This window comes from Marmota marmota, unplaced genomic scaffold (genome assembly GCF_001458135.2).
Source record: "Marmota marmota marmota unplaced genomic scaffold, marMar, whole genome shotgun sequence".
Taxonomy (NCBI): Eukaryota; Metazoa; Chordata; class Mammalia; order Rodentia; family Sciuridae; genus Marmota; species Marmota marmota.
The window spans coordinates 514,055-586,143 of record NW_026000005.1 but is presented as its reverse complement, the minus strand read 5'-3'; the positions used below and the strand labels follow the sequence as shown (position 1 = coordinate 586,143).

Genomic DNA, 72,089 nt, shown 5'->3' with positions numbered 1-72,089 from the left:
TTATATTTGTTGACTGCTTGTATTTATTCTTTTGAGAAGTGTCTATTTAGTACCTTTGCTCATTTATTTATTGGGTTGTTTTGTGTGTGTGTGTGTGTTAAGTTTTTTGAGTTCTTTGTATATCCTGGAGATTAACACCTTATCTGAGGTGGCAAAGATTTTCTTCCATTCTATAGGTTCTCTCTTCAAGCTCTTGATTGTTTCTTTTGCTGTGAAGAAGCCTTTTGGTTTGAAAAACATCCCATTTGTTGATTCTTGATTTTACTCCTTGTGCTTTAGGAGTCTTGTTGAAGAAGTTGGTTCCTAAGCCAATATGTTGGAGCGTTGAGCCTACATTTTCTTCTAATAGGTGCCGGGTTTCTGGTCTAATACATAGGTCTTTGATCCACTTTGAGTTGAGTTTCATGCGGGGTGAGAGATAGGGGTTAAATTTCATTCTACTACATATGGATTTCCAGTTTTCCCAGCACCATTTGTTGAAGAGGCTCTTTTCTCCAGTGTATTTTTGGTGCCCTTGTCTTATAGGACATAACTATGTGGATTTTTCTCTGTGTCTTCTGTTCTACTCCACTGGTCTTCATGTCTGCTTTGGTGTCAATAATATGCTTTTTGTTTCTATAGTTCAGTGGTATAATTTAAGGTCTGGTATTTTGATGCCTCCTGCTTCACATTTCTCACTAAGGATTGCTTTGGCTATTTTGGGCCTATTTTTCCAAATGAATTTCATGATTGCTTTTTTGTTTCTATTTCTATGAAGAATGCCCTTGGAATTTTAATAGGAATTTAATTAAATCTGTATAGCACTTTTGGTAGTAGGGCCATTTTAACAATGTTAATTCTGCCTATCCAAGAACATGGGAAGTTTTTATATTTTTTAAAGTATTCTTCAATTTCTTTAGTGTTTTATAGTTTTCATTGTAGAGGTCTTTCACCTCTTTTGTTATATTGATTCCTAAGTTTTGTTTGTTTGTTTGTTTTTGAGGCTCTTGTGAATGGGATAGTTTGCCTACTTTCTCTTACAGCTAATGTTGGTGTATAGAAAAGCAATTAATTTATGGGTGTTAATTTTATATCCTGCTACTTTGCTGAGTTCATTTATGAGTTCTAAAAGTTTTCTGGTAGAGTTTTTTGGGTCTTCTAAATATAAGATCATAATTGTCAGTCAATAGAGATAGTTTGAATTCTTCTTTTCCCCATTTGTATCCGTTTTGTTTCAGGTTTATCTTGTACTTACTCTGCCCTAATCCAGAAACAGTAATTCCTCTGAGCTCTATTTCTCTACCAGTACACTTGACCCATCATAGGATCTAAAGGAAATGCTAAAGAGGAGTTTGTGAAAGCTATACAATGGATTTTTCTTGCTCTTTGATTTTGAAAGATATGATGTTCTGTGCTTGAAATCCTAAACTCCAACATTATAGACTAAGAATTTCTTCCAATATCTTCACTCCATAGATATGTACCATAACTAGGAAATAATGTAGCATAGTAATGTTGCACACCACAATTCATTTATATAATCAAGGCCTGCAAAAGGTAAAACAACCAGTTTTCAACTGGTCTAGGATTTGTGATTGCCAGTTCATCAGCATAGGCTGGTGGACTTCGAGCAGGTGACCTGGGTTTGTGTCTTCTTAGAACCATTTAATAAGAAAATTATCCCTACCTCCCGAGGTTGTTGTATATATTAATTGAGATAACTCCTGTAAAATTGTCATGTAAATGGTAAAGAGTCATTTTAAAATAAAATATTATTGAAGGGTCCAGGATATAGATCAGTACTAGAGTGCAGACCTAGCATGCATGAGTCCCTGAGTTCAGTCCCCAGCACTAAAAAAAGTGCTATTTAAAAAGGCTAAAAATTACACAACTATTAAGACCCACCAAAAATGAATGTCTTGATTTTCTAAAGAAAAGAAAAACCAATGTGCCTCAAACTAATACTATTAGCCTTTTTAAAAATGTGAGATTTTGCTGGGTGTGGTAGCACACACCTATAATCCCAGTTACTCGGGAGGCTGAGTTAAGGAGATTGTAAATTTGAGGACTGAGTTAAGGAGATTGTAAATTTGAGGCCAACCTGGGCAATTTAGTGAAACCCTGTTTTAAAATAAAATAAAATGGTGCCAGGTGCTGTGGCACATGCCTGTAATCTCTGTGATTTAGGAGGCTGAGGCAGGAGGATCATTCAAAGCCAACCTCAGTAAAGGTGAGGTGCTAAGCAACTCAGCGAGGCCCTGTCTCTAAATAAAGTACAAAATATGGCTGGGAATGTAATTCAGTGGTTGAGTGCCCCTGAGTTCAATCCCCAGTAATGCACCCCCCCCTGCGCAAAATAATAAAATGGTTTTGGGATGCAGATCAGTGATAGAATGCTTGCCTAGCATGTATAGGCAATGGGCTCATCCCCGATACCAAAATAACAACAGCAGCAACAAAAAATTGAGACTGCCTTTGTATGCTGTATTTTTTCATAGGATGCAATAAATCTCAAATTTTTATCGTGCTGAAATCCAATGATTGTGCTAGTACTGCTCACTAACTTTCTTACATACTTTATTAAATTCTTAATATTTTATTTCAGGAGGTTATCTACAGATAATGTAGCTATTAAGTTAAACTTACAGAAAATGCAGACTAATGTAGACCTAAATAATGAGTTAGAAAAAGAAATATTAAATAATTTCCACTACTTCTTATGCAGTTAAAATTTTGTAGAAATTAAGTCAATGAATTGCTGTTATTTTTTTAAAGACAAGGGTGACATGCTTTATTTTTAAGGGTTATTATATTTTAAAACATACTGAGAACAATTTTAATGCAATGTGGGAGATTTTTCCTGAGATGAATAGGTGAGATTTTAGTCTGGAAGTCAGCAAGATTTTCATATAAAGGGTTTGATAAATATTTTAGGTTTTGCAGGTCATATAACAGCTGTTGCAACTAGTCAACACTACTATTATAGTAGGAAGGCAGGCATACAAACAAAAGAGGTTGGTTGTGTTGCAATAAAGCTTTATTTGGAAAAATAGTCAACAGGCTGGATTTGATCTAGGGGTAATATTTTCCCAATTCTTGGCATAAATGAAACAAGATTCACCATAATTAATAATTAAGAAAGCTCAGCAACAGGTATCTACAAGGCATTACATGATTATGTGTACTTTTTACATATTTGAAATTTTCCATGATAAAAAGTTGAATGAAAAAGAAAATATAAAATTTGGATAAGGCATAAAGAAAAGAATGGGATAAGTAGGTTGTGATAAAATCACTAATATTTAATATACACATTTTAGTAGTTTAATTTTCCAATTTTCCTGCTGTTTTCCTTTTATATTATCTACCTGATTATTTTTTAAAATGCATTGAAGAATTTGTATTTATCCATCAAGAAACTTTTTTTAATGTACTAAATTTGGGTATATTTAAGTGCCAAGAGATTATAAAACATTTTATTTTAAAAAACCATCACAGGACATAAAAGATACCTTTCATGTAAGATTCTAGGAGCTTCAGTTGCAATGCTGTTGAAAATTGTGGTTCAAAGTAGTCTCTGCTCCAATCCAATGATCATGATACATAATGTATTTAAAAATATCATGCAACTTCAAAAAAGGACACAGGTGTGTTAAACAAGATAAACTTCTCTGTGAGCCAGCAAAAGAAAAGACAGTGAAGCAAATGAACCTGCTAGACTCTGGGTAGAACAGCAGACAGAGGCAATTTGTCTCAGATGAGCTGGAGAGTTGAGATAGGTTCATTACCTAAAATAAGAGCTGGGCTGGGGACCCTTGCTTCCCCCGACCCCATCACAAGGAAGCTTCTCATAGCTGCTGATGACTCTTGCTTGGCACTCTGCCTTTATGTGAAGCCTCAAGCTTTAGGAGGCAAAAGGACAGAATTATCTGGCAGTAAATATCCCACACGTTACCTGAGAGGATGTGATAAGTCAGTGGCTCACGTTCTTCTTCCTTCCTTGTACTCATATTCTTTACCACTGGAACTTTTGACATTTTTCCCTCAAAAGGTGGTATACTTTTTTTACCCTTTAATTTTGGCTCTAGCTATTGGACATGCTTTGGTCAATGGAATGTTCAAAGATATGATGAAAACAGGGTCTTCACATATTCTTATCTAATGGGTTTTGCCACTTCGTATTCTTTCACCACAGTGAGTTTTCTCCATCGCAGCTGCAGCCCTGGGGCGCAGGATGAATTTGTAGAGAACTACCCTCCCTGATTGTAGACCTAGCAACCAGATCCACCCTACACTCTCTCTGTGGCCACTGGAGCCCTAGGTGATTTAACCCAGCAGCCTACAGGTCTTGCTTCCTCCATGCTCTTCCTCTATGTTCCTCCAGGAACATAGCTTCCTCCTGCTCCCTGGAACTCTCATCTCAAGGTCTTTCCACGGGCACACTCCCCTCCAGGTTTCTGCCCAGCTGGGTCCTTCTTATCATTCATAAGTTAACACAATTATCCCCTTCTCAGAGAGACCCAGTCTGCCCTGTGCCACAGATGGAACATGTGGAGCTGAACTGCTATATCTGACTATAAGCCTGTGATCAGCAAAGCTGCTTCAGCAACTGCAACTGCAGTTGCCCTAGCTGACCTGCAGACCCAGGAGAGAATTAAAAGCTTATTAGCAAAATGAAAAGCTTACAGGCCACTGAGATTTTGTGACTGTTTGTTATGCATCAACAGCAAATTGATCAACAGCAAATTGATATAGAAATTTGCACCTAATACTGGAACACTGCTGTAACTAGAACCTAAATTATATGGTATTAGCTCAGGCGGTAGGTGAGGGATGGTAAAAAAAAAAAAAAAAAACTATTATAGAAACTGAAAAAATAGCAACCTGTATTTGTAAAACCACTGCCTGTGGTAACATGGAAGATAGTAGGATAGTTTTTAAGTACATATTGAAGGTATGAGCTAGTTAATTTTACTTCTACTTGATAAGATACTATAAGAGAGAAATTCAGAAAAAAAATTCCACCAAAAATGCAAGCAGAATTTAGAGGTATTTAGGGAGAAGAACTTATTTAGTTGGAAAACAAACCTCTTCATCATCTCCAGCCATAAAACTGTCTCAAATTCATCCTGAGAGTAAAACAAAAAAACAAAAAACAAAAACAAATTAAGGGCATGGCTATAATATCCTCTATTAAGACATCTGAAAGAATTAAGGTGGTACTTGGAAGATCATTTCAGCAAGACAAAGGTATATCCCAAAGGATTAAGGGTAGGGTTTCTTAGAAGCCTGAGGGGTAGTTCCTAATAAGTATATATAGAGGTGTATCTCAAAAAAGAATTGTGGATGTAGTTTTGTCAAATAGAGGTTACTAAAAATTAATTAATAGAAAAGCTGTTTTTGAGAGATGTGGTAAACACACCACCAGCTGGGACTAAATGGGATGGAGATGGTTTAAGATACACTAAGACCTCTAGATCAACTTTTATACTCAGGAAGTAGCTGAGAAAGCTTCTTAGCACCCACAAGAGCATATTCTGTGATGCCCTCTTCAGAAGTAACCAAGAAGGATATCAGAAATGTTAGGAACTTCTGGAAGGTGAAACTAAGAGCAGTGAAGAACAATGGACTGTAACCTCTTTTGGGGAATGAAACCAAGGTTTAATCTAGGGAGATTTCTTGCTCCAGAATAGGAGGAGCTGGGAATATTTCCACCATGGTATTTCAGAACAAGTGAATCTACTGTCATCTGATGTCCCCCCCCCCCAATTTTTTTTGACTAGGAGTATTAACTGAAGTTATACTATCCTTGCTCCATGATTTGAGGAATACACACACACACACACACACACACACACACTGTTCATAGGTTTCCAGATGGACAGATAACCACTAAATATGCTGTATACTATACGACCCTGGATTTTGATCCTGGTGCCATGACTGGATGAGGCTTTTGGGATCTTGGGATTAGTGTGGATTTGTTTTGCTATGGACAAATGTAAATAATTATAGCAGAGAGGGTAGATGCATGGTTGCTTTGATTCTTGGCCTCAGTCCTTCACATTTACTTGTATATACCACTTTGCCTTGTAAATTTGAAGTTCCTCCAACAAAAGGTAAAATATACTTACATGCTTTTTGGTTAAAAAAAAAAAGAGTTAAAAAGTTAGAACATGTCAAGTGAAATCAGAAACTCAATGGTCATTCTAGACTGCACACAGTTTTACTTACTACATTATAAAACATTACTGAGGAAGTAATCTAGAATGCAACAGAGATTTTTAGAATAAGAAAGGAAAAATAAATGACACAGAACACACATCAAGAGGCTCCAATGTCTAATAGAACTTCTAAAAAAAAAAAACAGCAATATTTGAAGATTTAGGGGACAGAGAACTTTCCAAAATTGAAGGATAAATAACCCCTTTGAGTAAAAGTACAATCTGTACTCAATAGGATAAAATATAAATTTATATCTAGACATATGGAATAAAACTTCAGGATTTTTATTAAAAAATATAAATGTTAAAGTTACCAAAGAGAGAAAAAATATAAAGAAATAAAAATTAGGCTAATATCAGATTTCCAATGGGAAAAAAATGACAGGACACAATGGACTAACAGCTTCAAGTTGCTGAGGAAAAATAACTCTGAATGTAGAATTCCTAAAGCTATCATTAAGGAGTGAAAATAAAGTAAAGGCACTTACAAAAAGAAAACATGACGAAACAAAACCAAAACCTCAAATACATACCACTGAAATGACCACTAAAGGCTGCAAGTAGAAAAGTCAATCCAAGAGAAAGAAGTTAGGTGCAAAAAATAATGAAAATTTTATAGTATGTGAATTATATCTCAATATGGTTATTTTTAAAAAAGAAATGATGGTGAGCATAAAATATGCTGGCATAATTGAATATTGATTTTGAAAATATTTTTATAATAAAAGTAGATACTAAATTTGTAGACAACAGTTGGGCATAGTGGTATACTTCTGTAATTCCAGTAACTTGGAAGGCTGAAGCAAGAAGATCACAAATTTGAAGCCAGCCTCGGCAACATAGTGAAGCTGCAACTTCGTGAGACATGCGTCAAAATTAAAAACGAAAAGATCTGGGGATGTAGCTCAGTGGTAAAGCACCCCTGGATTCAACCCCCAGTACCAAAATAAATGAATAATTATTTAATTAATTAAATTTGTAGACAATAATAAAAGGGAAAACAAGGATTTATTAATGGGTAAATAAAATGAAGTGATATCCTTTTTCTGTTTGGAATGAAGGTAAAAATACTGAACAGCTTTAGACTTATAAAATTTTACAGACATACAATTAGAAATCTAAGGGTATCTACTAAGGAAGAGAAATATAATTTATAACTTCCAAATAAGGAGAATGTAAGGGGTGTGAGGGTTATAGAAAATCTTAACAACCTGCAGAAGACCAGAACTAAAGGTGCAAATGTAATTAAGAGTAATCACAACACATAAAATGATAAAAAATAATTATAAATGATATTATTCACAATAAATGTAAATAGACTAAACTGACCTACTGAATGTGAGACAGTATCAAATCTCACACACACACACGTGCGCACACACACACAAACACAAATTCAGCTTCATTTTACTTATATGTAAGAGATAAATCCATGTAAAATGTCACAGAAAATAAAGACACTGTACAAAGTTCTGCTTCTGGAAATGGTAGAGAAACTTTTATCAGACTAAGTCTCCTTCAACAATTATAAACTTGGGGAAACTCATGAAAAAAATTTATCTAAAGGTATATGAGAACTGACAAAAAGCAGAAACTGAGGTGGGTAAGCATTGAATGACAGTGGATGATATTTGCATTTATAAAACTTCTGCCTGAGTACATGGATGCTAGAACTCAAGCAGACAGGAGCAGTCTTAATGGATTGAGTGTCAATGGATAGAGTTTAGGGTACCCAAGCAACTTGAAAGCAAGGAAGGATCCTCAGAAAGGGCAGAGTCACAAAACGGGGAGTTCCCAAATCTCACAGATCTCCAAGTTTTGGCTGATTCTGACTGCATGTGCAGGGGCGTCTACAACAGCTGGATGGCTGAAAATTCAGAAATTTTAATTGCTTCCTATTGCAAAAGAGAGTCAGAAGTATGGTTCCAGACAAGCTAAGGGTCTGCTAGAACAAAAATTAAACTCTTTGGAAGGTAATAGAATCCAGAGTCTCTACAACAATTTAGTTCCAATATCCTGTAAATGATAAAACAGTACTAACCATGCGAATGTTTACAGCAGTTTTATTCTCAAACTGGAAACCCAAACATCCATCAGCAGAGGAATGGAAACAAATTGAGGGTCATTTTGATATTGGAACACTCACTCAGCCATGAAAAGGAATGAACCACTGATATAATGGCAATCATAATTCTCATAAATCTTAAGCTGAGTGAAAATAGATAAACACAAAAGAGTATATAATGTGTGGTTCCATTTATGCAATGTTCTAGAAAACGCAAGAGGACGTGTGGGAACTTGTTGCTTCCTGGAAAGGATCTATATCTTCAAGAGGTGTGGTTATCAAAAACTGTGAAGGGTCTAAGATTTTATCTTGCTTACAAGATAACAAAATTAGTCTACTAATGCCTCATGGATGTTGGTAGAACACACAGAATTCTTGCATCAAAGATAAAGGACTTTATTATTCACAATACAGTAAGAAGTATGAGTTTTATGTTTGCACAGGTTCCTCAGTTTTACAGGTGTGAAGAGGAGTTCAGATGGATGCTGTGCACATAGCAAGTTTGTGTCTTAGCAGAATGCCAAACTTGGGAAACCTGAATCATTTATAAAGGGCGGTAATTCTGCTAATCCTTTGTCCTGGAGGGACAAATTATCTTTACAATTCTGGACAGTAAACAAATCTGCCTTTTGCTCCTGCATTTCAGGACTGCTCATAACATAAACATCCTTAAAAAGTGAGCCAGTGCCTCTGCTTGGAAGACAAGCAGAAACACTGAGACCCATGAAATAATGGGTTACATGAGTGTGTGGTATGGTGTACTATACCACAGTTCTATGTACAAAATTTCTACAAATATACAAAAAATTAGTTGTGGAGAGATTAAGGATGATAGTAGAAGAATTATTTTGTTTTGATGAATCATTTAAAATTGACAGGTTTGGGAGAAGCCAGCTTGCCTTATTCAAAGTAGCGGCTGATCCCCCACCACACATTATTTCTTCTAGGTATAATTAGACTAAACGACATAAAATAAGGACACTAACGTTTCTTCTTCCTCTTTTCTCTATTGTGTCCTCAACACCCTGTAGTGAGGTGCTCAATATATGATGTTGAATAAATCTTCACCACCAAAAAGGAACCAACCAACACTTTGACTCAAAGTCACTGAGTCATCTCCTTGCAGCCTGTAATCCTTTTCTCCTCCTGTCAATTATACTTTGCTCACCTTTTCCTTCCATCTTACTGTCTCGAGAGGTCATACAGTGGAATGAATGATTTTTTTCATTACATGCTCTCCTTTTAGGATACAGATTATAGTACTTTCTTCTTAACAACAAAAAGAGAACAGTGGTTGAATTAAACAGTGTGTAAATTTAATGGAGACCATCAGCCATATTCTCTGAGTGCAAATCCCAGGTCTGTTACTTACTTGCTTTGTGTCCTGGTGAAGTAATTTCTCTGTGCTTCATGGTATAATTTCATAGAATTATTTACATGATTAAATGTAAAATATTTTACAATTCTCAGAATAAAGTAAGAATAATAAATGTTATTTAAAATCAAGATTTGTATGTGGACTGTGAATCTGGCACTCATAAAATTGCACAAAACAACAAAAACAAAATTGAAATAAAAGTTGAATTTTTAAAAATGAGCCTATAAGATCTCAGTTTGAAAAGATGGCATCTAAACAAATATTAGTACATCTATAGAGAATATAGACTTCTTTTCAGAATCTCTACAGTAGAAGAAACATAGAAATCTTTTATTTTATAGTACAAATGGATAATTTTTCATTTTGTGACTTTAATGTAAGGGGCATAGCTGGGTTTGAGCTTATAGAAATAAAAACACAGTCTTTGCTGACAAAAATCTTATAATCTAGTAGGAAAATAGTGTACTTTTAAAAGATTAAACAAAACTATACATGTTTACCAAGAGAAAATATATAATAGTGAAAAACAAATATCCATATGGCTTACTTTCAAATTCATTATTACTTAAAAATATTATAAGTTTTTTCCCTGCTTTCTTTCACTAAATAACAATAAGCATTCTTCCCAGGCTATCCCATAGTTATGGAAAGATTTGTTATTACATAATATTCAGTGTGTGTGCATGTGACCTTTATTATACCCTTTGATGTTCAGTGTAGAGACTGAGTATGAACTTTAAGATAACCTGTATCTGAAGCCCAGCTTCACCATTTGCTAGCTGTGTGACCTTGGAAAAAAAGTTACTTCATCTCTACCTCAGCTTCTTGCTTGAAAAATAGTACTTACAGACTAGGCCTGTTATTTAGTATTACAGCACTTACCTAACACATTCAAGGCCCTGGGTTTGACCCCTAGCACCACAAAGCTAAAAACATAAATAAGTGAAATTAAATAAAATGCTACTTACCTCATAGGGTTTTAAGATGTATGTAAAGCAATGATCAATGCCTGACAAAAAAAAAGTAAGCGCTCAAGACATGTATCGATCTACGAAGCAACATCCCTTTCTGGCCCTTCCCATTTTATTGCAGCCATGTAATTGGGGGTGAAGGTTGGATACTAACTAATTTCAACAACCAGGTTAACCCTATTCTTCCAGCTAGTGACATTCAAGTAAACTATGCATAATCTAAATAATCCCTGGACAATCACAAGAATGAACAAGTGATCAATTTAGGCAAATAGAACTTACTGAAGTTTTATCATATGTATTTTATTAATGTTTTTTTCGTTAATGAGAACTGCTTTTTCATCAAAGGGTAAAAATTACTTGCCAATGGTGAATTATTCTTTGAACATATTTGTACTTTGTAATAGTTTGTTTACATTTGTTTGCATCCATATTCATAGGTGAAAAAAGAATCTATATTTTTTGATTTTAATTGCTTTTTAAAGTTTTAGTGTCAGGGTAACAATTACACAAAGTAAAATGTATATACTCACCTTTCTGATATTGGAAAAACATATATATTCTTATATTAATATAATAATATGCATCTTGAAACTTTGAAAGAAGGATGAAGTAATATGGATTCATCTGAAGAAACACAATTCATCAATTACTACCTGAGTTTTTTCTTTGATCATTGACCTGTTTGGATTTTCTAATTTTCAAGAAATTTGAACATAACATTTATATTTAATAATCTCTATATTTTTCATTACCTTTAATATTTAATTCTGATTTTAAAAAATATGGTTGCCAAGAGATGCCTATTTATTGCTTTCAAATTGATTTATTAGTCTCACTTTTGTCATGTTACTTTTGTTTCTTGTATTGTATGTTTTAATTGATTTATTTTTTCCTTCCAAATAAAGCTACCAATGTGGCTTTCAGACATTTTAAATTATTTTGCTACTTTATTCTAACACTTTTATTGAAATTTTTTTCCTTAACAAAAAGCTGTTTAGAAGAGGGTTTTAAAATTGTTTTCCTGGTGATTGTGATTGTTTTTTGAATTTTATTACCTTGGGAGTCAAAGAGCAAGTCTTGTACAATTTCTGTCCTTTAAAAGGCAATACAGGGCAATTATCAAGCTCCAAGCTTTGCTTTTTTAGCTCTTTAAAGTCTGTTCAGAGGCTGAAATAATGTCTGGCAGTTGGGCACCAAATGTTAGACCCATTTCATTTCTCTAGGCAATCCAAGAAGGTTAATAAGCCTTAGGCTGAGGAGAGGGTAAGAGATATCCTTGAAAGACCAGGGTACTTAACAAAGAGGCTGGAAAAAACATACTTAAGGTGGGTTTTTGTCATTTTGTTTTTTATCCTGCTATAAATACTCTAAATCAGCTGACATGCAGAAGCTAAGACATATTTCTGAATACCCCGCTGCCATTATCATTCAACATTCCTGTTTAATTTGTGAGAAAAGGTTTTTATCTTCTTTTTCTACACATGTCAAAATTTTGCTTTTTTATCACTATATTTTTTTTTTCATTTTTGAGGTTAATTTCTCTCTCCTAGTTCATTTCTGTTAATGACAGTTCAGAGAACATGCGAAGCCCTCCATTATAATTCCTAAACTATTTTAAAGGCTTCTGTACTTCTGTTTTAATCCTATATTATTCGGCATATAAATGTTAGGGGTCTGTTGTCTTCACTACTGATTATAATCCTATCAGTGAATATAATTCCTCTTCTTTCTCCCTTAAATTGTACTCAGAGATACTTTTTGTTGGGTGTGTATGATAAACCTTGATTTACAGATGCTCTTGGAAGAAGCAAATCATTCCATTTTGTTTTTAGTATTTAAACAATTTACAGTTTTGATGTTGCATTTTGTTTTTCCCTTCTGACTTTTGTCAAGTATACAATATTATTTTTGTATTTTTGAAGGATTTGAAAAGGAGACATTGTTGTTAATTTTATCATTAAACACCTTGGATTTCAAAGGATTCTTAATCTTAAATTTAAATTATCAAAATAAAAACCAGAACGTTTTCTCTTTATAGAAAATAAGTATTTTACCCCTTAACTCAACCCCTGACCCCAAAAGAAACTAACATTTCTTCTCAGCCTTCATTAATTTATTCTGAGGCTCTACACCCCATTTTAGAAATTTTAGAATAGACAAATAATAATAGTTTCATGGTTTCAATACTCACCAGTTTGTCTTTACCTCTTAATTCTTCTATTCTTAATTTGGACTTACTTTGGTAGTGTGGTGATAATATTCAAGTAAGTTTTTTTTTTTGTTTGTTTTTTTCCAGGAAGGACAAATAAGTAGTACACTGTATATCGCAGGATGCCATTCTGTTACCTTCAGTTTGGATAAGTAGAGAAATGCTGAACTACAAAAACTCTTGTAGACACTGTTCCATTCCAAATGGCATTTAAAATGTGTAGCAGAGGTTCTTTGGACGGGTTCTTAACTGAATATTGTTTGTTTAGTTGTCTTCATTGGGGATACCTATTATTCAAAGGATAAACCTCTAATCAGTCTTTTTTTTTTTTATCCATACCTTTTCTCTTACTGTAATCATCTGAGGATGCTTTTCAAGTTTATCTTTCATTTTGGTGAATTTGGTTTACTGTAACTTATTCAAGTTGCAGAAATCCTTCAAGGAAAGCTTTTTTAAAAAATATATATATATTGGTTGTAGATAGACACAATACCTTTATTTTATTTTTATATGGTGCTGAGAATGAAACCCAGTGCCTCATGCGTGCTAGGCAAGTGTTCTACCACTAAGCCACAACCCAGGCCCAAGGAAAGCTTTTTAAAAAGCAAAGTATGTAACATCAACGAAGGCAGTTTTAATCTCATTGATGAATATGTGTACCCCCTCTAGGATGAGATGTGTGGGCTCATGAGAACCCACAGGATTCTGAAAAGCAGTTTGGTTTCACCTTTCTTCATGGATTAAATTTTCGTTAAGAGTTATGATTGTTTACTATTTCTGACACAAATTTAAATTTAGTGTCTCACTTTCTTACTCTTCTCCTGCTCTCTTATCATAATGCTCTGTTGCATCATAGTGGGATCCAAAGCAGATATTTTCTAATATTCTTGGCTCTAATGCACTGAAAGAATAAAGAAAGCCCTCTCTTCTAAGAGCTTTGGCAAACTGCTCTTTTCTCATATTGCAGAATTATTTGTTCAACAAGCATCATGCTGATTTAGCTTTACTCATTAAAAAACAAAAACTATATATAAATATATATGAAATATAAGAAATACATAAAGCATAAAGAGTATAGCTTAAAAAATTACCAAGCCATCACTATCCTAGACTAGACAAGACTACAAGCACATTAAAGCATTACCCTTTGTAACCTTTCCCCATTTCATTCTGCCCAATGGTAGTGTTTTGCTTGTTTCTGAACACCATAGTAGGAATCATACACACATATTCTTTTGTTGGCTAGTTTCTTTTGCTCATTATTTGTGAGATTCATTCATACTGTTACATGTAGCAAAAATTAGCTCATTTCCTTGCTATAGGGCATCCTCTTTATTGCATGTATTGTTGATGGACACAAGTTGTTTCCAATTTGAGGCCACTGTGAAAAATGCTAAAAATATTTTTATGTTTGTTGATAAATATATATGTATACATATACATCTCTGATGAATTCAAGCTTATAAGTGGAATTGCTGAGGATATATGTATATTCAACTTTAAAATATACTGTCATTTTTCAAAAGGTTAAGCCAATTATACTTTCATCAGCAATTCCTATAGCTCCACATCCTCACAAATACTTAGTACTGTCAGTATTTTTTTTTATTTTTTATTGTTGGTTGTTCAAAACATTACAAATTTCTTAATATATCATATTTCACACTTTGATTCAAGTGGGTTATGAACTCCCATTTTTACCCCATATACAGATTGCAGAATTACATCAGTTACACATCCATTGATTTACATATTGCCATACTAGTGTCTGTTGTGTTCTGCTGCCTTTCCTATCCTCTACTATCCCCCCTCCCCTCCCCTCCCCTCCCCTCTTCTCTTTTTTTTTAAAAAAAAGTTTTAAAAAAACTTTTTTAGTTGTCAATGGGCCTTTATTTTATTTATTTATTTATTATTTATATGTGGTGCTGAGGATCAAACCCAGGGCCTTAAGCATGCCAGGCAAGTACTCTACCATAACCCCAGGCCCAATACTGTCAATATTTTAATTTTTTGCTGTACATACCACTATAAAAATATCTTATTGTATTTTTAATGTGCCTTTCTTTGATGACAAAATGGATGAACATTTAATAGTTTTAAAATTTTAAATTAATATTATCAAAGTAAAATATTTTAATGCTTTTTGCCAAAAAACAAAACAAACACAAAACACTTGAAAAAAAGGAACAAATTAACTTCTAGGACTTAGGTGAAGTGCTGGTCCAAACATTTTGCCTATGTACTTATTCACTTCTTTAATGAGTCTAAATTAATCTAAAGTTCAGGGGAATGTCAAGGCGGATGATTGTTTTCAGCTCTTTTTCTGTCCACTCAGGTACTGGTATAAAATTCAGAAGGTGGTCAGAAATGTTAGATCCATTTTATTCATTCCCCAGGGAACTGTAGGAGGTCCATTAGATCTAGGATAGAAGAGGGTAAAGGGCTTCCTTGCAATAAGATCACAGTTCTTGGGACAAAGAAGATGGGAAGAACACTTTTCTCCATTGCTATATTCTAATGGACAGGAGCTGAGAAGTCTGTGTCACTTATGCTGCCCTTTTCAGAGGCGGGATCACTTATGACCTCCTTGGCTGGCTGAATGTCAGCTGTTTCTCTTGGTTAAGGAAAAAATCTCTAAGACACTGTAGCTTCAGGGTGACTTAGTTAAGAAATATAGAATGAATTATTCTGATGGAACTCTAAATACATGTCTCAAATTATTAGTACAATCCGTTCATACAAAATAATACAATATAAAGCTAAGATGTAATATATATATAGATGTCATTTTGCTTTTCAAAACAAATTGTTTAAAATCCCATTCCTTACTATTTTTTTAAATTTATTTTAATTGGTCACACCATCTTTATTTATTTATTTTTATGTGGTGCTGAGGATTGAACCCAGGGCCTCACACTTGCTAGGTGAGCGCTCTGCCGCTAAGCCACAACCCCGACCCTATTCCTTACTATTTTACTTAATAGAAATTCCTTCTAGTTTTCACGACTCTTACCTAAATTTCTTTGATTGATATGAATTGTTTTCCTATTTGATGTTTTCATTGGTAATTTTGTGGATCACTGGGCAAGGAGGGTTATAGGTGTTTGTATTTATACTGCTACTCACAGTTAATCTTATTTAGATAGGAATACAGATCCAAAAAAAATTGATGTGGATACCATATATGAAATTTGCTCATAGGAAACAGAAAGTTAATAATATTAATAAAATCTAGAAGACATGATTTCTATGTTATAAATAACTGAAAGCTATTAAGTAGAAGCTCACTATTCCAGGCACATTGCTAATTTTTCAGGATAATGTAAAGTAGATCTACTTATACTTATTCTTTTTTTTTTTTTAATGTGTGAAATAGTTCCTTTGAGTTATCATAGTAAAATAATACCAGGTTGGGTAAAAGGAAACATTTCCATAGCAAATATAGAATCCTTACTGCCTATGATTCCTAGATTTATGGTAAAAGTAGCAGGAGATGAGCACTGTTAATAATTTCTAGTGAACAAATTAAGTCATGATAGTACCTAAACCCCACTAGGAGTTTGTGACTATAAAACAAAGGTAGCTACTCTCTCTCCTAGTATTTTTTTTTCCTTTTTACATTATTGGTTCATCTTCTTATTGCCAAAGCAGGTCACCTTGCCCAGTGCTCTCAGAATCTACTACAGATTATTCCTAAAGTCAGTTTTATAAGCAACAAATTGTGATTTTCTCTACTTCCCCCAAATGCTATACTGGTACTTACTACTTAAATTACTAATGTACTAATGTGGAAGAGGAAGTAACTCCCTTGCGCCAATGAATTAATAACATAAGAATGCAAAACTGTCTCCTAGGGCCCAAAAACAACACAATAGGCATGTTTTGCTGAGAAAAAGAGGAAAATAAATTATGTATTTTTATGTATTACATCTTCCAGTGTATTAGTCATGGACTGTGAGGTGGATACCTAAAGGTGTATTAAGAATTATAATGCAAAAAAAAAAAAAAGAGAGAGAGAGAGCTCATATATAATGGTATAATTTGGCATGAACGTACTTTATATACAGTTACGAAAAAATTGTGCTGTGAATAGATGATTATGAATGAAATGCACTCCACTATTGTCATGCATGTAAGAAATAATAATAAAAAAAGAAAAAAATAACAGAGCAAGCAGCCCTTAAAACTCTGTGCTAATGAATGCTATGACCTATGTAGTATTAAAGCTGGAAAATGATATTAATGTATTACTGAGAAAATAATTTGGTTACAACAAAATTTACCCATAAATGGAAGAATGTAGATTCAAAAGAGTATCTGTGAGTAAGCACTTTTAGGTATTCTACTGTGCTCAATATTATTTTCCTATTTCTGTGGTACTTGCTTTATCAGATAGTTTCTGAGTTATGTATCTCAAATATAAATAATTTGGGCTGGGGATGTGGCTCAGTGATAGAGTGCTTGCCTAGCAATGCATGAGACACCAAGCACCACCCAAAAAAAAAAAAAAAATCAAATACAAATAATTTTCCTAAAATAGTCTTCTGATACCTTCTTTTTACCACTTCTGCATTAGTATGGCCAGATAGGATAGTTCTATGTTTGCAGGTTAGCTAGCTCACATAAACACTGACATCTACATACTGCTTTAAATTCATATATGACAATCATAGAACTCATTTTTTTCTATGATAACCACTCAAATGGATTCTCATGGCCTAGTAGATTTCTCAAAGCATAGTGGAGCTACATTTTCTGAGGACAAATACATGCAGCTCCACATATTTGCTCAATTTGAAGGCTGATCATTGTAATGAATGAACTGCAACTTCATATTTTAACTAAGTATTTCTATCTCATCACCTGGCAATACCATACCTTCAGTTCCCAAGATCCATGTGCTCTTGAGTTACTGTTTCTAGAAAAGGAAATAATGCAATCCATTTATTAGAATTCAGATAGCAAAACAGAACTCCTTATCTAAAAAGAATGACATTTATGTTTTCCCTCTTTACTAAAATCGTAAGTAAAAACAACTAATAGAAATAGTGCCTGTGTGTACCTATACCTCTTGGTAAAAAGGCTGCTTAAGCAGAATAATTAGTAGAATAGAGAGAAGGGAAACAAGGGGTTGGAGGAACAGAGGGGAAGGAGAGGTTCTAGGGACTGAATTAGAAGAAATTATATTTCATGCTTTTATAAGTATGTCAAAATGAATTATATTGCCATATATGACTAAAAAGAATAAAATATTTAAAAAATAAAATGGAGAATAATAAAGGAAGGGGATTGAGGAGGAGGTAGGAGGTAAGAGAATATAGAAGTAATGGGGAAGGATGACTACCAAATTCTCCTATGTCCATATACATTATTATACCAAAATGATTTCTGCTTTTATATATAATAGAATTTCAAAAGCTATTTAAGTATTTCATTTATTCTTGCCCTGATTTATCAGAGTAGACTTACTGAAAGTTAAAATGCACCTATATACTAATAGAATTTTTGTGTACACCAAAAAGCATTCATTTTGCAAGAGGGTTCACTTTAAGACTATAATAGTCACTTACATATAGATGCATTTCTGTACCCTCTTAATTATTCTATTTTTCAAATTTTTTTACACTGATGATAATTACACTTTATGCTCACTTAAAAAGAACATGTATTTGCTTTCACAATCTTTGGTGATAACTTATTTACATAATTCAGTTAAAAATAAATGTAAATAAAAACTTAAATTACATAAAGCAAATAATTATCATTCTTTACAAACACCAAAAAATATTTACTAACATGAAGAAACCTGCTTGTTATATTTTGTTATTTGTAAGACTATTTGGGTTTTTCAACTTCTTAATACAATTCATATTTCCTGATAATAAATTGAGGAAAATGCTTTTACTTAATCCTAAAAGATGTCTTAGGTAGAAAGACTTAGAAACAAATTTTCAGTATCTTTTTTAATAGTCCAACCACATGTAATCTCTTTAGGCCAATATAATGCAAAGTGAATGCCAATGACTACCCTATCAGGATCACTTAGGGGGCTTATTGAAAAACTGCCAAATCAGTATACCTATATTTTAAACAATCACTCAAGGAGATTCTTAGGGACACCAAATATTTTAAGAACCACTGCTTACAAATCCCATCATTTCACACCCAGTGCCTTAAATTTTAATGTTGGAATGCTGTACTTCATTGTTTTTGAATGACTATGTTTAACACCACCTAGTGGTAAAAATTCCTTATTTCTATTTTTTTAGGGGTTCATTAATACAGAGTAGGATCCCGATTAAAATACTATAGAACAAAATTCAGAGAAAGTTAAAATTTTAGAGAAATAACTTCCTTGGTATTACAATAAACTTTTTATCTACAATATGAAAACCTGTGGAATTTATAACACCAAATATTATATGTATATATATATATGTATATATATATATATACACACACACACATTATATATAATATTTGGTTATATAAATATTATATATATGTTTACATATTAACATTTTATATATATACATTATATATAATATTTGGTGTTATAAATTCCACAGGTTTTCATATTATAGATAAAAATTTATTATAATACCAAGGATGTTATATATAATATATATAATACACACACACACACATATATAACCATAAAAATGTCTTTTTGGTATTTTTAAAGGAACATATGGGACATCATACTCTAGAAGCTGAGAGTCTGACAGCTACATTTGGCACCTATAATCTACCATAAAAGACCTGACTGAACTCATGTATTTACAAGCTCTGATCAGGATTTATTTTAAATATCATTTATTATTTTAATGACATACTCATAAGAGGTTTATACCTATATTGTTATAATTTTAAAAACTTTTCAAAGAAATATGTAATAAAACTTCACTATGTGGCAGTTTTAATAACTGAGCAACTAAATATTCACATTGTTTTTATATCCAAAGTGGATCTGAGAAGTAAACATTTAGGTAAAGACATAAACACTAGATTACAAACTGCTATTAGGTTCTAGAATTTGCTTATTTTAAGAAAAACATAACATTCTGGCTTTTGAAATTGTAGGGATCGACCATAGACATACGAAAGTAGGACTAAGGCTAAATGATAGGATTAAGGTGAGTGCACACTGAGGCTATAGTAACCACTGTTCATTGGGATATGCTACCAAGAAAGAAACTAAATTGAAGGTTGAATTGAAAAAGCAAAAAAGGATTTCATAGGCAGAGGAGAATAATAAGTCTCTTTAGAATTTATATGAACAACTTAAGGAAATAAACCTCGATGAGGGACTCTACTGACATAACCATTTTTTGGGATTGTCTGCTTGACTTTAAATGCAAATAAACGAGAAACTAGATCCAAACAAAACTTGGGGAGCATAGAGGTATACAATAGCTACCATGTGAAAGACTCACCTTCTGTGTGGCCCAGTGAGAACCATAAAGACTAATCAGTGAAAATTGCAGAGAATGAGATTTATCCCAAATATAAGGATTAACCAAAGATGCAATAGACTCAGGGAAGAGGTAGGGAGCTCCCTCTCTATAATTATGTTATTTTTACAGTTTACATTAACCATCTGGACAGGAATATTTTTGAGGGAATTCATGCACTGAGTGGTGGAGCCAGATAACCTGTAAGGCAAATTTAATCCCAATCTGTGAAAACTGAACTATGTGTACAGTAAACGCGCTTGGGAAGAATAAATCTATCTGTTGGTAATGAATTCTCAACTTTCCTCACTTATGTTTTTCATTTCTAAAGAGAGCCTTGCTTTCATTTTAAAATATGCCCTCTGGCTCACAGAAAGACTCTTGGTTAAATTCTTTTTCAATTAAGTCTTGCCTGGCAAGGTAAGATAGGAAATTTTCTTATCTAAATTTACTAAAATTACTGATTCAAAAAAAGGGATTCTAATTTTTCACTGGAGAAATGTCCAAGCATAAAATACTCTTTTATGCTCACTGAATTTAATCTTTCATTATTTTTAGTTTAACTCAGAATTTAAGAGTCATAATGACGAGGCAATCAAGTAATAATTTAGCAAATGCATATCATTTTTTTAAAGGTGCTAAGTTATTGATTGAGATATATCTTTTTGATATATTATCATTTACTTCAAAGACTGATAAAACTTTGTCTTGGATTTTTAAAATATAAGCACAGTAACTTTCTAATTTTTAATCTTTAATTTCAAAATAATTATACTTTCTATCATAGGCTGTTTTGAAAACTGCTTACATGTTATATTTTTGAAGTGGTGATTATATTTCTCTATTTATAAAGGGAACAATGTCCACCCCCACCTCCTGCAGCCATGACATTAATTTAAAATATCAACAATAACTTCTAATTTTTATAGCTGTTGCTTTATAATCTTAAAAGGTTTTTATAAAAATTTCAAGTTTTAATATAATTGCAAATGTACAGTATAAAAATATTTCTAATGCTGCCTTTTTGCTCGTCCTTATAGTAAAAGTAACCAATTAATCTGCATGTGTACACTGAGGAGCAACTACATATTTTATTGACTCTAAGGTGCACCTAACTGAAAAAAGCACCTTTATTTTATGTTTCATTTATGAAAGAAAAATAAGTTAGTATTAACTGTATGCCAATTACACTATGGCACACATTTGATATCAAGATGTTTCCATCTTCAGTGTGTAAAAAAAAAATCAATGAAATAGGTTATTTCGTCAACTTCTAAACACTGTCCATTAAATTTTTTCATCCCTGTCTTTAACATAAATAAGTCATAATATAGTTAAGCAAAGAAAACTTTATTTCTGCTACACATAACAACATATTGCTCTAAGAGAACTTTATTTCTGCTACACATAACAACATATTGCTCTAAGAAACAACTACCATATTAGTTTTAGCATTAGGTATGGATTCAAAAATACATGTCAGCAATTCCTGCTTCCCAGACAAAATAATGTTGTGCAGACTATCAGGTATATGAAAAAAAAAAGCTGTCAACTGTCCACAGGGAGTGCGTCCAGTCACATTTTCAGTCAGTCAGCTGAGGATTATGTCATTATTTAGTCTTTGTTCTGTAGAAAGAACACAACACAAGTATGAAAATCATCACCTGAAAGAAAATAGCTGTTGCATATAGTATTCCTAAAATGTTAGGAACTGTTCTTTTATTTCAATATAACCAATGTTATCTGTTTGATCATAGATGCCCCCCAATAAACAAAACCAAACTTACTCAGAAGGATGATGCAAGCAGGTATTGAATTTCTAGGGGGAAAATGCTGTGAATTAATATAAAATCAGATGCTCTGAAATACTAAAATTTATGTTTCCTCAAGTAGAAGAAATATATTAAGCACATCAGACACATAAAACTCAGCTATTTTCAGTATTATATTTTTAGATGACTTTCTTCTATTTCCTAGGTGTGGTTCAATTAATTCCAGGCTTATTCCTCAAAGGAACTAACCTTCATGAACTATGTGTCTGTCCTCTTGAAATTAAAGAAATACAATATACCACCCCTTCCCCCCAGACTTCAATAGTTAAAACCTCAAAATTTGGGAAAGTCTACCATACTTATTGAGCCTTAAGATAAGATTATTCATTTTATTTAGTATTTATTTTTTATGTTGCCGGGCTGGTCTAAACTCTTTTGCTCAAGTGATCCTCCTGCTTCAGCTTCCCAGGTAGTTGAAATACAGTTGCGTCACCATGCCTAGCCAATATATTTATTTAACGCACCAAAAAAGAGGAGAATCTCATTACAGAGTCCTTCGTAAATAGAAGATAAAGAGCAAAAATGAATAAAAAGCCATGCTGCAATTGGAATACATTTAAATTATAGCTAATTTTATTCTACCAAAAAAAAAAAAAAAAAAACATTTCCAACTAATCTGACCCTACTTTATCTTTGCCTTAAAAATATATTACAGTTTAGTAAAGGAAAAAAAAACATTTATATTTTTATGACTAGCTAGGCTAAAGAATGTGCAAGTCTTTCAATGAAGAAAACTGGATGAATGTACATTGCTTTTAATGGGAAAGACATATTAGAGTTCTTAGTTTTCACAGTAGCAGACATGAGATAGACTGATACCATTAAACTTTTAGTTTTTGATCATTTAGATGCCATTATTTTGCATGAGATCATCTATCTCAAAGGTTTCTCTGAAGCCATATGTGGAAGAATTCTTTCTGTGTGTGTGTGCTGGGGACTGAATCCAGTGCATAATGCATCTGAGGCAAACACTTTACCACTGAGCTACTTCCCCAATCCTTAATTTTTTTAAACAAGGAACTTTACTCTCTCATTGTCTTTCAACAACTCTAATAACTCTTTCTAATAACTGCATCTCGGAAAGGTAAAAAGAGCTGCCTAATCATGAGAAGTATCAGAGCTGAAATTCCAACCCAGATATTCTGATTTTAATTTTAAGTCCAGTATTCTCTTTAAAATGTAAATAATCATTAGGAAAGGCTCAATCATAAGAGTAATTTCTATATTTTTCCTTGGTGGAAATTAGTGTTATAGTCCTTTTTAAGGACAAGGATTTGTTGAACAAAAGCAAGAATTGTTAATTATATTGAAATATTCACAGACAGGAATAAACACAACTTTTGCAATCTATTTTAGAGGACAGCCTGTCTGAAACAGAATTCAGTTTTTAACATTTTACTTATAAAACAGGAAAAATAGCTAATTTGTTTTCACTGGCAATTTAATATTCCTAGGGTTAAAATGCTACACTTTATGGTGTGATGAGAGTTAGTTTTGCCATCAAATATTTTAAAACATGTAAAAAGTAGAATTATTAACAATGGGCCCAGTGGGCACTTTCTATTGCCCAATGGCTTCTGTGAAGGAAGAACAAATAATCACTGGACTTGCTCTATGAGAAGAAGGTCATCAGCAATAAGCCCTGTGATGATTGTTTTGATACTTGTTAGCTCACATAATTGGTTGGAAAGAAAACCTGTAACTACAAAACAGACTCATTAGACCTGTAGTAGATTTGGGAGGCTGATGAATGTGGGAGTGAGGAAACCCAGCATCCTTTGAAACCCAGAATTCATTTACAGAATTAAAAAGCCTAACTAACATTAAAGAATGTCTCCCCAAAGCATGGAGATATAAACCGTCACAAAAGAGGAAATTGAAGTCTGATTTTTAAAACTAATAAGTAGGAAAAGCAACGCACATGGCTATGTCAGTATTTATAACAAAGAAGAATTTTTGGCAAATGGTCAGGGTTTTAAAAAAAAATACATATAAGCACACGAGAATATTTTCCAAATATGTACTTTTAATGCACAAACTCATAAATATAAATCCAGAAAACACCAATATTTAGGTTTCAAATGATACCCAAAAGGTATATTATTTGATATTGTTTTTTAGGCATTTCATTAGTAACAAATCAAAACATACTTTATAAAGACTGTTAAAAATTACCTCAATTCATAATTCAGGACACCAATTTTTCAAGTTAAAAATCTCTAGAAATATTTCAATTTTAAGCTGTATTTAAGAATACATTTTTAAAAATCCAAGTCTTGGGATATAGATATTCACAAATAAAAAAATAAATGTTTAATTTTCTCAATTCAAATCTGATTTTATTATATAGGAGAGCAAACCCATTTTTCCAGTAAACATCAAAAGTATTTTTTTATAGTTTAAATATTTTAAGTTTAAAAATGTGTTGTTAAAAAAAAAACTTGGCTTTACAAAGAGAGCTTAAGTCAGGGCTTTTAAATTATCTTCTAAATCTCTAAAAAGAAAAATCCGTAATTCAAGTACTTTTTTTTTTTTTTTTTTTTTTTTTTTAAAGAGTGAGAATTTTTTAATATTTATTTTTTAGTTTTTGGCGGACACAACATCTTTGTTTGTATGTGGTGCTGAGGATCGAACCCGGGCCGCACGCATGCCAGGCGAGCGCGCTACCGCTTGAGCCACATCCCCAGCCCAATTCAAGTACTTATATAGATTCTTCTTAATTTTAATTTTAAAATTCAGATTAGAAGTGCTTACCTCAAGAATCAGTAAGTTCTTTGCCTTTTGTTAGATTCTTCTCTTGGGGAATCCGCGAGCATAACTTTAAGTCTGACCCCATTTAGAATCTTTCCATGTAAAGTAGCAATGGCATCATTAGCGCTTATTCTATCTGCATACTTGACATAACCCACATTTTTTCCTGACACAAGGTAAACTTCAATCAGGTTACCAAAACGACTGAAACAAAGTAAAAAAACAAAAAAACAACAACTGAAACAGAAAAAGACTGCTACTCAGTTCTAAAACCTTTTTTTTTTTGCTACCAGGGATTAAACCCAGGGGCTCTTAACTACCAAGCCACATCCCCAGCTCTTTTTAAAAATTTTATTAGAGGGTCTTATTGAGTTGCTTAAGGCCTCACTAAATTGCTGAGGCTGGGTTTGAACTCACAATCCTCCTACCTCAACCTCCCCAGTCGCTGGGTTTACAGGCATGCACCATGCCTGGATGGACTCCATTCTTGACTCATTTATCACCCTTACTCTTATGTTCAACATCGAATGCATGCCAATTTCAATACTTAAATATCTCTTTACTCAGTTAATGTCTCTTCTTTTTACTTGGGTCTCTTTCCTTATTCAAATTATCCTCATCTTTTCCTTATATTACTCTAATGTCTTCTTCCTTGTTCTGTGACCTGTCCTTCTTCATTCTTCACCCTCTTTTCTGTTTCTTTCTAAAATAAAATATGATCATTTACTCCCTAAAAATCTCCTTAGTAGCTCACTCCCCACTGCTTCCAAGGTGATGACAAACTCCTTAAATAGCTTTCAACATGGTCCTTGGCCTCCTTAGCTTCATGTTCCCTTATAATCTCTTTAAGTCTGTATACTAATCACCTCCTTTCACACTCTCTTTGGCAGGAAAACTCACCCACACCCCCAGTTTCCTCCCATGGCAAATTATTTTTAACTTTCACTCCTCAGAGTTTCTAAGGTAGGTTCCCCTCCCATGGATTTCACATATTCCTTACCACAGCATCATCTCACTCACTAGATTGTAATTCCCTACTTGTCTGTTTCCTACATGACATTAGTTCTAAGGGGACAAGGACTATAATCTCTTGTCAACATAATATAGTAATATAATGTTTTCTTTACATAACTGTCTTTAGCATTTAACACAGTGACTGCCTGACACTGAGGAGTGATTCATGAAAAAACAACAAAACAAAACTAAACTAAATGAATCAATTAAACTCAGTTAAACAAAGGTCAAAATACTTGAACCACATGCCTGTTATCTTATGCAGAACTTTAACAAGCTTCCTAATGAGCCTGCCCAATTCACTAACATTCCTGTAAGGCAAACAAGAAAGTGACCCTAAAGGAAAAGCTCAAGTAGGGGATTATATTAAAAACACAAAAATAAATAAAAACCTTCCACCCTTAACACTTATTATACTTATTATTCTTTTTTTAAATTTTTTTTAGTTGTAGATGGACACAATACCTTTATTTTGTTTATTTAGTTTGTTTATGTGGAGCTGGGGATTGAACCCAGTGCCTCACACATGCTAGGCAAACACTCTACCACTGAACCACAACACAGCCCAACACTTAATATTCTTTCCTATAAGTAACTGTTTACTCAATGTGGTTATATAATTTTTAGGATCCAACTGAGCACTGACAAAACAGAAGATGCTTAGTAAACACAGTTCAGCTGAATTATAACTATGAAGGAAAATCTAGGTAAAAAGAATTTTAATGGACAAATCTACACAGATGTATCTTCTATCAGGAGACAAAAGGTTTGTCCATTCTATGCAAGCAGATTTTCAAAACAATACTACATGCTTTAAACAAAATAACAAGAAGTTCTGTGTAGAAACTTAAGATGTGTGAGTGGCATAGAAGAGAAGGAAATGGGGGATTATAAATTGAAAAACATGACTCAAATAAGAAGTTTTTAAACCCACAGAAAAAATCATCTCTTCCTAAGTAGATATTGGATAAATGAAGTTTCAAGATTGTGAGAATGCTTAAATTACTAGTTCAAATCTTACCAGAATATATCTTCTAACACGTCTAAAGGTAAAGGATGAGGATTAAACACAATAAAAAGTCTTTCTTTCACAGGAGTTTCAGGAGGAGCTTTCTTTTTGCATGATGGAAGTATAACATCTGTCTGGATTTGAGGCAACTGGGATCCAGAACTTCCTCCAAATTGCTGTTGAAGAATTAGGAACGAAACAAGAAAAAGAAAAACTGCATTTCAGGTATTTTTAGTCAAAAGATAAAAACGTGCAAATCATGGCTCTTACATGGTTTCCTACTATAGTAATGAAAAATTTCTTACATGGGTAATAAACAAAGGTAATATTTATTTAATACCCTGTAGACTGTGTTATACTCTGCTGATTATATTATAAAGGTTAAAATTCTTACCTACTTACCAGAAATTGCTGTTGACTTGGGTTATTCCACACCATTGATGCAAGCTGTGCAGCTACCATCTGTGTTGCCATTTTTCTAAGGAGACTGGAGACAATAACTGGTAATTTACAGAAAACTGGAAATATTCAGTCTCTTAACAGTAACTTGTTTTGTGTGACTTCCTCACTTGAGAGGTCAACTGCTTCCTATTTTATTCTTCAATTCATAATCATGTACACCCAGGGCTTGGCTCCAGACACTCCTGAAATGGTACTTACTCTGTTGCATTACTCCCATCGTCAATGAAGGAAACACCTATCCGGTTTCCAGGAGGGTACTGAAATCCATGTAACTTGTATTTTGCATAAATAGCTGATGCTACATTAAAATACTGAACCACTCCATGGCCTAAAGTAGAGAATATACAGAAATGGAAAAGAAAGCACATTAAGTCACTGAGGCCCATGTTACAATGTATATTGAAGGTCAAACAATATAAAACCCTGATTATCACCCAACAGAGTCAAATATATCAAAAAACAAAGTTCTGTTACATATGTGTACAACAGCCATATATTCCTATAAATTGAAGCATACATCAAATTTTGGCAAAAGTAAGAACATTATATTTTAAGAAAATGGAACATTATTAGCTTTATATTCTGTCTAATAAATTTAATTTGGGGATAATGGTTTTGCTTACAGGATATCAATGTAGCTAAAACCTTAAATTTTTATTATTTGAAATTTAAGAAAGTTCCCTGTCATACTGGATAGGAAATGCAAAGACAAGGAGTATATAAAAAGAATATATACTTGAAAGAATTTATACTTAATTTAGCTGTAGTGGCAGAGAGGAAAAAGTGGCAATGTATGAAAAACAAAAAGTAGGTACCAAAAGGGTCTCAGATCCAAAGTCATCAATTTCACATTTCTTTGAAAGATTTCAGCTAATCAAATTAAAAGGGTAATGCTGAGCAGAGGGACAATTTTATACTGGGGTCCTTAAATGGAAAGCCTAGCTGTGACATAATCAAAAGGTTTCATGATGTATTTACAATATAACCTGCTTTGGAGAAAAATAGTCATTGTTTTATGTTTCTCTTTAAAGCTAAGCATCAAATATTTGAATGAAATTAAAACACAGAAATCAAATGACCACATAAAAGTCTAACTACATGATGACATCTTTATTAATGAAAAGGTGCTTCAGTGACATGCATTTTTCAGACACAACTAACCAGAAAAATAATATAGAAGGTACAGAAGAAAATTCATTTCAACATAACAGATAAATGGTAGTGGATGTGTGGAACACACAAACATACACACACACACATACACAAGCAGAATAACATAAATATAACAATAAATGTGCCAGAAAACATGATATGTGTGCCTAGAGATCTTGGAACAAAAAATGAAAGCATATGTTTGGCTTAAGGTTGGAAATGGCCTGAAGTAGCTTCCGATGGACAGCTGTGCAAAAAGACCAGCACTGGGTAAGGCAATAGTATGTGGGGGTGTCTGTGGAAGGGTGGGAGCACTTCAGGCCCATCAGCCCATAAGCCCACACTGATTCCTCTGCTTCCCTTCAACACTCATGTAACTCTAAAAGGACTAAATCAGATAACCTATGGAACTGGAAGAGATGCCAAATATGATTTATTTATACCACTCCTTGTTTCTAATTCTTTGAAAATTAAACAAATCTTAAATTTACTGAGTGCTCATTATGTGTCAGGACTTACATTAGGTATTTTACATATTTCATTACTAATTCTGACCCAACCCTAGCATAGAAGATATTAATAATCCTATTTCATAGATGAGAAAAGGAGAGGCTCCAAAGAGGATAAACAATTCACCAAAGTCTTAAAGCTAGTGCCACTGCTGGGATTTACAGCTGGGCTTTATGGATTGCTAGACTTTTTCCATTATCCATCACAACTCCTCCCTTAACAGAAAACCTTAATAAAAATCAAAAGCTTAACAGAAAGATGGGTTGAGCTAACACTAGATAACTAATTAATTGATTAGATGCATTAACAGGTTTAAATAGTTGATATTAGAGTCTTGCTTTGTTCTGTTGAGAATTGGAAAAACTAGTGAAAGGACATGTAAGAAGCTTCAATTTGGAAAAGTTTCATTTAGGTGCATAAAGCTTAAGAAAAAGAGACTTAGGGATGAAAGAGGAGGAAACTTAGAGAGTTTTTAACTTTGCCTAGCATTAATCAAAACAGTACAAATAGGTGTCTTTGTTGTGCTATTAGAAATAGAGAATGCTGTATTTTGTGGGAATTAAAGTATTTTTTTTAACTGAATGACATTATATAAAACAGATTCCTACTAGTTTGTTTATTAAGGTATCACTGGATTTTATAGTCCAAAGTAGAGAAAAAGGAAACACAAAACTCCTGTCACACAAATAGTATCTGACATAAAAAGTGTGTTTGGGGAAATGCTATTTAAAAAAAAAAAAAGTGTATATAAGAACACAGACATTATTTTACCATAATTTGAATAAGGATCTCGTTGGACTTCACAATACTCCAATCCTGGTACTATATCAAAAATGCTGAAAAGCTGCTCTTCAGTGAAAGGAACCCTTGAAACAATTGATAGGCGTTTGGAGATAGCTTCCTGGCCTCTGTTGTCATTCTTGTCAAAACTTGAAAATTCAGGTTGTTGTTCTCCAACATTTTAAAAAGAAAAATAAATCCTTAAACTTCTATACACGTAAAATTCATGTAACATTTTTTTGTACTAGAAAATAAAAAGTCCATTGCTAAGGCAATGTGTTTTGTATTATGTTTCTGGTCACCAGCACTATCAGAAAGAACTAATGACAAGAAAACAGACAACTCTCCCCATTCCCCAATCTTCTATGCAGAAATACAATCAGAAATGTATGATCTAATTTCACAGGTATACATTTGGTATGTAAAAATTGAAAAATATGGCAAATATTTTATCTGAAGTTTTGTGGCAAATAACAACCTCAGACCTTACTTTGATCACTCATTTCCCCCTTTTATTAGTTTCTACTTTTGTCACTTTTCTCCTTTCTGTAACCCTAATTTTAAAGCAGCAGTAGTATTTAAAACAAAGTTTTAGGGCTCATTGTAAGGGGATATTGTACATATATGCTTTATACTTTTTGATCAGTTGTATAAAGGCAGGAGTTCACCTATAAAAGTGATACTGATATAGTTTAATATGCAGATAATGCATAAATAATCAGGTAAAACTATATAATTGGAAATCAATTAAGCAAAATAAGTTATTAAGGACACTGAAAGTCATGCCCAAGATTTTAGGAAAAAAACACATTTAAGATTTTTATTCTCTAGATGAGACTAGACTGCCTATAAAACCATAGTTTTTAAAAACTCAAATTACATTATATATACAACATATGCTATTGAAGTAAAGGTAGTCCACTTACCAAATGGAAACATATTTACTCTAGGTTCATGTCCCAAAGCCTCTTGCCTCATATTATTATAATAATCTTGTTCTGAGGATTCAGATGCTTTATTTTTAGGTTCAGCCAAGATTGCCCTAAAACCTGAAAAAGAGAACCATTAATTTCAAATTGAAGAACAAATTTAACATATGGCAAATATACTTGGTTGATAGTGCCTGATAGCTTTATAAAAATAATCGTACAAAGCAAAATGGTCCATCAGACCCATTTCTTTGTTTTCTAGAATATGGCAAACAATAAAGAGGATCAGCAAGAACCCCAAATTATGGATCAATGTAGACATAAAAGTTCAGCAATTCTACTGGACTGTACCTCTGTGGCAGAGCACTTGCCTAGCATGTGTGAAGTATTAGGTTAGATCCCTAACACCACATAAAAATAAACAAATAAAATAAAGGAAGGCTGTCTATCTACAATTGCCAAAAAAAAAAAAAAGATGAGCAATTCTAGGCTGTTCCTTCCAATCGTCCCTACTACAGATGACTTCATTGTTTATTTGCCCAGTATTTTCCATATCAAAATTCTATTGATTTCAAACAGAATAAAACCAACCAGTTTGAAATCTTTTTCTGAAAATCTATCCTTAATACTGTGGTTAGGTTAATTGTTCTAAAGGATTTATTATTTTTGAACAATTTACAAGAGCATCCTTACATAGACTAAGCTTGATGTCTTCAAAACCTCCATATATGGTTCCAATGTATTTAGTTAAATTTGCTGCCTACTTTCTCAGCAGGAATATTGTACTTTATAGACAGCTGCCTTCAAAACATGAAGCACAAGACGTATTTATTCGTGGCTCTATGCCTTTGCTAAAACTTTCACGTTCTCTCCTGCTTGCTCTATACCAGATGCAAATCTGTCTCCTCTGGATGTGTTCCCAGGCTCATTCAGTGCACCTGTTGTTCACTACTGACAGAACTATGCCACACAGTTGTGAACATTTTTTTTTTTTCAATTGGCAAATTCTTACTGAGTCTACTATAAATGGCAGTTACTTTTGTAGAAATCTCAGTAAGTCTTTAAGAGCCTATTACTACACTAGTTATTAGATGATGGAAAGACATACTGCTTGCTCTCAAAGAGCCTTTTAAAAATTCTTCTATTATTTTTTGTTTTTTGCCTAGGTCTTATTTTTAGGTCTTTGCAACCCACTATAGATATAAAATCCTGAATGCTGGAAGTTCCAAACATTTCATTTATATTCCTCTACTTAGCATACTGGTAAGTATACCATAGGTACTCAATTAAGGCTGACTGAATGAGAAATTCAGAAGGATCTAAGGAGAAAATTTGGCTGTGAACCTTAGGATTATCTAAGAATTCTACTGATTAACAATAATTCTTTCCCACATGTATACATTTTCATAATAGCATAAAACCCAGTAATTTATTCTTCTTTAGAAAAGTAAATATGATTAACAGTATGATGACACAAGATATACTTCTTGGTTCCTTTAAGGTTCTTATTCTTTATTATGTATACTAGTAATAGGATAAGATCCAATCACTGCTTAAATTTATCTCATCTATGGTTAATTACTTATGTTAGTAAACCTTATGAATCCTATCCTTAACTTACAAGTTTATTAGTATATTTAATTCTATTTAGGGTTTAGGTCAAATATGAACAAGCATAAAGAATAAGTATTTAAAAAAAACTGAAAGGGCAAATCAATTTCTTAATACTTCAAATTCTAAAATACTTTTAAAAAGTCAAAAACAGTTGCACTTGCTATCTTAGTAATGTAGTCGCTCTTATTTCTCTTCAGACAGTGCTTCAATGAATATTGCCTAATCACAGTCCTAAAACATCCACTGCTAAGATTAAATTGGCAGGTATTCACAAAACCAGCATTAGATTCAGTTGTTTAGAATAACAGAGTTTTCAAAAAAGTCTTTAACAATGTTTAAAAACTGCATTCTTACTTCGATCACAGTTTTCTATTGCTTGGGCAGCTTGTGATGGTTTTAAATATCGTACGTAGCCCAAACCTTTACTTTCTCCAGTGACTTTATTCTTAATAATGCTGCAATACTCAATATCTCCATATACCTGTAAAAGTTAAAAGAAATGATCTTAGGGGACTCAAAATTAATAACTGAACAGAGCTTTTCAGAATTAACTTAAATTTAAATTTACTTGTGCTATTTCAAGATATATAGATATTTTAAACTGCTTATTTCATAGACAAGCAAGCAGAATCCAATAATTTGCCTAGGCTACACAGGAAACAAACAACAGAAAGAAAGAATTTATACATGGTCCAGATGGCTCCAAAGTTTTGCTCAGTAGTGGTTAAGGGCAGGGGTTCTGGAACTGGGCTTTCTAGAGTCAAATTCTGATTCAGCCACTTATTAATTAGGCAATTATGTATCTTCTCTGTGCCTGTCTATCTGTTAAATGGAACTAAAAGCAGTACCTGTCTCACTTGGTTGTTTTAAAGGTTAAATGAACTAATCTATGTTAAGTGCTTATGTAAAACCTGGGACATACTCAACACTCAATAAACATTAACTATAATATACTGTCTTCTAAGAGAAGCATAAGTAATAGTGTATTCTTTTGGAGAACAGCTCAAAATATATCTCTAAAACACATTAGTTCACTCAGAATATTAACATCCTATGTGAGAAATATGCAGCATTATTTATTTTTAATGTTGGAAGAAACCCAGGGTATAAATTCTTGGTCTTTAGTATTTATGTTACAAAATTCTATGTAAACAATTAGCAAGCAACTTAATTACTATATATTTAGGTTAAAATATCTTATTTGTTCACTAAGAAAAGAAGTTATAAATTTATAAAATAAAAAACTTCCTTACTACTGAAGGAAATATGGAATATATTCTTTTGGTATTTGTTGTTTCTGAAGTATTTTATTCAACTCTTAATTGGGGTAGGACAGACTACTAGTTTGAAAATTACCTTTTAGTGCTTGTTTCTTTTCTTTTGCTATTGCCCACCCTATTCACAGTATTGGGAGGATAAGTAGAAAAGTAAAAAATTACAACTCAAAACAACTTAAACACCATTTTTTAAAAACTTTCTGTGAAAGTTTACCACTGCATATAAAAGTCAATGGCTAAAAAGACTTAAAATTATCTTCAAATTCCATTTATTATGACCTATAGTTCAGAGCTGTAGTTTTTCCTTAAATATAACTCCTTTGTAGGCCCAATTTTACAATTAAAGCTCTTCAAAGTATAAGCTTTTCTGTGAATGAGTAAAATGTCAATATGCCTTAGGTCCATAAAAAATATTAGATAATGCTGTTCACACACTTAGGGCTGCCTGACTCACCTCTTCATAAGACGCAATAGAAGTAGTGATAAGAGAATGTTTTGAAATTTTAAAGGCCAAGAACAGGCTCTGGATACAGAGTAGGTTTAAATCTTGGCTTTGGTACCTACTACTTGTGTTACCATACTTAAAACTCTCTGAGCTTTATCCTTCATTTTTCTGAGTCTGTATTTTCATGATAAATGTCTGGGGAGGACAGAACCCCCACTACTATTATCTTCTTTTTAGCAACTGTACAACCATTAAGGATTAATATTTTAGTTGTTACATATATTTTGTTTTCTTTTTAGTATTAATATTTTAGTTGTTACATATACTAGCTGATTAGAAAAAACAAGTACCTTAAATTTGTCCCGTAGATCTTCTTCTGTATAGGACTTTGGTATCATAACAAAGATTCTTGTAAGTTCTTCATCTTCGACATCTCGGTGACTTCCAGATGATCTGGACTGAGCAATGAAAACCTAAGAAACATAACAAAACCCCAAAAATAAAGTCAAAACTTTTTTCTGTTCCTTAAATAGATTTACTTTATGATTAATTGCCCATTAGGTTAAAAAGCAATTTGATGGAGTCTTTTTTCTAAGATCTTTATTGCAATGACTTTTTGTATAATATCAATCTCTGCAATGTTTTTTCAAATGCATTTTTCATTTTGTATTTTTGATTAGCAAGTCACTGTACTTAAAAAGAATGTATACTTGGCAGTTGTTTGACAGTGTTCCATAAATGTCCATTATATACTTAAGATATTATATACTTTGTCTACTTGTTCAATTAGATAATAAGAATATAAATATCTGATTATGAATTATCCATTAATTCTGTCAATACTTCATGTATTTTTAAGATTATTGGCTGAATAAACAAATGGGTTTTCTATATATTTTTTGACTGATACTTTCATTCTTATGAAATTATGCGATGTCTGTTAATATGATATGAACTGAAGTCTGTTTTGTCTGATACTACACCAGCTTTCCCCCAACCCCTCAGCATGACTCTGATAAACAGCACTTAGTTGGTTTTTCTTAAATCTTATAATCTCTTCCCTTTAATTGGAGTATTTAGTCATTTACATTTAATGTAACTACTGATACAGTTGGGTTTGAGTCTAGATTGTCATATTTTGTTTTCTTTCTTAGTATTAATATTTTAGAAAAAGTAGCATAACCGTGTTCTGAGTCATCTCAGTGATTATTCAAATGATCTCCTGTGTGAGTAGGGAAATGCACAGGAGGCTCAATACTGGCAATTCTGTTTATTGAAATATTTTTTTATGACATAAGAGTACTCTGAATTTGCTTTGTAGTATTGATTTCTAAATCTATTTTGTTTTTATACTAATCTAAAGCAATGCTAAAAATCTGTGACTAAGAGTTGGGGTTATAGCTCAGTGGTAGAGTGCTTGTCTGGCACATGTGAGGTACTGGGTTCAATCTTCAGCACATAAAAATAAATAAAGGTACTGTGTCCATCTACAACTAAAAATATTTTAAAAAATCTGTGACTAAGATCATGGATATGTTTATATAATTATAAACATAATAAGTTTAATGGCTAGTTTTTAAAATAACTTGAAGAAATGTAATGTAATTAATTAAATCACTACACATACAAGAACCCTTGAGGTTTTGTTTGTGTTTCCTTTAAAGTGTCAGTATATCATTCAAGTATGAGAAAACCAGGACTATGAAATTCCAGAGTAGGAGAAAGGAACCCAAAGGACACTCAATTTAAAAAGCCATGGGATTTTATAAATGTTGAAAAAAAAGTGACATCAGAGCCATGGGGAAAGCAGGCCATTATTTTTGCTCAAAAGACAGCCTGACATAGAGGTGTGGGATTCTGCTTATGAGACAGGGCTGGAGACAACTCTAAATGAAGTACACGTCCTGTTATTTCTTCAGTAATTTACACTACATGGCTCCGTGTGGTAGAACATGCCTATAATCTCAGCAACTCAAGAGGCAGCAGTTGGAAGATCCCAACTTTGAGGCTAGCCTCAGCAACTTCAGAAGCCCTCAGCAGCTTAGGGAGATCCAATCTGAAAATTAAAAAAATAAAAGGACTGGGGATGTAGCTCAGTAGTAAAGTACCCCTGGGTTCAAATCCCAGTACTCTCCCCCAAATCTACACAATATGTGAAGCACTGTTTGAGGCATTAGTAATAAGAGTAATGAGTAACACAGAAATGGTTAACTAGAAACCTAGCTTAGTGGATGCCCCAGTAATAAATGATCAGTAGGAAAATACAAAAAGGGAAGTTCTAAGAATATGCAAAGACACTAGAGGAAATAAAGGGGACTCAGGTAAAATGAGATTAGATATTCTATCAGATGCACACTTCTAAACTTTTGAGGATTGAAGTATTTGAAATTGCCAATAAAGGATGTAGAGCACTTGAACACTAATGGAAGATTTCTCCATACATATTTTTATTTTCATACACTATGAAGACATAGATTCTAGATGGGGTATTCTTGCAAAGCTAGAACCAAGATTCTTCTATTTTCTAGGTTTACTTTTTTCCTCCAGGTAATCCATCCCATAGCTGGTCACAGACTACTTTTTACTTGGACAATCTTTTGACTGGAGGCCTGGTGCTATAATATTTTTGTCTTGGAGATCCTTTGGAATTTTGCAAAAACAAAGTACATGTGAAAAAACAGAAGCTAAATTAATTTAACTGGAAATACTGAAAAAAAGAAAGAAAAAAAGAAAACCAGATGTGCTCCAGTGGCAGACAACCTGAGCTGTAGCTGCTGAAGAATGAGCCTTAATTGTCTGGCTAGGTACAACAGTGATACAATCTTCTGGCTGAAACTGAGTGGACAAAAATGTGAAAAACAGAATTGTAAACTTTAATTCTCTTTGGGAACAAGCACTTTAACTTCTCTATGGCTGAGGGAGGCTGTGTTTCTGTGTCGAGACTTAAATTTCCTGTGTAGGAATTTATTGAAGGAAGGCAGTTTCAAACTTGGGTCTCTTTTTGAGTTGCCTGCATGGGCTGAGATCATGTTATATTCCAAATTATAAAACCCATTACATTAAGGTCATAAATACAAAGAGATGAAAATTATCAATCTATTTCAGGTATCAGTAAATTGTAGCTCCTTGTTTTTGGTATAATTCATGATATAAGAATTTTCTTGTTTTTAAAGGGCTATTGAAAAAAAGAAAGATGTGACAGAGACTGTATGTGGCCTAAAAAGTGGGAATTATTTACTATGTGGCCCTTTACAGAGGTTTGCCAACTCCTGAACTAGTGTATGCTATCGGTCTACAATTAATTTCAGGAGGTGATTATGATTTATCTTTTTCCTTTTAGTTCTGTCAATAATGCTTCATGTATTTTGAAGCTCTATACTGACATGAACACACTAGATTGTCATGTATTTTTGTTAGTGTCTACTGTGTTACTGGTATATTCCCAGGCTCTTTCTCTTTTGTGTATGGAGGAGGTACAGGCAGGACCTCCAGAGACTATAATATCTGAGTTATTAATTTAGAATTCCATATTAATATTCTTCTCAATTTTCTGTAAATTAAAAAAAAAACAGAAAATAAAGAAAGAGGAAAAAAAAGAAAATTGAGAGGAAAGAAAAAAACTTGTGGAAAATTCCAATAGAATTGCATATACAGCAACTACCTCTAGAAGACAAGTGAAGAGTACAATTTAAACGTCTGTTAGATTCTCAGGACTGAGTCCTGATTTGAAGTCACAGTAAGTAAGGAGTGACATCTTGGCTACTATTGATCAATAAACATATATGGAGGGTTTCCCTTCTGCCAGGAATTGTGCTAAAAGGATAAATTAAGTCAAATAACCCTGAAAATGACCCTTTCTTCTATGGGCCCTTAATTTTACAGATGACTAAGTATAGAAATAGAATATAAATACTTCAAGAATGAACTGAGTATACAAAGAATGAACTAAGAACATACAAATAAACATGTTAAAATAATACAAAAGCCACACTACCATCACAATGATTTGGCTCCTCTTAAGGGAGTTTACTTTGTTCTCTCTCTTTTTAAAAAATATTTTGTTTTAGTTGTAGTTGGACATAATGCCTTTATTTTATTTTTATGTGATGCTCAGGATCGAACCCAGGACCCGGCATGTGCTAGGCTGCTAGGTGAAAGCTCTAGCGCTGAGTCACAACCCCAGCCCCTACTTTTCAAAGAAAACTGCCATTTAATAGGATCAACAGTCAAATGTTCGGCATTAATATCTTCACAAATAGGGCTTATCTAAAATAATTTCAAAACTCACAGAAGCGTAAAGAATATGTAATAGGGGTCATTTAATCACCTGCACTTAGTATTACATACACGAATACTTTTGTTTGGTATTGGGGAAAAGATCCAAACCCAGAGGGCCACAATTTCACCTATGTACTTGGCGCAAGTTTCCTATTTACCTGAGGAAAAGCAGAGCTACACATAGTAAACCGAAATGTTTGAGAGAGGAGGGTCAGAAAACACCAAAAGGTAAGCCAGGGGTGGGTGGGGATGATAATAGAGGGGCAGTGGCCACCTGGGAGAGGTGGAAACACAGCTCCTGCCCCTCTAGTGCCCAAGGCTGTCCCGCCCACTCGCAAGGGAGAAAGAAGTTCTCTCCGCAAGCGCCCCTCTGCGCTCCTGGGCGCACCCTCAGGGGCGGGGACCCTCTCAAAGCCACTCCCAACCACCCCCGCGCATGCCAGGTGCTGCCTGGTCAGCTCCGGGGAGTGGATGTCCACCCTTCCCCCGTCCTGGCACAACACCAAGGCCCGTCCTAGCCCCACGTCCTAGCCCCGACCCCGCGGGCACCCGGACCCGGGCACCCGCACCTTGATGGGCTTGATGTCGTTGGGGCCAAGGCACTGTCCGTGCATCTCTTCCATAGCCCTGCAGGCCTGCGAGCTGCGGGCGAACTTGACGAAGGCAATGCCCTTGGACTCCTTAGTGTGCTTGTCCCTCACCACCCAGATGTCCTGGATCTCGCCGAAAGGCGAGAAGCGCTCCCTCAGCACAGACTCGGGCGTGTACTTGCTGATCACCAGAAAGATGCGGCTATTGGGCGGTTCGTCCAGGCTGTCCACTCCCGGGCGGAAGCCTCCGCCGCTCGCAGAGCTGCCAGCTTCGTCCATGATGCCCCACCTCCGCGCGGGAGCCAGGCCCGCGTCCCTGTCAGTCCTATCTTTTTCTGCCGCGTCCGACATGGCCGCTGTAGCGCACCCAGTTCTAGCGGGTCCGCCGCTGGGCTTCCGGAAGACGGAGGACTCTAGCGTCAGGAGCTGTCCCGCCGCAGAGGGTGCTGGCTTCCGGGGACAGCTTGCAGCGCCCCCTGGCGCCGCGGGGGTCCCTCACCAAGTCCAGTCCTCCAATCCCGCTAAACCCAGGTCCAAACATTAGTTTGTGTAGTCCTTAGTTCCCTACAGCCAGAATAGTCTTGCCTGGTGCAGGGACTTTGCCAGCTCTTGCTTTACCCTACCCAAGAACCCAAGGATTCTTGGTTGTCATTGTTAAAGAAAAAATTATTCATGACATTTCTTAAAGATGGCTGACTTTATTCAAGGGGGACATCTGGTGATAGGTATAGGGACCTGTAATGGGGTCTTAGAGCCATGGTAGGGGGACATGAGTCGGGGGAGATATTGGTTTCAATTCTGACTTTAATAAGATAAAAGGGCATTTATAGCCAGAAGCAAGATTAGAATAGATAGAAAATTACTGAAGGTCAGGGATAAGAGGAATTCTAGCTTAACAGAATTTTTTGCTGAAGGCAGATCATAGTGATAAGATTTTATTAGGAGTTAGATACCAAAATTGGGGATTACCATTAAACTGCTTGTGAGGATGGCCTTAGCTTGAGTCTAAGCAACTTCATTTTAAAAACTCCAGTTTGAAACCTACAGTCTCACTAGGCACATCTAACAGAGCCCTCAGTATAGCCCTCAGACAAGTTACTTCCCTTCACCCTGATAAACAGCTTCTGGCAGGCTGTCCTTACTTGATAAGAGGGAAAAAAAGCTGGACGATCAGGGTGGAGACTACCAGACCAGATGTTTCTGACCCCAGGATAAATGATGTCATGGAGAAATCCTGTGGTAGTTGATAAGAATTGAAAGGGGGGGTCAAAAGCCCGCAAATTTAGTATAAATAATAGAGCTAATGAACAGGGATTCAGCCAGCCGAAACAAGGATGCACTCTCTCTGGAGAGCCTGAAGAGGTCCTGGACTGACATCCCCCCTCTTGCCATAGTTTTCCTGATCCTCTGTGTGATCCTTACCAAACAGAGTCAAATCCAGAACCAACTGTGTCTGTTGATTTACTCGACTCCCACAAGCATAGAAAAGGTGCAGAACAGAAAAGGTGACTGCTCAGCTGGGAACTAGGAAAAACTGTAGAGAGCAAAGAAAGTAGGAAATGCCTACTGACTTCTAAACCTTCTTGTTAGTGGGTCTTGGAAGAGAGGTCAGCAGAAATAAGGCCTGGATTTAGCAGTAGTATCAGAATGAAGTGAAAGGAATATACCTGAAAGTGGACTAGGGTACTAAGATCTGTGCTTCTATGAAGTCAAACAGATAAACATTTATTGTGCAACAATTATGTGCCAGGATCTGTGCTAGGAGCTATATATACAACCAGGAACAGAAATAGTTTTGCCACTAAATTGCATAAGCTTAGACAAGTTACTTAGTATTTCCAGCTAGATTACTTCAACTGTAAAGTAGAAATAATGTTTCTTACTAACTGGGATAGTTGTCAAATTCATTCCTTTAACTATGGTGCCCTCTCTCACCTCCTTGATAGTATGTAGTTGTTTGATGGTAACAAAGAGTCAGGAATTCTGAATTGTTATCCTGGATTATATACTAAAAAATTTTCTTTCTTTTCCTTGTTTTACATTTCATAACTATACAATGAACGCTCTGTTTACAGTAGAGCTTGACAAGTTTAGGCAATAGCTTAACTTTTCACTTTATCTTACCCAGATCAATCAAGGTGAATGAAAATAACATAATGTAATAATTTTATTGATGTGAAGTAGTGTAAAGATTCTGAGCAATACTAGTTGCACACAAGTGCCATCTAGTGGAAAATTTATAATTTTCTTAAGCTGCACTATCAGCAATCTCTGTCAGCATAAAATAATATCTTGTATAAATAAGACTTTGAGAATTTTAGCCCAATATTCAGAGCAACTAATTTTTTAAAGAAAAATACTGGAATGTCCTAGGAAAGAAAAATTTCTTTTCTACTCAATCTTATGAAATACCACATGTACAAGGGGGGGGGGAGAAAATTACTTATAAATTATAAAAATGTAATAAACATATTTTCTTTATATGACTTATTTATGTTAAACAGATTTATCCAGATATAATTCCCATTTCAAGTGCTCTATAGTATGTTCACAAAGTTGTGCAAGCATCAGGATCCATTTTAGAGTATTTCATCCCTCAATGACAGAAGTCATATTTTAAACCACATAACATCTTTGAACATGAATTACATGTAACTAAAACACTGATAGTGTCTGAGGTTCAAAAGAATAATTATTAGCCTTATTTTAGAGAAAAGACATGCTGGGCATTTGCAGATTAAATTTTTTCAAGGCTTTAACATATAGACTATAATGCACAATTATTAATATAATAAACACTTATATTGACTTCATATAAAATTAAGATGTCCTTTGACATTTTTCTCTCCCACATCTTATGAATCAATCCATTCCTCCTCCATCCCCTTTTTTTAAATGAGAGGTAAGGGGCTGAGGATGTTGTTCAGTGGTGGAGTGCTTGCCTAGCATTCATGAAGTCCTGGGTTCAATCTCTAGCATGGAAAAAAAGAATAGTGGGGGAGAGATGATATTGTGACCAATTTTTGAAACTCAAAGATAAAATAGTAGATTTTTGTTTTTGTTTCCCAAATCTCTCAAACTATGATGTAAATGCAATGAGGCTTACTTGGTTGGGATATGAATTTTCAGATATTATATTTAACCAAAAACGTTTTACTGTACCTACAAATTTTCTATAGACTTAACTACTGGTAATTATTCATATTAAATTCATAATTTTCAGATTGTTCTATGTGAAAATAGGTCTAAATGTCCATTTTTCCCATCTGTATACTATCTGCTAGTGATTAATGTATGCAAGCACTTAGCCTGGCTGTGATAGTTACTCAAGAAATGGTATAGTCTCCTTGGTTTTACATGCCTTTGAACTTGAGAATAATATTTAAACCCTGATTTTTCCCCACAAACCTGGTTCTTTTGGTTGATGACATAGCTTTTAAATGTGTTGATAACACGACAAAACTCATAGGTACCACATAGTTTCATTCAACCATCTGTAATTGTGGCTATTTAAATTAAAATTACTTGAACTTAATTATCAATTAAATCATTACAATTAAAATCATTCAGTTCCTCAGTCTAAAATATTAACCATATTAAAGTCCACACAGAATATCTCCATCACAGCAGAAAGGTCAATTGGACAGCTGTGCTCTAGAGAACAAGAATATTGAATAAAAATCCTATTTCCCTAATTCATAAAATATTCACTATCAATCACATTTCCAAATACCTTGATTGTTAAACAATCTTAGAAAATTATTTCAATATTTCTATTTCCTAGTTACAGTGTTCTACTCAAGTAGTAATATAAACTTAGTTTCCCTACTTATGTTTTTTAAACACAACTTTGTCTTTTTCACCTCTCTGCCTTTAATTGCCTTATCCTTTTGACTCTCTCAGTCCTTCCCTCTATATCTTCTTTCTTTACTTTTTCAGGACCTTTTTTTCTGTTTATATTCCTACTTGGTTCCCCATTTTTGGCAGTTACCACATTGCAAGCTTGCTGTCAATTGCTGTATTATTGTATTTTTGTATAGTCTGTTTGTAATGAGATGAATGTACTGTATTTTACATCTTGCTCCATCTAGATTGTAGCTCATGGAAAACTGGGGCTGAGGTGTTCAGTGTTTATATTTCCAAGTTGCCTGGCACTGTGACTTGCCTATAATAACACTCATTTTCTTTTGTTGACTTTGATTTGATTGCCGTCGCCAAATGCTCTCGGACCATTAATAAAGCACGAAGTTTCTATGTCAAGCAAGACCTTGTACACATTGTGCATATACAAAAAATAAACTCTTCGGTTGGGTAAAAGTTGAACAAACAAAAAAAGACAGGTTTGGGGTCCTTATGCTTGAAAGGCATTCACGTTGTCACAATAAGACTCAAGGGGGCTGCCGCGTGGCGGGTGCAAGGCTTTAAGCTCTGCGAGAGTTGAGATCCCGCGGGATCAGACGGGGGCCAATCAGCTGCGAGGATGGAGCTTGCCTTTAGTCCTTGAGTCCACGACCCTCTGAGCGCATGTCTGACAGGGGCTTCGGCGAAGGGACTCAAAGCACGCCTGCCCAGCCCCCAGTATCCCAAGTGGGGAGTGGGCCCCCGCAGGGCAGCGGCCCAAAGGAGGCGGAGAGCAAAGCCCCTGGCTCCGTGGTGGGTGCGGGCCGGCAGGGCAGACGTGTGGTTGGCAGAGGGCAGCCTGAGGTGGAAGTGGTGACATGGGGAGTTGAGGCTGGGAGTTTGGAAAGCCCGACTCGTGTTGCAGCCCAGGGGTTCATTCACAGCCACAGAGAAGGGGTAAAGGACAGCTTTGGAGGTTCATGGATGTGAGGTGATTTACTCAGGGTTCCATTGTTATTACTGCCTTCCACTACAGTCCACTACAACATGGATCCCACATCCTCCCAAAAATCTTCTAGTGAGCTTCCCCTCCTGCTTTCATCACTTCAACTAAGTGTGGGCTTTGTAAGTTTTAAAAGTTTTATTGGTACCTTGATGGTTCTGACCCCCGCTGCATTCCTCTTTTTACACAAAGTGAGACTTGACAATGGTTTGTACGCGTATTAAGAACGCCTTCACTTAGTTCTCTTACGTTTTCTCACTTGGGAAAAAATTTAAACATCTGCAATTGTATTCAAAGAAGGATCTCCTGATCACTTTAAAAACAGATTTTTAACTGCTTACAAATTTGTGACCCTAAATATGTCCCTTAATCTCTGTGTGCCTCATCTTCCTCACATGCGAAAGTAGAGATATGAATAGCAACTATCTCATAGGTCTTTTGTGAAGATTAAATGAGTTTAAAATATGTAAAAGGTTTAGAATATACCTGGCACATAGTAAGCACATACCATGTTTGCTACTTTTATCATCTAGTTAGTATTGGAATACTTTATTGTTGGATGAACGATCAGGCTCATATTAGAGGTCACATCTTTGCCTATTTTAGTGGGATATTTCTTCTTTAATGCTAAATACTGGTAGAGTGTCACACAACTATAGGACAAAATGGTTTCCTTTGATATTCTGACCCATCTTACTGTTGATGAATGTGTTGATTTTATTGCTTTTGGAAAGGGGTCATAGGCATTTGCACCAGCATTAATCTGTGATTAAAGGTGAGCCATAAAAATTTTAATTGTGACTCATACTGGTAGTTTGAATAGTGATAATAGAAGGCTTTTTATAAGTGACTTTCATGTGAAATTTATAGCTTATGAGTAAAGTTTTCAGAATTATTAGTAACATTTTAGTTGTTATAAACAATCAATCTGATCTTTCTACCTTTATAAAAGGTGATATCTAGGTAATATTTTATTTTATGTGATATAGATTTTATGGTTATAGTGAATGTATTTTACTAAAAGGTCATACATTTGCTTTTCTGGTTGAAAATTCCCTTTTATGGCTTCTGTTCAAAGGCTCACTGAATCCTGAAACTATTAAGATAATTAATAAAACTGTTACATGTAGGAATTGAATGCAATATACTGAGTGATGTTTGGAATCTTAAAGTTAGCTTCTTTCTTAGATAAAATAAGTTTTCTTACCCTGCTTTCTGTCAGACCTAAAACATTGATTTCTAGTTTTTGGATGCTGCCCCCCAAAATCAACTGTCTTTCCTTTAGGTGGATTATTGACACTTTTATCAGCTTGCACATAGATTGAAATAAATTAGATATTCATTTTGTAGTTTATTGTACACTAGCCTTTCTCTGAGTAATAGTTAGCTTTAAGCAGTACTGTATTCTTCAACATTGGCAGATTAATGCAAACATTATTTCTTAATAGGGAGGTATGGATAAATACATGCTTAGGATTGTACTCTCAAAGAATTAGGTACTTTCATGATTTTGATAATAGTAATTTGTTGTGTTCAAATCCATCCCAGTCCCTGCCTCTACTGTATTTATTCTTCACTGAGCATGAAAACAAAACCCATATAGAGCATTCACTACCATTTCAAAGTATAATTTTGATAGGTTGAAAATATTTTCTTTTTTATGTCATTTTAGATGGAGGAGACAGTTATCTAACAGAATTTTTGGTAGTCTTCATCAAAATGTCTTTGTACAAAATCTCTTGTATATATCTATTACTATACAAAGATTTTATCTACTTTAAAACCATTTATTTTCTACTACATTAATATTAAATTGTATTAGTGCTGACTGAAGTCAATAATGTTATTTCTGATTGCTTTCTAGTAGTGCTTGATCTAGTCTGATGGACTGATTTACAATTAAGAGTGTAAAGTAAATGGGAATCTATTTTACATATAGCTTTCTGTGGCCTCATTCTTTTCTGTATAATTTTTAATTTTATAGTTCTATTATTATAGACATATAGTTATGCATAATAAATTTCATACTTAAACACTTCTCCAATTTATTCTATCCTTATTTCTTAACTAAGGAAATGCAAAATTAGACCTATATGCTTCAAATAATTTTTCATGTTTTTAGAGGTGAAAAGGAAAGAAATACAGAGGACTTGTATAAACTGGTATAATTGTTTGAATACTGAAGTAAAGTTAGGTTTATTCTAATAGCAATTTGTGAAGTAGCTATGACTGGAAATTTAAAATAAATGAGATGATTAAGTTTTTATTAAATTATTTGCTATATCCTCTTTTGAGCACTCATACATTAAAACAAACATGCTATAAATAACATGTTATGTTTAATATCATTAGCATTCACTGCAGCCAAAGTGATGGAATAACTTTGGGTTTCCAGCTTCGCGAATTTGATATTTTCTTTGGTCTGTGGTTTAAGGTTTCCTTGCCAAACAAAATGGGAGATGCTGAAGCAGGCAAGAAGATCTTTACTCAGAAATGCGCTCAGTGCCACACGGTGGAAAACACAAGACAGGTCCAAATCTCTGGGGTCTCTTTGGCCGAAAAACAGGACAAGCACCAGGATTTTTGTATACTGATGCAAACAGAAACAAAGGTAACAATCATCAGTGGTGAGAGAACTGAGATATTTTGTCACAGAAAGAAAAGCAAATGATTTGGCCCATAATTAAGGGCCTTGTTTGCGTTATTGAAAATGGACCCTTGTGCTTATAATACTGATACATTGATTTATATCATAAGACTTGAATTTGGATAACTGATTATCTTTATGATAAGAAGAACTAGCAGTTTTGTATGGCATAGGTTTTTGCCTGTACAAAGTATTTTATTTTGTGCAATATGTTTATCTTGAAAAAAATCTGAGCTAGATTTAAAAGAACTCAAATCATATTTTAGTGGTAGAATGGTAGTAGTGATTCTATCTATAATAATGATTCTTAGCAAAGTGGGGGGGGAATATTATGCACTTGGAAAAGTATATTCAACAATTTCTTTGTTGGTAGAAAGAGGATAGAAAGTAAATGAGAAAGCATTTAAGAACTGAGATTAGAAATTGTTAGAAAGATTATAGTATCTTTTAAAAGCAATTTGTTACTCCTGGATATACATGTGAGACAGATCTATCTATCTCTATCTCTCTCTCTCTCTCATATATATATATATATATATATATATATATATATATATATATATATTTATTTATTTATTTTCTTTGGTCTGTGGTTTAAGGTTTCCTTGCCAAACAAAATGGGAGATGCTGAAGCAGGCAAGAAGATCTTTACTCAGAAATATATATATATCACACACACAGGCACTCATACATTAAAACAAACATGCTATATTATTTGTGCTAAAAGTAACATATAATCTTCGTTTATCCAAGAATATTTTAGTACTTTTAAAATATCAACATAGTTATTATTAACACAATATTATTATATTCAGATGTGCAAAAATTCTGGTTAACTAATATTGTATAATAAAGAATTTGGTTTTGGTCCTGAGTTCCTTTCCAAGAATATGTAAAACCTTGGAATTTCCTAAGTGTTAGGAATGTCTTTGTTATCATTGTTGGCACCTGAGACCAAGACCCAAGATATGCTGAGATAATATGATGAGTTCATAAATCATTTCAGAATGGAGGTGACTATGCTAGAAAGATCAACTATGTGATTGGAGAATTGGGGCATTGAGCTAGGTTATATTAGTCTAATCTCTGGGGAAAGACTGAGGATTGGAGATTGAGTTTAGTCATGTGGCTGATAAGTGATCAATCATGCCAATGTAATGAAATCTCATTAAAAACTTTGGGCACTTATAACTGGAAGCTCCCATTGAGTTTCCTAATTGGTGAACACATCTGGGAGGGTGATAAGTCCTGATTCCACAGGAATATGGCCCAGAAACTACATTTGGACCTTCCCAATCTTTGCCCTATGAGTTTTTTAATCTAGCTGGTCCTAATTTGTATCATTCATAATAAAACTATAAATGTAAGTAAAGTGCTTTCCTGAGTTCTGTGAGTTGGTCTAGAAAATTACTGAACTTTGGGAGGTGGTGGGAATTCCTGGATTGGTAGTCAATTGGTGAGAAGTGTGGGTGGCCCATTATTTACAACTAGTGTCTGTGGTGAGGGTATTCTTATTGGGTACTGTCGAGTCTATGCTGATTCTGAGCAATTAGCATCAGAATTGCATTGCAGTTATTGAAATAGGATTTTCAGCTGATAGATTACTGGATAAATCATTTTTAAATTTACATTTATTACTTGCCATTATAATGGCTCTTAAATATTTAAAGTAATATTTTGCTGTAGTATCATTTTAATATTATTATTCTGTTACAATAGCAAACTTTTGAATTCCTAATTTGTAAACTAGTTATAAACTAATATTTAAGCCTGTAGCTACCAAAATTTTAAGGCATTTATTACTTATTATCATTGATTTGAAATTATATCAAAATTTACTTCAAATGCATCTTTTATTATAGATTGTTGTCAAAGGTTGAAAGCTATATAAAAGGCTTGGTTTTAACATTATCTAAGAATTAGAAATAAAATATCTCTAAGATTATTCAAGTAATGATTTTTATTTTTACTTATTTAAGAATATATTATTATTTATTAGTTCCATTGATAAAATAAGGATAATATAAGCAGCTTGCTATGTTAATTGAACTAGGATTTTAAATTAGATTATTTAAAATAAAATGAGGACTAAGAAGAATCAGGAAGTCAATAGTCATGTTAATATAAATTATGGCTACTATCAACCATATTTTATTTTCTGTGTATAATCTTTTTAAAATTCTGTTCTAATTAGTTATACATGACAGCAGAATGTATTTTGATTCATTGTACACAGATGGAGCATAACTTTTTATTTCTCTTGTTTTATATGATGTAGAGTCACACCATTCATGAAATCATCTGTATATAATTTTTTTGTTGTAAATAATTTCACTTTTTTTTAGGAAGATGTAGAAATTATTATATTTTAAAGAAGACCCTTTGTCTCATGATTTGTGTGGAGTACAGTTTTACAAAATTCATGATAATAACAATAATCTTATATTGTGTGTTTTAAAGTTTTTGGTAAAATATGCATAATATAAAATTTATCATTTTAATCATCTTTAAGTGTATGACTTTATGTTTTAAGTATATTCATATTGTTTTGTTGTCATTACCACCATTTATCTCCAGAACTTTTTCATTTTCTCAAACTGAAATTCTTTTCCCATTAAGTAATCTCTGGCAATTACCAGTATACTTTCTGTCTTTGCCAATTTGACTATTTAATGAAATAATATCAGAAAAATTTCCAAACATGAATAATGAATTGGAAAATCAAATATAAGAGGCTATTAGGACACCAAATATATAAAATCTCAACAGATTCACACCAAGGCACATTTTTTTAAAATTATAATGAAAATGCCTAGCATACAGAATAAGGAGAAAATTTTAAAAGCCACAAGAGAAAAGAATCAGATTATATTTAGGGAGAAACCATTTAGGATATCTTCATATTTTTCAACCCAGACCCTGAAAGCTAGAAGATCCTGGAACAGCATGTACCAGCCTCTGAAAAAAAATAGATGCCAACCAAGAATCTTATATTCAGCAAAATTATGCTTTAGATTTGATGATGAAATAAAAACCTTCCATGATAAACAAAAGTTAAAAGAATTTACAACTAGAAAGCCTGCACTACAGAACATCCTCAGCAAAATATTCCATGAGGAGGAAACAAAAAACAACAAACAATGAAAATCAGCAAAAGGAGGTATTACACTAAAGGAAATACTACTAATCAAAGGAGAAACCAAGTCAAGTTAAATACCAAAAATAAACAAATATGACTGAGAATACAAATCATGTCTCAACAATAACCCTGAATGTCATTGGCCTAAACCCACCAATCAAAAGACATAGATTGGCAGATTGGATTTTAAAGAAGAAACAACAATATGCTGCCTTCAAGAGACTCATCTCATAGGAAAAGACATCCATAGACTGAAGGTGAAAGGTTGGGAAAAAATATACCTCTCATATGGACTGTGGAGACAAGCAGGGGTCTCCATCTTCATATCAAATAAAGTAGACCTCAAGCCAAAGTTAATCAAAAGGGATAAAGAAAGACAATTCATACTGCTTAAGGGAACCATAGATCAGTAAGACATAACAATTATAAATATAGATGCCCCAAACAATGGAGCATTTACGTTCATAAAACAAACTCTTATCAAGTTCAAAAGTCAAATAGACCACAACACAATAATTTTGTGTGACTTTTACACACCTCTTTCACCACTGGATAGATCTTCCAAACAAGCTAAACAAAGAAACTATAGAATTCAATAATCAGTAACTTAGACTTAACTGATATATATAGAATATTTCATCCATCAGTGAGTGAATACAGTTTCTTCTCAGCAACACATGGATCTTTTCCTAAAATAGACAATATATTATGCCACAAAGCAACTCTTAGCAAATAAAAGAAAATAGAGATATTACCCTGCATTCTATCAGATCATAATGGAACAAAACTGGAAATCAATGATAAAATAAAAAATAGAAGCTACTCCAACACCTGGAGACTAAATAATATGCTATTGGATGAACAATGGGTTGCAAAAGATATCCAAGAAGAGATTAAAAAATTCTTAGAGGTAAACGAGAACTCTGATACAACATATTGAAATCTCTGTGATACTACGAAGGCAGTACTAAGAGGAAAGTTCATTGCATGGAGTTCACTCCTTAAAAGAAGAAAAAGTCAACAAATAAATGACCTAATACTATATCTCAAAGCCCTAGAAAAATAAGAACAAATCAACACCAAAAGCAGTAGAAGACAGGAAATAATTAAAATCAGAGCTGAAATCAATGAAATTGAAACAAAACCAATTGAAAAAATTGACAAAACAAAAAGTTGGTCCTTTGAAAAAATTAATAAAATTGATAACCCTTAGCCATGCTAATGAAGAGGAGAGAGACAACTCAAATTACTAATGTCTGTGATGAAAAAGGAAATATTATGATACAGAAGATAATTAGAAATTATTTTGAAAATTTGTACTCCAATAAAATAGAATATATTGAAAGAATAGGCAAATTTCTAGAGTCATATGATTTGCCCAAACGAAATCAGGAATACACAAGTTAAACAGATCAATTTCAAGCAATGAAATAGAAGATGACATTAGAAGCTTAGCAACCAAGAAAAAGCCCAGGACCAGATGGATACATAGCTGAGTTCTACAAGACCTTCAAACAAGAACTAATACCAATACTCCTCAAATTATTTCATGAAATAGAAAAAGTAGGAACACTTTCAAATTCATTCTATGAGCCAATATCACCCTGATTTCAAAACCAGACAAAGACACATCATAGAAAGAAAACTTAAGACCTATATCTCTAATGAACATAGATGCAAAAATTCTCAATAAAATCTGGCAAATTGAATACAAAAACATATCAAAAAGATAGTGTACCATGATCAAGTGGGGTTCATCCTAGGGATGCAAGGTTGTTTCAACATATGGAAATCAATAAATGTAATTCATCACATCAATAGACTTAAAGATAAGAATCATATGATTATCTCAATAGATGCAGAAAAAGCATTCTACAAAATACAGCAACTTTTCATATTCAAAACACTAGAAAAACTAAGGATAATAGGAACATATCTCAACATGGTAAAAGCTATCTATGCTAAGCCCCAGGCCAACATCATTCTAAATGGAGAAAAATTGAAAGCATTCCCTCTAAAAACTGGAACAAGACAGGGTTCCCTCTTTCACCACTACTATTTGACATAGTTCTTGAAACTCTAGCCAGAGCAATCAGATGAAAGAAATGAAAGGGACATGGATAGAAAAAGGACTCAAATTATTATTTGCTAATGATATGATTCTATACCTAGAAGACCCAAAAAATTCCACAAGAAAACTTCTAGAACTATAAAATGAATTTGGCAAAGTAGCAGGATATAAAATCAGCATCCATAAATCAAAGGCATTTTTGTACATCAGTGACAAATCCTCTGAAAGAGAAACTAGGAAAACTTCCCCATTTTCAATAGCCTCAAAAAATATATAAATAAAACAAAAAACCTTGGGAATCAATTTTAAAAAGAGGTTAAAGACCTCTGCAATGAAAATTACAGAATGCTAGAACACTAAAGAAAGAAATTAAAGAAGACCTTAGAAGATGGAAAGATTATCTTGTTCTTGGTAGGCAGAATTAATATTGTTAAAATGACCATACTACCAAAAGCAGATTTAATGCAATTCCAATCAAAGTCTCAATGACATTCCTCATAGAAATAGAAAAAGCAGTCATGAAATTTATCCAGAAAAATAAGAGACCCAGAATAGCTAAAGAAATTCTTAGCAAGAAGAGTAAAGCAGGTGGTATCACTATACCAGAACTTAAACTATAATAGAGAACAATAGTAACAAAAACAGCATGGTATTGGCACTAAAATAGACTTGTAGACCAATGGTACAGAATAGAGGACACAGAAACAAACCCACATAAATTCAGTTACCTCATATTAGCCAAAGGCACCCAAAACATATTGGAGAAACATATATATAGCCTCTTCAACAAATGATGCTAAGAAAACTGGAAATCTATATGCGAAAAAAATGGAATTAAGCACCTATTTTTAACCATGCACAAAACTCAACTCAAAGTGGATCAAGGACCTAGGAATTAAACCAGAGACCCTACACCTAACAGAAGAAAAAGTAGGCCCAAATCTTCATCATGTCGGATTAGGCCCCAACTTCCTTAATAAGATTCCTGTAGCGCAAGAAATAAAATCAAGAATCAATAAGTGGGGTGGATCCAAACTAAAAAGCTAAAGAAACAATTAGTGAGGTGAATAGAGAGCCTACATTTTGGGACCAAATTTTTACCACAAGCACATCAGATAGAACACTCATCTCTAGGATATATAAAGAACTCAAAAATCTTAACACAAAAAAAAATAAATAAATAAAAATAACCCAATCAATAAATGGACCAAGGACCTGAACAAACACTTCTCAGAAGATGATATACACTGAATGAAAATATATGAAAAAATGTTCAACATCTCTAGCAATTAGAGAAATGTAAATCAAAACTACTCTAAGATTTTATTCCACTCCAGTCAGAATGGCAGCTATTAAGAATACAAACAACAGTAAGTGTTGGCGAGGATGTGGGGAAAAAGCACACTCATACATTGCTGGTGGGAGTACAAATTGGTGCAACTAATATGGAAAGCATTATGGAGAATCCTTGGAAAACTTGGAATGGAATCACCATTTGACCCAGCTATCCCACTCCTTGGTTTATACCCAAAGGACTTAAAAACAGCATACTATAGTAACACAGCTACATCAGTGTTTATAGCAGCACAATTCACAATAGCTAAATTGTGGAACCAACCTAGATGCCCTTCAGTAAATGAATGGATAAAGAAACTGTGGTATATATACACAATGGAATATTACTCAGCATTAAAAGAGAATAAAATCATGGCATTTGCAGGTAAATGGATGGAGTTGGAGAATATGATGCTAAGTGAAGTAAGGCAATCTCCCCCCCAAAAAATGCCAAATGTTTTCTCAGATATGAGGATGCTGATACATAATGGGGATGGGTGGGGGAGCATGGGAGGAATGGAGGAACTTTAGGTAGGAGGGAGGATATGGGAGGGGACAGAGGGGTAGGAAAGATGGTGAAATGAGATGGACATCATTACCCCAAGTACATGTATGAAGACACGAGTGAGGTGACTCTACTTTGTGTACAATCAGAGACATTAAAATCTGTGTTCTATATGTGTACTATGAATTGAAATGCATTCTGCTGTCATATATAATGGATTAGAATAAATAAATTTTAAAAATAAATAAAATATGTAAAATTTAAACTATATGTTTTAATAATTTTATTTTATCCATTTTTTTAAAAAAAAATCATACTTGGGCTATCCATTGTGTGAATCTTGGATCTTCTTTGTCTAAATGTCTTCTATATGTATCATTTTTCCTTTGATTTGAAAGCTAAGTGATCATTTTAAATGCTTAATTATTTCCATTTTCTTTTTGTCAATATTTTCTTTTTTTATTGAGATTTTTTTTAATATTTATTTTTTTTTAGTTATCGGCGGACACAACATCTTTGTATGTGGTGCTGAGGATCGAACCCGGGCCGCACGCATGCCAGGCGAGTGCGCTACTGCTTGAGCCACATCCCCAGCCCAATATTTTCAAGCCCATTTGTGCCATCAGCAGCACCTGTTCAGTTAACTGTCACTTTTATATCTTTCTATTTTATCATTTTTTGCTTGAGCATTTTGTAGTTCTGCATTGAGCCTTTAATTTATAAATTAAATTAAATTAGTAAATAGTACACATTAAATTAAAATGGTTTCTTTGAAACTGTGGGAATGTAGTTATGGTTTTCATCTGCTTAATGTCTATAATTTCTGATGTGTATTTTTCTTTTAACTTTTTAAATATTCATATCTGCTTTGTATTTATATGTGGTATGTGTTTGTGCATACATGTTATGTATATGTACTTTCAACATTCTTATGCTGTTTCTTTTTTGATTATTATTCACCTTTTGATTAGAACAGATCTTCTTGGACTAATTGTCTGCAGAAGTATAGTATGGGTGAAGGTCTGAGTGTACCAGTTAGTTCTTCTTTCCCCACAGTTATATGTTATAGATGTGTATATATATTTGAGTATTTGTAGGTATATTTTGGTGATGGTGTTATTTGGTCCTTTTTTTCACCTGACAGAGGGCTATGCAACTCCTGTAGTTTCTCTTTTATCCTATAAAATTGAAAACCTATCCTATAACATGTTGGGATCCTTCTTTCAAAGATGACATGTCTCTGTTTTCTTCTTTAATTCTGGCTCCCCTGACCTCCATGATGTCAAACTGAATTTAAGGAAACTTTTATGTCCAACTGATACACCCTATTCTTTCTGAAGCAAAATGGGGTTATAACTTTGCCCTTTAGGATGTATCACCTACTTTGAAGAACTCTTCTCTTGTTCACCCTAGCCATTAGTGACATTGTCTTCTTTCTTTGGTCCATGTTTCATATCCTTGGTGGTCTTCTAATTATATCAAGTTTGGGGTTATAGATGCTTCCTGAAAAGTTTTATCAAAAATAGAGTTAGCATTAGTGTTTCTCTTTATCTATGTTTTGACTGGTTTTAGAAGGGAAAAAGGCAACCTTCCTTGTCATCTTGATTCTGGATTTCTGAGTCAGATTTTGATGGGAATGTGGACAAAAGGAACTTGGTTTGATTGACTGATGAAAGAACATGAAAATATAAGTTAATAGTTATAAATTCTTGACTCCAAGCAGGCTTGTCATTTTAAGGGAAAATACTTTCTTCTCTTTGGATCATCATTTACTCATCTGCATAATAAAAGACTAGATTAAATGATCTTTAAGTTCTTCTCTAAAAGGACGTGGGATTATAGGAGGATGAGTTACTACTTAGGCACAATGTGTGGGGGGTGATAGCGCATTGATTTATTTTGGATAATCCTAAATAACTTGTGACTATGGATTTCTATAGAGAAGGCAAAGAGTGGAGTCTAATTTTGTAATGTTTTTATAAGTCAGAATCTATACATATTCTTAGTTAAAAGTCTTCTGTCCGGTCAGAATATAAACTTTTATTCACATGTGTATCACATTAGAAAACAAGCCCTACAAATGTAACTATACAAACTTAAAAACTTACTTTCAATTTTATAGGTGTTGTCTGGGGAGAAGACACTTTGATGGAATATTTGGAGAACCCAAAGAAATATATCCCTGGAACTAAAATGGTCTTTGCTGGTCTTAAAAAGAAGAGTGAGAGAGAAGATCTTATTCAATATTTGAAACAGGCAACATCTTCCTGAAATACTATTGCAACTTAAAAAGTATCAATTTAAATATTGTACATTTAAAGAAGTCATATTTGATCATTCTTGATCAGCCTGTAATAAGTTTAATGTTTAAAAATAAAGGTTGTTGTTTTTGATTATGTGTAATTTGATCAGATGCCCTTATAAACCGAAACTTACTTTTGTCTGCTCAGTGATAGTCAGGAAGGAGGAGGAGAGGGAAGGAAACTGAAATCTACTGGGCTTCCGTAGTACCTGCATGTACAACATATTTTATAAGCCTAGCAACTGCTGCAGGTGATGGAGATAGCTTCCACATACTTATTTCTCTGTAATTTGAATGTAGATATAACTGTCATTAGCTTTAATTTTCATTAAGCTGAGTTTGGTTATGTGTTTACCTTTTATTATAAACAATACTCAAAGTAACTTAAGGAAAAAAGTAGGGAAAAGAAAGTCAAATAGTTGATCTTACTTTAAGAGTACTTTTAGAAAAAAAGAGAAGCAAATCATCAATCTGGATGAATAAAATTTGACCTGGAGGGAAGGAGAGAAGCATTTTAATAAACATGCCATCTAACATGTAATATTTTTTAATTCATATTTTAATGATACCCTGCTAATCCTGAGCAGTATAAAACTGGATGGACTTCAGGGAGGGATAGAAGGGAGCCTTGTAAGAGAATGAGGGAGGAAAAAAACCCCAAACCCTTTTCTATGTTTTTTTTTTAATTGTTGTTGTTGTAGATGGATACAATACCTGTATTTTGTTTATTTATTTTTATGTGGTGCTGAGAATCGAACCCAGTGCCTCACACATGTGAGGCAAGTGCTCTACTGCTGAGGCACAACCCCAGCTCCCCCAAACCCTCTTCTTAAGTGTGGAAAGAGCCCCCTTCTCGCTGTAAGAGTGAGACTTGGTGAGGCAGATCTACAGCAGGGCCTATATGGAAAGGAACAGAGCTCTGTGCACTGTGAGGCAGCCCCTGAAGCAGCCAGGAAGTACTCTGTCACCCACATAGTGACGAAAGTAAACTGCTTTCATCCCAAAGAGGTGGGAAGATGATTGTTGGGGGGTCATTTTGGGTGCAGAGAAGACATCTGTTATCTCATTTACACTTTACAATAATCCTGTGAGGTTATACCTTCTGTAGTGAGACATAGACGAGTGTGATGCCAAAGCCAAAACTTGGGTTTTTCACTCCAGTGCCTGGTAACCTTTTACCATTAGCATAGTATAATAATATATTAATTAGTCAATTTACAGTAGACACTACTACTGTGAAGTCATCCTAAACCGGAAGTTCTCAGAGGAGGGGAATATAGTTGAAAAGCACTACTTTCCAGAAGATTCCATTTAATATGCTTGGTGCTCAGATGTACTCTTAAAACTTCTGGCAAGTGGGAGAAAATATACTACTCTTGGAGCCCAGTGTCAGTATTGTGTAGAAAAGTGTCTCTGGGGGCCAAGAAAGGCTTCAGGCAAAGCTGAGCTTGTTACTCTCTCCCTGGAGGAATTTTCTGATGAGAGCTGAGACATCTGCAGGGACTCCAAGAGTGTACTCAGAGCAGAGCTGGGTTTGCAAAGATGTAGAATTAGATGACATAACTCGTATCCCAACTTACATGAGGCCTAAAAACTGTGGGAAAGAACTTGAACTCAATTCACATTCATAATTACAGTTCAGATTTATGCAACCTGACAGATGGACTTGGCATTCATTAATAAAAGCCACATTGCAGGAAGGAGTAAAAGAACCTCATGTTCACAGAGTTCAAATATTTTTAGTTAGGGGAAGTAAAAAGAAGCTAGTATGAGGAAAGCTGAGATGATGAAAGGCAATTGGGTGGAAATAGGAAAGTATTAATTGAATTTCCATTTTAAAAATTGCTTGGTTAATGATAATGCATTGAATTAAATTTATGTTTATTTTTAGTAGGAGTGAAATAGGTACCTCTGCTGGTAGCAGTGTTTCTTGTATTAGAAAAGTTGGAGGAAAAATTGCAAATGAATACAGTAATTATATCGGTATTATGATAGGATTTATTATTGAATGTGTTATCTCAGAAGCTTAAGTTTGTTTTAGGATCAATGCATATGAAGTAACTTCTAGATATTGTGGTGATTTTATTCTGTGCCAATTTAGTGATAGTAGAATTGCATTTCTCAGAATTCTCTTCTCTGCATGGTTCCAGTTAGGGCTGGTCATAAGAGGAATTTACCTAAGATTTGGGAGACAGCGTAATCAAGCAGAAACTTTTACATTTGGAAGGTTAGTTCAGCGTCCCAAGTATAGCTCCCACTTGTCAAAAATTTTTTGGTTCTGTTGTGTGTGTATGTGTGGCAGAGAGCAGGAGCTCCTCCAATTTTTGCCAGACCTTGTCTTTTAACTTCACTGAAGCTTTAACTCAGGAGTATGTGCTGTTTGGGGGTGGTAGATGCGGGGAAGGGCCCAGCTTCTTTGGGTTGTCCATATCATCTAGGTTTGAAATGATGAGAAACAGACAACACAGGTACTGGCTGTCAGGTTTGTCCTTGCTCTCCCTGTTTTGCATCTTTTCTTCCCAATTATCTGCCATGTAGATGTATAACAACCTTAAACCCATCACTGGATGCAAAACCAATAACAAAGAGTCTACTTTGATCAAACTGAAGTCAGGTTTCTCTAAGCCCTTTTCTTGACCAGGCCCTCTGTCCTTGGCCCACTTAGTTCAGTTTTAGCAAAAATCCTGCTAAATCCTCACTCTTGGTGCCTGATCACCTTGACCTGCATTCAGCAAGAATCTTATCAGAATGTTTTATCCAGCATTGCCATACCCCAATGTTTCCTCATAGTATTTTTTCATTCACTCATATAAATGCCGCAGTCTGCTGGGCACAATTCAGGAGCCACTTGTCAAAAGAAACGAACTTTATTTTTAGAACCACACACGCCAAACAAAACAGCTCCTCAGGAAAAACCTTCAGAGCCCAACTGCCACCACCAGCTTCCCACAAGCCTCTCCACCTCCCCCACTCCTCCTGCTCTTGAGGCTGATTGGCTGGGTCGGGTGGGCAGAGCCAAAAAAAGTCCCCCAATGAGCAGCTCTGTGGTCTGAAAGGGCGGGGAAACAGCCCAATGAGCATCACCGCAGAGGAGCCAATCAGTTGGCAGCTAGAAGTTTGCTGAGGCCGCTGTGAGCCAATCATCAACTGGCAGCTGGAAGTTTGCTGGCAGCTGGAAGTTTGCTGGGGCCCCTTCAGCTGTGGCTCTCAACAGCCATACCCCAATGTTTCCTCATAGTATTTTTTCATTCACTCATATGATGCTTCTTGACTGTAAATCCCCACTTGTATTTTTGTATTTATAGTTGAGCTTAATATTTTTCCCCTTCAAAAAATCCTGTTTGCAGTAGTCCCTTCTTCAATAAGATCTTCCTTGCTATCTTTAACAAGCGTCAGAATAACTTTCTTTTTTAAAAAATATTTTTATTAGTTGTTGATGGACCTTTATTTTATTTATTTATATGTGGTACTGAGACTCCAACCCAGTGCCTCACACATACTAGGTAAGCACTCTGCCACTGAGCCACAACTCCAGGCCCCAGAATAACTTTCTTTAACACCAAAAATCTTCTGTAGTCTTCTTCACCAGCTTTCCTTTGTGGTCACAGTAACTTCTCTGATCCATTAGCCATCCCCTTCTGAATCATTTTCTTCCCAGCCTTCCTTCAACTATAAGATATAATCCCCATAATAAGTCCCTGTTCATGTCACCCAGAGTGGTCCTGCTTCCCTGGTCAAACTCTGATACAGGAACCATATCTATACAACAACACCTATTTTGTGAATGATAAAAACCTGTGAGACAGTTACACTCTAAATGCTTTTCAACCTAAATTAGGTGTGTCCTTATAGAGTAGAGGAAACAATAAGTTTACTAATATCTAAAATCATCAAGTTATTAAAGTGTGCCAATATCTCCTAAACTTGAATGCAATATTGAGTAGGAAAACGATTCATGTTAATAAGAGTATAGATTTCTTTGATGATGATATCTAAAAATATAAGTACCTTGGTTTTATAACATCATTAACAGGAACCAGAAGACAACATTTCCGGTGACCAGGAAATGTTATGTTGTCATATCAACAAAAATATATTTTAAAGTATTGCAAACTGTTGGACAATTGTAGAAAAATGTTTATTATTTTTAGTTTTGGCAATTCTAATATACATCTTGACAAGGATCTGGAAGAATAAAATGTTTTAATTAATTAAAGTCAGAATATGAGATTAATTAACTTCTCAATTGTTTGTATGTTATGGAAGGAACAGAGAGAACTCTTCAGAAAGCAGTAGAACATTGTTAGAACTGCATTCTTTTTTAGATTTTTACACTAGCAAGTGAAGTACTTCCCAGATATAAAGCTCTAGACAGTAGTTCTTGTAGGAAACAACATACCATTTATTTTTTAAGAAGAGTAGCTTTTTGAATTGAACCCGTGTGTCCTACAAGATGTATATAATACAGCATAGTTTGGAGAGTGTGTTTTTCCTTATCCTCCCTCCTCATCACCTAAAATATTAACATAGGTAGGGATTTAGAATCAAGTTGTTATCTCTGCATTTTTCACTTGGTGATCATTATCATCCACTTGTGAGCTTGAAATCACAATTTCCTGTAGTTCTTCAGCTTGAATTCTTCATTCCCCACAAATAGGGCCTATGAGAGTAGGGCAGGTTGGAAGGGGGCAATGGGAGGTTGCATCAGGATACAAAAGCTGATGATAGGCACAGAAAAAGGCTAAGCGGGCTGCACAAAGGGGTACTATTTCCTCATCTTTAAAATGGCACATGAAGGAGCAATTTGGACTAGATCTATTTCCTAATATATTTTATTTACAGAACCATTTGTTTAAAAGAAGTCTACCTCCAACGAAAATTCAATATTTAAAAAAACCATTCTGACCGAGTAAGGGTGAGACACCCTCCCTACTGCCCCCATATCTTTCCTCCTCATCCCTGACATGTAAAACTTCTTTGGAACAAAGGATACAGAGGCTGAAAAAACATTGAGAACTGATGGTTGCCATATTCTCATTTTAAAAATGAAAAAACTGAGGCCCAGAGGCATTTCCAAAATTAAATATCTAGTTAGTGTTAGTCCTCAAAACTGAGGCTGGAATCTGGGACCTGATTCCCCAGCATCTGATTTTCCAACTTTTTAGAGACAGGACCTTGCTCAGTTACCAAGGCTGGTCTCGAATGAGCAATCCTCCCACTTTAGCCTCTTGAGTAGCTGAGATAACAGGCATAAGCCACCATTCCTGGCTGATTCCCCTACATTTATGTGGGGTTCTGGCTCAATCCATAGACTATCTAAGGTGCATACATTAAATTACCATCACCGATCTCCCTACTTCCTCACATTTAATTTTCTGTTCTATTAAAAAAAACTTGCAATAATCATATAGAATCAAAATCTTCCTGTATTAATCCATCCCAGAGGCTCCTTTTTGGTTAATAATTTTTTTTGGTATGGTATTTAAGATAGTATGTGAAAACCATGACTGTATTATGTTTGAAATGAATATAAAGGTGGAAAATAAAGATGTATGCTCATCTCTGCCATAAGAAGAATGTGGCCAGCTACAGTGGAAGGCTATCCATTAATTAGTTTATTCAATAAATATTTATTGTGCATTGTGGTATCTGATGTCTAAAGATAAACTATGCTTCCAGGTATTTACACCTGGAAGTCAAAAGCTCTTTAGATTTATTACCTGTCATCCAAGTTATTGCAGGTGACGTTTACACCAAATATTTTATTCTTGCATAACATGGGTTACCATTTTCTAGCTTCTGATAACAGTTTTTGTGCCTTTTGTTTGGTGTTGAAGATAGGACTACTTATTCAGTTGTAGATGCATATCACTTATAGGTACCGATTTCTGTATTGACTCACTTTGCAATAGAAACAGGGTCTTGCAAAAAATAAAACATTTATTTCTCATTTACATAGAATGTAGACTGTGTGTGTGTGTAGGGAAAAAACATAAAATTGAACCATTCTGTAAAAGTGATCATGTATTTGCTTTCTTTACTCAAAAGTGTATTATGTGGCTGGGGCTGGGGCTCAGTGGAAGCACACTTGCCTGGCATGAGTGCGGCACTGGGTTTGATTCTCAGCACCACATGTAAATAAATAAAATAAAGGTCTATCAAAAACTAAAAATTTTTTAAAAGTGTATTATAGACATCCTTCTATGTGAGAACAAATAACACCTTCAAAAATATTAAAATCCATAATCAGTTATCTTCAAATAAAATTAACACCCAAAGAAAACTGTGCTTATTCTATCCAGAATTACAAAATATATAACTTTCTTTTCTAAATCAGAATTTAACCTCTAATGACAATCTTGACAGATTCTCAGATATACTGGTAAAGATTCTTCTAGTCCTCACTATCAAAGAATCTCTGTTGCCCAATTATTTCATGCTTTATGTAAAGTTGAGCAGTAATTTGACCATTAGCCTATAGTTAATCTAAAATGGAATTTTATGATGGTATGATTTTTTTCCTCACATATCATAGAGAAATAATGGGAAAACAGGGATAGTGAGAGCAAAACTAATAATGTGACAAGCCAGAATGCAGATATGACCAAGCCTGACATGGGAGAAGGCAGGCTGCAGGCAAGTATAGAAACCAGAAATGAGAAAACAGCAAAGTTGACACCTGGACTATGATCTGTCAGGGAACTGGGCAAATCAAAGAGCAATGAGACTGAGTGCAACAGGGATTGTATGAAGTGAAAATATGAGGAATGGAAAGGCATATACATATTTGTGATACATGGCATTTTGTTTTCAACTATGTACCACCTTCTTCCCTCTAAATAATGACATACTACTGTCATGTAACTTGCTATTCCTCCTTTCAGGGGAGTATATGATCTCACTTCATTGGCATAAGCCATGGCTTTATCTTATGACTATATTGTATCATGAATTTCATAATTTGCCCAATTGATGGGTTTATTTTTCCTCTGTAATGTTGATATAGATTGGTTTTGGTGGTAAAATAGGTGGTAAAGAAAATTTTCCAGCACATACAAAGGTCTCATTAAAAAGTAAGTTACATAAGTCAAAAAATCTTTCAGGAGAAGTACTAGCATCAGGTTCTATATTGGATGTAAAGGTTCTTGTAATACATAGAAGTGATGTAATTAAGAGTTTCTAGAATGATAACTAACATGTTATCTACTATTCTACATTATATTCCATATTAGTAAGATTTGATGAGAGATTTGTAGTTTCTCAAGGTTAAAACTATCTTTAATTTTGTTGTATTTATTCAGGAAAGGTAAATTCTGTCATTAAAACATTATAAATGTTTTATGAGTAACTTGTATATTTTTTAAAATGCTTATTTGAAAGTAGAAGTTCTTGGCTTTATTCTAATCTCTCATTTATCATGGTCACTCAAAAAATGAAACAGTAGACATGTTTGTTTTTGTTATTAGTTGCTGTGAAAGTTACTCTTGGGAGTAATATTTCATCTTTGAATCAAGTCATAAATAACACATGAGACAAATGGAGACTGTCTTTTAAATGATAAGGCATTTATATCCTATGTTTATAAAATCTTTCCTATGAGCTATTTTTTTAAATATTTTTTTATTTATAGTTGGACATAACTTTAATTATTTATTATTTTAATGTGGTGCTGAGGATCAAACCCAGTGTCTCACACATGCCAGGCAAGCGCTGTACCACCGAGCCACAATCCTAGCCCTAAGCCATTATTTTTGATTTAGTGAATGAAGGCATGGTAATTAAGAAGAGGGGCACCAGTGTTTAACATTTATTTCTGCTCTTCTTACATATTTCTTCCATAAATTAAAACCTAAGATCTGTTGTTGATTTTTTTTCCCTCCAATTTTCCTCCTTTTGTTCTATTCGTAAGTCTACATTCTCAAGACTAGTTGTGGATTACATTGCATATAAACCATTTTGCATGGTATCCAAGAACACTTCTAGTTTCTTTTATAGATTTCCTTGAGTGTCACATTCCATCAATGGTATCTTGTATTATCAATTGTACTTAAATATAATGTCTTATCTCCCTAGCTAGAAGATGATGATCATTACACAATGATTATATTTTTAGTAAAGTTACTTTTATGAAGACTCAAGGGATTTAAAAAATATTGAATTTGTCCTTATTCAATTGTTTGAGTCTTTAAAAACATAGAAAGTATTTTTAACAATTAAAAGCCAATAGATGTGTGACATCAACAAATTGTTCTTCAACAAGATACTTTGTTGCCAAATTTTCTGTGAAATAAAATTCTCTATTCACTTTAAAAGAAAATAATATCTAAGATATTCATGGAATGATAATGAAGCTTATTTTTCTGTAACTGAATGGGTCATTATTGTTCACCTAGATATCTTTCAAATTTTAAAAACTTGTCTTTCAGGTAGTTATTAATCTTGAATATACTTATAAATACAGGTGGGCTTATTGCTCAGAGCAGTTTTAATTTCTAAATTAAAAAAGAGATGAATACTAAAATGTACTTTAATGTAAACACTTTAAAAAAACTGATAATTAAGTGCATCATGTAGGATTGAGTAAATACCAAGCATTAAATAATTTATATCAGCAATTTGACCAAAATATGGGAAAGGAGGACAGAGCACAGTTTTTTAATATAGAAGCAGGAAACACTTCACATAGCATGTCAAATAGGTCCAAATGGAAAAGAGAAGTGTGAGAGGCAGGGAAGGAAGGAAGGATATTTCAGGACAATGCTTAGAAGAAAAGGAGGCTTTTTGGGGGGAGAGGTAGGTAACTGGGGATTGAATAGTGAACCCAGGAGCACTTAACCACTGAGCAACATCCATAGCACTTTTTATATTTTTTTCTTTTGAGATAGATCTCTCTAAGTTGCTGAGACTGGCCTTGAACTTGTGATGCTCTTGCCTCACTGGGATTACACACCCTTTTTGGTAGCAGATGAAAATAGAGACAAAATAGAGATGCAGTGATGAGGGGTCTGGTATTAGTTTCCTAGGATTGTTGCAACAAACTATCACAAACTTGGTGAATTGAAACAATAGAAATGTATTATCTGGCAATTCTAGGGGCCAGAACTCCAAAATTAAGGTGTTGGGCAGGTTGATTTATCCCCAACCCCATCCTAAGACTCAGAGAAAATCCATTTCATGCCCATCTCCTAGCTTGTGGTGACTTCCAGCAGTTCTTTCCATTCCTTGGCTTGTAGACACATCAACCTCTACCTTTACCTTCACAGTGCCTTCTCCTCTGTGTGTTCTGTGTCTTCACTTATATATAAGGAAAGTATCATTGTATTTAAGGCTCACCCTGAATCCAGGATGATCTTATCTTGAATCCTTAACTTAGTTATGTCTTCAAAGATCCCCTTTCCAAATAAGATCACATTCACAGATTCTGGATTGGTATATCTTTTAGGGGACTGCCACTCACCTATTACATGTCTTTTGGCAAGTATTTAATCCTATAAATATAACATTTATAAACAAGCCTCTGCCATTATTATGCTTGTTATGTGGCGACAATACTGGATGGTAGAGAATGGACAGATAATAGGGCTGGGGATATGGCTTAGTTGGTAGAGTGCTTGCCTTGCATGCACAAGGCCCTGGATTCAATCCCCAGAACCACCAAAAAAAAAAAAAAAAAAAAAATCTCAGAGAATGGACAGATAATGAAGGCTTAAATTAGGGACTGTAGGTTTGGAGAAGAGATCTGGAGTCAAAGAGAAATATACAGAACTGAGTGATTGAAGGCAGGGAGGAGTTAGTAGTATTGGAGAAGATAAATTTGAGGTATCTGTGACATTTAGGAGCAAATACAGCAGTGGGAAAAATGGGTCTGGGATTCAGTAGAAAGCTTATGGTCAGCGAGTAGGTGAGTGGCTCCCAGTGAACCACACCTGGGAGTGTTCAGACCCTTGTCCATCCTTCTCTTGACTCTGCACTGGCCTATACAATTGGTTTTGACAAAAAAAAAAATTGGCATACTCCCTCTTGGAAACCAACTGCCACATTGTAAGAAAGGAAAGGCTATCTTCCTGGAGAGAGAAGCCATGTAAACAGGCCTAGGGAATGAGACACCATATGGAACTCAGCTTCTCAGAGGAGAACTAAGCAGCCTCAGCCACACTTAGCATTGAGTCTGCAGAGCTTTTTCTTTGAGCTGACTCATTTGTCTTCACAATATCATACCTTTTCAGGTAGGATAGTGCTCTAAGGGATTCTGTTGACTGTACAATATCTTCATAATATCATATCTATTTTCATAATATACCACTTCAGATATGGTAGTTTGTACCTACGAGAGGGTTCTGTAGTCTGCAACTGTTGTAGAGTGTATTATAACAGTTTTGATTGAATTAGTTGATGAGCAGAAGAGGGCAGAATTACACAGAAAATTCTTTGGAGTCATATTTACTAAGGGGAAACATATCTTAATTCCATTTCCTAAAATGACTTTTTCAAGGTTCCATTTTGGGTCAATGTTTTCCATTTGATTCTCTAGACCTTACACAGATCCTCCTTTCTCTCCCCTACTTTCTGCCCAGGTAGGATGACCTATATGGATTTCATCAACAGACTCCAACATTTTTAGCTTCTGGTCACTGATAGGAGGGAGGGAGGAAAATGAATTCAAGGTGTTTATTGCTGATATCCCTCCTTTGAGGTTAGCTTCACCTTCCAATGTCCTCTGATAGACTAGCACTGCTCCCTTCCAGGCCATTGTCACCACATAAGACTCTCTCCTTCTGGGTCTGGTATCCTTTCCCTCTTTCTTTCAATCAGTCCTGGAGGTGGGAACTTCTATGATGCTGTGAGTCAAGTCCCAGGTTTCTTTACTATCCCTGTGGTTTATCTATACCCTTTTAATTAGTCCCTTTGTAAATTAACCCTCTTGGAATTACTTCAAGTTGAATGTTTTTGCTCTCTTGTTGGGAGTATGACTAATACACACCATTCTACAGATCGAGAAAAAATAGGAAATGGTAATTGGAGCCACATCTACACAATCTTATTATACAGTCTTCTATCACAGCCCTCTGGACTAACCTAAGTGTGTCCCATGTCACCTTCTCATTCTTTTCTCCAACCACTAACTCCTTTAGTCACCTCATGTACCAAGCAGGAAGCATGACTTCAGAACCAAGCCAGAAATTCCACATTCATTTCCCTACATATCTCTTCTATTGCTTTTTCCACACTTCCCAGTATTCTTCCACTTTCTGTCCTTACTATGGACTGAAGTCCTCAATCAAAAGCAGAGGGTTTGTTTTGGTCTTTTGTCTCCAGAGCCTGGCACATGATAAGTGCTAAACAACTGCTTGTATAATGAATACTTGGAAATGTCGTCTATTAAACCTTCTGTTTCCAGGCAGCCCAGGGCTGATCCATTTTCCTCCCTCCCCTGGGATGCTCACTGCTTTTCTTGCTCCATCCAGTACAGTGCTGCTGTACTCTGACTAGTATTATGCTAGTAAGTGGTTTTTGTTGTTGTTTTGTAACAGCTTCATTGAAATATAATTCACATACCCTCTCATTCTCTTTTTGAAGTGTACAAATTAATGAACTTTAACATATTCACATATTGTGTAACCATCATCACAATCAGTTTTAGAACAGTTTCATCACCTCAGCCACCCCTCCCCCAAAACCTACACCCTTTAGTAGTCAGTCTCCTTCCTCTCCATCTAGAAAGTAATATATTTTCTGTCTCAGTGGATTTGCCTATTCTCAAATTTCATATAAATGACATGCTACAAAATGTGGTCTTTTGTGAGTGACATAAAAACATTACTTATGCCAGGCATGGTGGCATATGCACACTTATAATCCCAGCAGCTCAAGAGGCTGAGGCAGGAGGATTGAGAGTTCAAAGTCAGCCTCAGCAACTTAGCAAGGCCCTAAGCAACTCAGTGAGACTCTCTTTTTAAATAAAATACAAAAAAGGAATGGATATGTTGCTCAGTGGTTAAATGTTCCTGCTTTTTGTCCCTGGTACCAAAAAACAAGCAAGCAAGCAAACAAACAAAACCCACTACCACCACCACCAACAACAACTACAACAATAAACCAACAACAAAAAACATGACTTTCATGTTTTTGAGGTTCATCCAAATTGTAGCATGTATCTCATTCCTTTTTATGGCTGAATAATATTTCATTGTATGGGTATACTACACCTTCTGGGTCTGGTATCCTTTTCTAACTGATAGGTTGTTCCCACCGAATAATGATAACAGTTGAACAACAAGTAATCTGTTTTTTCAAAAATATCACATGACTTGGAACATCTGTAGATTTCCATGATACAACATTTCCATTTTGGTTGATTGCAAGCTACATAATGTGACTGAACACATAATCAGAAAGAGATGCTAAAATAAGCTCTTGTGAGTACTTATGAGCCAGTTCCAACACACTACTAACCATCTTTACTCTTGGTTTACTCCAGTGACTAGCGATGTGATCCCATGCAGTGACATTTCCCATACTATTACTTTAGGAGAATAATAATATAGCAGTCAATAGTTATTAAGTACTTTCTATGTGCCAGGCATTGTGCTAAGCACTTTTTCCTTCATTTAATTTTTGGTCACTGTTCACCTTCTTGGCTGCCATCAGCTCCAAACTACCAATAATCTATGCTTGGTTCATTGTCTCCTAGCTGTTCTCCCTGCAGTTCTCAGATACTCCACAAGTGTGTTACATGTCACAACTTTAGCACTGGCTTCCTTTACCTAGTATGCTTTTACTCCATATATCCTCACAGGTCATTCATTCATTTCTATCAGATCTGTGCTTGGGTGTCCCTTCCTCAGAAAGGCTCTTTCACTAGCTCATCCCCTTATCTAATCTTTTGCCATGTTTCATTTTTCTTCATAGAATTTATCATGAACATTCTGTTACTCTCTATTTATCTTATGGTTGATTTTCCCACATAATGTAAGTGCCTTAAAAGGAGGTCTTTTGTTTCATGCATACTGTGTCCCAGTTCCAAAGCCATGCCTTTTACCGTGCTGCTGTAGCTGGGAAATTCAGAAATTCAAACAAGTGCTCTCTTCTTCCTCCCCCTGCTCCTTTCAGTGCTATTAGAGGAATGTTTAGAGGATATTCTATCTCAACCCTGCATTCCCATTACTGGTACAAATTCTGTCACAGATAGAACTCAGCTGACATAGCTGGGAGACAATTCATAATGTGGCTACGAGTGTGTCTCACTCTGGAGCCAAACTAGGTAGACCCACATCCCAGCTCTCTGTGTGCCTTGGGTCAAGTTACTTAACTTTTCAGAGTTTTCCCATCTTTAACATGGGATAAATTCATACTTTATTCATCTGTTGAGATGGTTAAATTAATAAGTTCAACTGATTAATCTATAGCAAGTGCTCGATAGAGTTTGTCTTCAGAGCTCTCAGGACATCTTCTAGAAGTAAGTGTTTCTATGGAAGTCACTTGTTGATGGATGCCATGTGTAGGCCCTGTACAAGTCTTTTTTTTTTTAATAATGTAAGGATTTTTAAATTTATGATATCAAAATTATAATGAGAGTTTATTTTATGTAGAATATAAAATTCCACATAAAACACATATGGATGAAACACAATAGTCACTGAAAGTTAAGTTTTAGAAGAATATTTAACAACATGGGAAATACTAATAATGTGGTTTTAGAATTTTAAAATGCAAAGCACAGACTGCTTGCTGCTGCACTGACCCTAAGAGTTACTGATTTATTGGGGGCTTTTTGTTCCTTTATTATTATTTGTTATTTTTAGATATCCATGATAGTAGAGTATTTTTAATATTTTTAATTGTCAATGGACCTTTTATTTATTAGTTTATTAATTTATTAATTTATTTATATGTGGTGCTGAGAATCAAACCCAGTGCCTCACACATGCTAGGCAAGTGTTCTACCGCCGAGCTACAACTCCAGACCCTGTAGTGTATTTTGACATATTATACATACACGGAATATAAGTTATTCTAATTAGGATTCCATTCTTGTGGTTGAACATTATGTGGAATTTCACTGGTGGTATATTCATATATGAACAGAGGAAAGTTATGTTGTGATTCATTCTACAGTCTTTCCTATTTCTATCCTCCCTCCCTTCCCTTCATTCCCCTTTGTCTAATCCAATGAACTTCTTCCCTCCCCTCACCTTTTTGTGTATAAGCATCCATATATCAAAGGGAACATTGGATCTTTGATTTTGGGGGATTGGTTTATTTCACTTCATATGATAGTCTCCAAATTCGTCCATTTACCAGCAAAAGTCATAAAATCATTCTTTTTAAATAGCTGAATAATATTCCATTGTGTATATATTCCACATTTTCTTTCTCCATTCACCTGTTGAAGGGCACCTAGGTTGGTTCTGTAGCTTAGCTATTGTGAATTAAGCTGCTATAAACATTGATGTGGCTGTATCACTGTAGTGTGGTGATTTTATTAAGCCTGCACAAGTCTTGACATGCCTCTCTGCAGCCCTTTCCATTATCTGCATTGCTGTCATTCTGTAGGAGCACTCCTGGATTGTCCTGCTGCCCCATGTTCTTCACCTGCATTCGTTTTCCACAGAAGATGACCCCTGGACTTCAAGAAAGTGTCATAAGCCTGTTCCTTTTTTTCTGACTAAACACCTAGATTAACCACTAGATTTAGAAAGGCCCAGGGGAAACTTGATATGACTTTCAGCCTGACTAGCATATCCAAAGCATCCCCAGAGCAGGAAAAAAGACATCCCATAAAGAAGACACCTTTACACATAAGTTCCAGGACATTGAAAATAAAGAAAGCATTAGTGGTCTTGTGAGAGTGAGTGGAGAAAGAAGGAGATGGCAAGTCACTCATGAAAGAAAGAGAAACTATCTAGTGTGCAGAACTGGCTGGAAAGAAAGCCCCTAAGCCCTCAAGTCCATTTTGCTAAAAGTCCCTGCTAGGTAGGTCTCCCCAATCCAAGTAACTTGTAACTCTATCCCTCTATTCAACTCCACCTCCCCCCCACCTCCCAAATTCATGGAAATTTGGTTAAAGTCATGAATTTCTCACATGGAGAACTTCATTTGCTAATTTCAGAGAAATTCAGTTCCATTAATATTTACTGAACATCCACAAGGTGCTGGGCAGTCCCAGGAATCCTGGGAACCCACAGTCTACAGCCTCATCCCAGAAAAATAACTGTCTTGGAGCATCCTCATTTCTGCGGGGTCCGCTTCTGGGTTCTGATCCCTGCAAAAAACATCAACACTTCTTCGTACTCAGTTTCCCACTGAGCTCCACAGGGGCCTCCCTGAAGCGCTGAAGGATTAAGGGGCGGGGAATGAGAGGGCTGGGAAGGTAAGGAGGGAATGAGGGGGAAGGAGTTAGGTGCCTTTCCCCCTTCTAATCGTGTTCCAATAAGGAGTCGATCGTGTTCTCAGGAGTGGATTCTGGCCGCCCAGGGACTCTTCCAGGAACCGCCTGGCATCCTGGGCCGTGGACTTTGGCTGGTCTGGCGTCCCAGACTGCCTCCTCCCCTTCTCTCCTCCCCCCAGGCTCGGTGCCTCACTCAGGGGCGTGTCCTGCCCTACCTCCCTTTCACAGTGGTCCACTCAGCCGGTTACAGCGGCAGCAGAGCGGCGGCGGCAGCCAGCGCGAGAGCAGCGGCAGCCCGAGTTTCCACGACAGGAGCGGTGGCTGCGGCAGCCGCTCAGGGCCCGGCACCTGTGCGGAGCGGGAGTAGCAGGACGAGTGTGGGTGGGGTTGATGCCAACCACTCAGAGCCCAAGGAGGACAGGGCATCTCCCAGCTGGGATTCCACTCCTGGGAACAACCTCCGGCTGACAGGGGAGGTGGTACCGAGCTGGGAACGCTGGTGCGGGAAACATGTGCAGGAACAGCTAGAGGCCTCCGGGCAGGTCAACGTTTGGTCCAAGGGTAGAGAGGCAAGCGGTGCCTGGATCATGACAGCCTCCCGTCTGGACTTCGGGGAAGTGGAAACTTTCCTGGATAGGCATCCAGAGTTGTTCGAAGATTACTTGATGCGGAAGGGGAAGCAGGAGATGGTGGAGAAGTGGCTGCAGAGACACAGTCAGGGTCAGGGGGCTTCAGGCCCAAGGCCTGCTCCGGCTGGCACCGGCAACTTGGCTCACGACGGTGGCAGAACCAGCAATACGGTTGGTGGTAGCACTGGACCAAATGGCTCTGCCAACAGCCAGCCCATTCCTGGTGGTGGGGAGTGTGGTGGGGTTCCCCTGAGTCCAAGTTGGGCCAGTGGCACCCGGGGCAATGGGAGCCTGCAGCGGAGAG

At 34.9% G+C, this 72,089-nt stretch overlaps 3 protein-coding genes across 6 annotated transcripts in view; 2 read left to right on the top strand and 1 right to left on the bottom strand.

The window, feature by feature from the left end:
* Positions 1–21,614: 21,614 nt before the first annotated feature.
* Rbm45 (RNA binding motif protein 45) lies at positions 21,615–39,340 on the bottom strand. 3 transcript variants are annotated; one of them, XM_048808012.1, is made up of 10 exons: positions 38,906–39,338; positions 34,409–34,531; positions 32,691–32,817; positions 30,720–30,842; positions 29,785–29,964; positions 27,550–27,679; positions 27,292–27,376; positions 26,902–27,065; positions 24,870–25,070; positions 21,615–21,909 (listed from the first exon to the last, which is right to left on the bottom strand). In XM_048808012.1, the coding sequence occupies exons 1-9, from the start codon at positions 39,275–39,277 to the stop codon at positions 24,878–24,880; spliced, it is 1,497 nt and encodes a 498-aa protein (XP_048663969.1). In that variant the 5' UTR covers positions 39,278–39,338; the 3' UTR covers positions 21,615–21,909; positions 24,870–24,877. The 3 variants fall into 3 exon arrangements, 2 of the variants coding, with proteins under 2 accessions (XP_048663969.1, XP_015336578.1); XR_007349380.1 differs by lacking the exon at positions 21,615–21,909 and having other exon boundaries at positions 27,284–27,376; positions 38,906–39,340; XM_015481092.2 differs by lacking the exon at positions 21,615–21,909 and having other exon boundaries at positions 38,906–39,339.
* A 6,881-nt stretch (positions 39,341–46,221) lies between these two features.
* On the top strand, positions 46,222–55,737 carry LOC125618140 (cytochrome c, testis-specific-like). The gene is given in 3 exon segments (XM_048808010.1): positions 46,222–46,276; positions 46,279–46,380; positions 55,589–55,737. Coding segments are annotated over 3 exon segments (306 nt in total).
* A 15,626-nt stretch (positions 55,738–71,363) lies between these two features.
* Positions 71,364–72,089, top strand: part of Pde11a (phosphodiesterase 11A) — a 381,408-nt gene continuing 380,682 nt past the window's right edge. For both annotated transcript variants that reach the window (XM_048808008.1, XM_048808009.1), the window contains exon 1: positions 71,364–72,089. This exon is cut by the window's right edge and continues 566 nt beyond it. In XM_048808008.1, coding sequence (XP_048663965.1) covers positions 71,744–72,089 — 346 coding nt within the window. In that variant the 5' untranslated portion in view covers positions 71,364–71,743.

What these genes read in the sequence shown, in the direction of transcription:
- Rbm45 (XM_015481092.2), bottom strand. Translation starts at nt 39,277, where the DNA reads ATGTCGGACGCGGCAGAAAAAGATAGGACTGACAGGGACGCGGGCCTG. An exon ending in AATAGAAAACTGTGATCGAA is followed by an intron (nt 30,843 to 32,690) that starts GTAAGAATGCAG and finishes TCTCTTTTTCAG; the next exon opens with GTTTTAGGGCAATCTTGGCT. An exon ending in GTGTTAGAAGATATATTCTG is followed by an intron (nt 25,071 to 26,901) that starts GTAAGATTTGAA and finishes ACTTTGTTTCAG; the next exon opens with TCGTTTTGGTAACCTGATTG.